Source organism: Perca flavescens, chromosome 22, assembly GCF_004354835.1.
Source record: "Perca flavescens isolate YP-PL-M2 chromosome 22, PFLA_1.0, whole genome shotgun sequence".
Taxonomy (NCBI): domain Eukaryota; kingdom Metazoa; phylum Chordata; class Actinopteri; order Perciformes; family Percidae; genus Perca; species Perca flavescens.
The window spans coordinates 1,109,873-1,170,820 of NC_041352.1; the positions used below are offsets into that span (position 1 = coordinate 1,109,873).

Sequence of the window (60,948 nt, forward strand, 5' to 3'; positions counted from 1 at the left end):
TTGAGGTCATTAGGACTGATACCTGTGCTGCTGCACCTTTCCATAGGTCTGTAGTAGATGACTTGGCTTTGTTTATCCTTGCTGTAGAGAGCTCCAGCATAACTATGTCCAGAAAATACGCCAACCACTGTTTTATACAAAGCGAGTGGGGGAGGTCACGGTTGAGCCGGCTAACCAAACTTTCTTCTGTCTCCCAAGCAGGTGTAGTTTAGAATCATCATTAAGTAACAAAACAATCGGGTCAGTAGGAAGTCAACATTATTGATGTTGTTTTATTCCAGAACTCATGCACCTGTTCACACTCCCAGACCATGTGTAGGAAAGTTCCAGTTTGTTCAGGTTGACAAACGTGCAATAGACCTTTTTCACGGCAGACATGTTGACATGTCATTGTAGGAAAAGCACAGGTGTATTCAAAACCATTAATGATGACTACGTTACACTTAGGAGAGGCTCTGGTAATGTGCAAGCTGACTCACTGAAATAGCTTACTGGGACACTTGATGGAAGATGATTGAGCCATCCTTAGGTTATCAATTTCAGCTGTGCTTTTCCTACTATGAGTAGGTCTACTATAAGTCAAAATGTCTGCTGTGAAAAAGGTCCATAGGGAGTAGGAATGCCTTTGGAGATGTATTTCTTCTGAGGTGTCCAATATGTCCTATGACATATGTTGAAGTGGTTCTGCTGGTGATTTGGGTTCTTGGAACAATGGGAAATGTTGTCCCAAACTGTCTCCCTATTAATTTCGTTCCCATCCGAGCTCAGCTCTCGCTCTCATTTCTTTACTGTTGGGAGTTCTCCTATGGATACTTGCATCAGTTTAGTATGGGTCTATTGTTATGGTCATTTTTGTGAAGCATTATGAATATTCACGAGTGCTCATAACTATACTTATACAGCCCTATAACCAGATTATAATACAGTATGTGGGTTTTCAATGCATTATAGACATGGGCTTCATAGAAAGTGTTAGCAAAAGTTTCATTGTTGTCATGTTTACATTTCAGGTTTGGTGGTAAAATGGAATCAGGCAAACAAGTCAAGCAGGTGTATTCAACTAATGGATGGGTTCTAGTGTTCATGGCACATCATGCTGAAATTAACATCCTACAACTCCATCACCAATTGGCCATTTGAGAGAATTATTAACATTTGAATTAGTGGACAGCTTTTTGCATGGGAAAACGATAAAGATGTATTAGTTCTAATTATTATATAATCCCTTTCAGTTGGAGGCCTCTGTTTTGTAATGTAGCATGTTGAGCTATAATGTGATTATACATAGCCAGGCTATTTTTGCCTGTTATGATGTAAATAGTAATGCTACAAACAAGCTCATATGACAATCCAATCATCTGGTACAAATGTATAATACTATTTATAATGTTTTATTATTATTTATTGTTGGCTGATTTCTAATGAGCCAGTAATCTAAATGGACAATGCATTGGCTCAATTAAAGCGTGAGAAACATATAATCATATGTGCATTTTAATGAGCTGTAAGGTATATTTTATTTGATGTTTTAAAACAAAAGGTTAGATGGGTTTTATTGTTGGTTTTGGTTTTTAAAAAAGCAATGTTAATGTGTCCAACGAGGTTTATGCTGAGATATTGGTTTTCAGTCTGACCTCATGTGGATTCTGAAGACTGTCACTGTTTGTCAAAGCTCCATTAAATATTCAACACAGAGGTGACATACCTCAAGAATTCAGCAAGTAACTAGCTACATTTGAAGAAACACTATAACTATAACAGAAATACAATGCAGCCTTGCTCTATTCAGTACCACTACAGCCTTATCACTGCATTTGCCACATCGGTGCTCTGTACTTTAATCCTACTGTTGTCCTCTGGTCATATTTGACCCGTTTTCAAAGTTTTTATATCAGACATTTGGGTTTCTTTCAACCAAATGGTATGGTATATGGTATATCAAACATGTATGGTTCCATTCAACACTTTTCACAAGTGAAAGTAAGGATCAGATCTCTAAACTCTCTAAACGTTGACATAAATGTGATTTTCCATTACCGTCATTACTCTGATCTTAACTTTTAGTCCAAATCATTCATGATTTCTGCTTTTTTCTAACACAAAATTTGGATTCATATAAATGAGGTTTATTGACCATGAATTCCAAAAACTAAGTGTAAAACTAGTGGTAACAAGTTGGTTCTAGTTGTGAATATACTGGTGGTAATGGGGAAAAGAAGTGGCAAAAAAACGTGTTAATTTTGACCCGGAAGGACATCACAAGGGTTTAATGGCAGCAACAGGTTGCAACTCCACCACCACAATTGATGGCTGCATGGTAAAGATCCAATGTGTGGGAATTTCTCCCATCTAGCATTGAGATCATATATCGCAATCAACTCTCGCACCACGCAGTTCAAACTAGGTATTACAGCTACGGTAGCCTTCACGTTTCAAAAAGCCGATCTCTTGCTCTTTTCAATATCCTTCTTCTTTTTCTGGGGGAAGAAGAAGAACACTCCTGTTTCTGAAATTTGGATTTTGAATACGTGTGGTCCTCCATGTTTCCTTCTTCAAACTTGCCGGGGCCGGGAAGCTACGCTATCTATTAGCATAGGGTGACCATACGTCCCGGTTTGACCGGGACAGTCCCGATTTTGAAGTTAATGTCCCGAGTCCCGACAAAAGCCTGTTGGGACGCTAAAATGTCCCGGTTTTAGGAGGAGCGGCGTCTGACGATTTTGCTGGGGCTTGAGCCCCGAATGTTTTGAGTGTAGTCCCAAATGTAACTTTTTCCAGATTATTTTTCCGAGGCGAATAGAACGGGCAGCCACATGCAGGGTCCGACCATGTTGTGTTTGTTGCTATCACCTAGCAACCGTCTCTACGTGGAGGAAAAGCTGTGAAAGCCAGGTGAAGTTTTCGGAGGAATCTTAGCCAAATCAGTGTAATACATTGATGCCATCAACACAAAGTTAAGGAGCGCAATACTAATGATTTAGTTTGAAGTTCCTGTGACGTGATGTTTACAGTCTATTGTTCAGACTCAACCACACGGAGCTCTGAAGAAGACCTGTGGGTCTCTTAGTGTCCACTCTCTCTGTAAAATGCAGCGCAGCCTCAGGTTATAACGGATGCGCTCTGCTGTCGACATGCTGCGGTAGATGTGTTGCGTTTGTGCTCCGTGTATTTCTGCAGTAGATTCGGTTTTCCACCTCCGATGTAGAGCAGCGTACGGCCACTTCCCTAGCTAAACTCTTTGTCTCATTCAGACACCCAAACAGGGCTCTGTGTCTGTCAGAAGGTCTGAGAGCTACAGCAATCATGTAAAACCAGACTATGGTGCAGGTAGATTTCTGAAATAGTAACTTTATTCTTGTAATAGCCTATTATAACTTTATTTTTCTCAAAATCACGACTCCTCCAAATCACAGAGAACACAGATATACTGTATTTCGAATGTGCACAAAGTTTTGGACATTGCTCAAACACATCTGAAATATTACAGTCCAGGGGTTTATTAATAGGCCTACATTAACAACAAAAGAGCAAAACAGGAGGGAGGAGTAAATGATGCCTAGGCTACATGTGTGCTGACTCAGCTATAATTAGAAAAGTTTCACCAGAATGCAGGAAATGAAGTGTTTAATGCTCAAAATTTTCAATCATTTTAATTCTTTTGGTGTTATTGGAATAAATAACACTTCAAAAATCTTTTTTAGAAAAGTCTCAACATAAATCTCATTCTGAACTGTAAAAGGCTGTTGCTGCAATTTTGTTAATTTTACCAAAAAAAAAACATTTATTATTAGATGAGGAGCCTATGATCAAAATAATGAAGTTACTGTCTACATGTATGTCTGACCTCGGCTGGCACATGTTCACGTTAAAAAGCGTGTGCACGTGCACAAGCACTACGGTCACACGCAAAGTGTCCCGGTTTCAGCTCCCGGAAATCTGGTCACCCTACATTAGCAGCATTAGCAGCATCTGTCATGTGACAGCGAAAACACGAAAGGCGGAGCAGTATGTCCTGTATGTCCCTTACCGGCTAACCTATTTCAAGATGGAGCATGAATATGGAGCGTCTACCCCAGTTCATGCAAATGCAAATGTAAAATTTCAAGCTAAAAGCTATTCATGAAAAAGGACAAGTTTGTGAAAGGGCAACACAGATTTTGATAATGAACAACTAAACATGTTACACACTGGGACTTTAAAATAGATGAAATGTTAGCAATGTGACACAATTAAAATAACAAGCTTGGGTAAATAAAATCACTTGTTCTGCTATGGTCAGTAGCACATGGTTGCAAACATAAGCTAGTATTAGCAAACTGTAGATAGCCCATATATTGCTGTACAACTGTACAACTTACTGGGGAGTTTACTGACTGGGTGACTCCTCTGAACATTTGCTAACAGTTAAAGTATGTTTTAGCATTTACCATTATCCAATGTGATTGCAACAGCAGAAGTCACACAGGATACACTGATACTGCAGCTTATACAAGAGTTTTTAATTCTTCCTATTGAATTCTACACATGAAAAGCATCAGTATTTCCTCTGGAACAAACAGTAGCTGTGGCAAAAAAAAAGAAAAAAAGAATTGATTCTGGTGTCTTGGTTTTTATGATGCTATATAAATGCAAGTGCTTTACAGTTCTATGCAAGATCCAGTCAAGTGTTTAACATGTACCCTCCATATTCTATGAAGTCACTCATTAGAAAGAACAGGATTTCAAGGTAACTTCCATAAAATAGAGAAGTGAGAAAATGGGACTATTTACTTCACAGAGTCAACAGAAGAACGGGCAAGAACTGAAATAAATTCAGAATGAACATAAAGTGTTTTCCATTTCATTTTCAAGGTACTAATATGACGGAATGCCTGCAGTTTATGCACCGAGAGTAATAGAGGAGAAGTGGAGGAGTAAGTCAACAGAAACTCATTTCATTCCTGCAAGGGTGATACACCAGAGACAGTCAAACCCAGTCAGACAATTTCAGCTGTTGTCATTACACAACTTTTTCTGGACACAAGGTGACAGGGTCATTATTTACTCACTTTATGAATCATGGAACTATTTTTTCTTGGATCTTCAGTATTGACTTAGTAGATAGGAAGTAGATAAGAATACTTTACAGGAGACTCTAAACCGCCTATATGTGTGTGGGTGTGTTCAATCATGGGTGCGTGACATGGAATCCAATTATTTTGAAGCAGAATTTGAGAGCAGTTTCTGTTCTGAGGGCTGACGGAGCAGAACCAGAAGGTGAATGAGAATGTCATGGGAGTAGTAAAATGCGCAAATGTCCTTGGTGAGGAGTTTAGCTTCTTTAGGAGATACTGCGGCTGCTGGCATTTCCTGAGGATCTCCTCTGTGTTGGAGGCTATCGAAGATTGTGCTCAGGTACTTATATTCCTCAACAATTTCTACGGGCTTTCTTTGGACAATTGTGATAACTGGCGCAGCCAGTTCCATCTGCTAGTTGGAGAACGTCACCATTCCACAAACTCATGAAGAGCTAAGCTGTGGTACTGCACACCAAGAATGTGTGGCTGCAGGTCATTTAGGACCTTAATAGTGCCCTTCTTTGGTATGGGAATAACTGTGGACCTGTGGAACAGAAGCTGTTTTCTCTTATGAAAATAAAATAAAGATACAAGAGTGTTTTAGTGAGTCATCCATGATTTATATTCTACATAATATATTTTTTATTTTATGATTAAACATGAAAAACGATAGAGCCGCCTTTGGGACCGTGCAAAACATTTCAGACTGTCCTGCCAACCTGTATAGATTTTAACATCAACGTACACTATAACGATTTCTCACTCTAAAGTTGCTGAAAGCTGCTGCTGTTTTGACCAATGACCGGAGTTTCCTGTGAGTTCAACCAATCACAGCAGTCCCGCGTGCCAGACTTTGCGTCAGTATTAGTGGTGTGCAATTCTGCAATATTTGGTATTGATCCGATACCAAGTAAATACAGGGCCAGTATCGCCGATACCGATACAATACCGATACTTTTTAATAATTAAGTTGGATGCATCATCAAATAGCTAAATCTGAATGAATTCTCATGACCTTTAAGTGGTTTTGTGATTTTTCCTTTGGATTATTAATAAGTTAAAACTCAGAATTTTCATATGCTTGTATAACTTTGTTGTGTTAACACTGTATCTTCCAGCCTTTTTACAAATTATACAGCTTGCCGTTGTTTCATTTTTGGCCTGAAAATATAGCCACACAGCGCTCCTCTTCCTCTCTGCCATTCTCCTGCTCCGTCTCTGTCCTGCTTGTATGTGTGTGCTGCTGGCCGCTGCCGGGCCTAGCTGCTTGCTTGGGTGTTTGCCTGGCGCCGCTGAGTCATGTGACGGCACAACATCAAATCACAAGAGGGGGGAGGAGGAACAAAGTGTGCCTGCCCCGCGTGTTGACAGGAGCGGCACTTGAAAGCAGCGGCACTTACCCAGACACAGACAGCCGGGTGCATACAGGAGAGAATCTAAAACTAAAGTATCAATCTCATTACACTGGTATTGATCCATATCAATACAACGTTGGTATCAATATTATCGATTTCTGCAGAGGTGGAAAAAGTACTAAAATGTAAGTAAAAGTACCAATATTTTGATGAAATATTACTCAAGTACAAGTAATAAGTAGTTCATTTAAAATGTACTTTAAGTAAAAGTTACTTAGTTACATAAAAAAAAAAAAAAAAAAAGGGGGGGATCTCTCCCATGTAATGAAAATAGGACAAGGGGTCATAAAGCCAAAACTATTTTGTTTTTAATTAAAGTAAAATCTATACAAATGTATAAACATCTATACAAATGTATAAACATGTAATAACAACATAACACATGTCACACATGACATGTAAGACCCTTAGAAAGGTATGATGTCAATTTTAGTTCAGACCATCCCATAAAACAAACAATCAACTGAAAGTAAAAGTACCATAACTTGTTAGTTCTGAGGGCCATCCTTCTTTTCTTCACAAATATAAACAACAGTTATAATGCGAATCAAGGCCAAATCACGTGTATTGACTCCATAAATGGGTTAGACCCATAGACTGTTAATTATGATTATTAATATTAACAGTCTATGGTTAGGCCCTAATTTTCACAGCCCAGACTATAGCAGCTAGCTTCTACACACCTAAATAGCCCTTATGAGATAATTAGATGTAGTATGTGAATTAATTTAACCAGTCTCCTACATACGTTGTCCTACAGCAGGAGTGGGCAATTCATTTTCCCCAGGGGCCACATTAGAATCAGGGACTGTTGTGGAGGGCCGAACCAATAGGCTAAACTCAATTCTGCTCAATATGAATTGTATGTCAGGCGGCACGTTCTCAAATGTCTCATTTTTTTCTCTGGGTATATTAGCGCAGCAGAGTCCACCAAACAATTTTTAATAAACTCCCCTTCAGAAAATGGCTTACTGTTTTTGTGGGATATCACAAGCTGGTCCTGACTGCTGCGTCCCTGGATGCCTTGTTGCTTTTGCTGCGTAACTAGCAAAGCTTCAGATATCGGTGCCCGCTCTGCGTCAGTCATTTTTGAGGAATAACAGCTGATTTCGCCGACACATCCCTGGGTCCGACCATACAAAGTATATACGAATGGACCAACAGACCCCGTTGCTCTGGACGGAGACCAGTGAAGGATATTAGAAGCACTTTTCCGGTGATCTCTTGCTTTACTGCACAGCCTCCAACTGAGAGAGACAACGTAAATGTGACATGAGCAACGTGTCTGAAAGTTGTAAGTCTTCTGGTAGCTGTGCCAAGAGAAATCTCAATCATTTCCAAACTTACAGAGACGGAGAGTGTAGGTATATGTAAGGAGATAACATGGACACAGGCTAATAATTGCTAACTTAAATGCTAGTTAACATTAGTAATTAAACTTAAACAGCTCATGTAAATCCAAACTGCCTGCGAGCTTCTCCTGTACTATACGGTAATTCCTCTACTATGTGACACAATCGCCTGTTTTTACAAAAGCGTCTGCTACGGAGCCATAACGTGAGGTACAAGGTAATGGAGCCTTTTATACATTGTCGTGTTTCTTTAGAAATAAACAATGGACAAATAGAGTCTTTAAACACTTCAGATGTAAAGTTATTCACTGTCAAAGTGACGTCAAAATGAATGCTAGTCAGTGGAATGCTAACAGGAGATGATCACTTTGTAGCATCAAAATGGTGCCATAGGAGGTTTGAGTTCTGAAGCAAAGCTTACCCCCTTGGGTCCGACACAGTGGCAGTTCTTCTTCTACTTCTTTTTAATTGCGACTTGCAACCAGAGAAGAAGAAGCTGCATACGTTCACACAAAAAAAAAAAGAATGCCGGTGCATTACAGTGTATGGTCTGGTGCAGAGTGATAGAGCTTTGGTCTGGTGCAGAGTTTTTTGTTTTTTACTCAGTAACAGATGGGATTTGTAATGTAGCGAAATACAATACTTCACTCAAAGCATAATCAAGTACATTTTAAAATACAGATTTTAAAATCTACTTGAAAAATACAAAATACACAACAAAACTACTCAATACAGTAACGTGAGTAAATGTATTTCGTTACTTTCCACCTCTGGATATTTGGATCGTCAGTATGTGACTCTGAGAGCCACTGACCAAGCAGGAGTGAGAATGGGTTGACGTAACCCACATATGTCGCCAAATTAATTACCTTGTTTCTGATATGAAGACGAGACGTTGCTTCTCCAGGAGCCTCCTCGTCTCCTCCTCACTCCTCGTCTCCTAGTCTCCTCTGAGAAGCTTTTAAGGGAAGGGAGGACTGTCCAGACTTTGTAAGTCTGCAGAAAGTCCAAAGCTTGAGGTCACCACGCATGCATGCTGGTATAAGTATGGAGCCCACAAATGACACTAGCATATACTTAATTTACATTAATTTAATACTTTTTGCTTCCCTGCCCCCTCTTTTTTCAAATATTCATTGTGACAAGTGCAATTTCATCCACCTGCTTTTGTGCAAAAACATGAGATCTGTGTGTAGCAATGCAACCTTCCTCACATTAATACATGAAACAAACAGAAATGCCACATTTCTATCATGTTTTACACACTGTTTTCATTTGTTTTAGGTTAGACTGGCGCTCTTTTAATTACATCATACCAATTATTGATCTATATGCATTTATTTACATTTTCATTTGAGGATTTTCTGAAAATTCTCAAAAAATTGTGGATACATTTGAAATCACCATTTATTTATTTTAAACCAATCCCAGACCCTTAAGACCAAAGTGTACTTTCTTCCCCCTAGTCTTATGTGTGGCCAATCCAAAAGTGACTTTATGATGACTGAAAGCTGCCAAGCATAAGCCATTTGCATCTGGGCAAAACAATTCTGCATTTGTAATGGCGAAATTGCATACAAGCATAATTCCTCATAATTTTTGCTTTATTTCTACAATACTGCAAGAGAGTTTATCTCATTCCCACTTCTTGATGTTGATTCTAAGTGAGATATCCAGTCTGGAACATAATGTGAGCACTGTTCTCCTGAACCAATAAAGGTGCAAGTTCACAGTAATCTATCTTTCTCTGCCTATTCAGTATTCATTCCCATGCCAGTTGAGATGTAACTGGGGGGGTAAAAGTCGTATAGGGAGGAGGAGGTGAGTTGGCTCCGAGATGTCTCTTGTGTTTTTCCTGATTGTCTTCATGTGTATCAGATTGCCTGTAAGAATTGTAGCGTCATAATAAGTTAAGTGCGTGTGTGCTGTCACTCTGAAGATGCATATAAGCCTGGTGTTCTGTTCACTCATTTGAGGGACGGACTCCACACTGGGCTGCTGTGCCTTTTGTGAAATCATGTCGCTCCTATATTTGCAAATATATTTTTAATAAAATAAAAAAAACTAACTTGGTTTAGTCTCCTACTGTCTTATTTGTTTCACTTTACTAAACTTTGAAAACTCTTCCCCTGCTGCAAAGGAAACTTCCACTACACCTTGTCGACTCATTCAGATTAATTTGGTCTTGAAATGAAGACTTCAAGGGAGGTGGCCCACAGCAGTGGGAATGATCGTTTATCTTTCAACATGTTGATACAGAGATGACTGCAGCACACATAAACAAAGCTTGGCTATGTATTGTAGGCATGCCAAGCAGTCTGTGAGATTTCCAAAGCTGATCAAATCAAGCCACATGGCATGAGTATCTCACTGATCTGCACAGACTGCTATCTGAGGCTAATGAAAAATGGTAGCGAATGGTACTGAAAAGCATTGAAATTATGTCTTCACCAAGAACCCTGAAGCAGCCCCTCGTTCGCTTGTCGTCGGGTTTTTGGACTTCTCAGTAAAAGAAATCATAATACGACAGGCCTGGGAGCAGAAAAAAGTTATGTACGAAGGAAAACAGATCTACTTTGATCACGACTTCTCTCCCGAGCTGCAGAAGAAAAGAGCGCTGGTGCGTGATGCAGTAAAGCAGCTAAAGATGAAGAACATTAGGGCAAAGTGTGTTTTCCCTGCACAGAGTTTTTATGGATGATGGCGTCAAGACCTACCCGACACTGACGGACGCGGTGCTGGTTCTTGAGGAGCTGGGGGTGCACGCTCGAGTAGACGAGAGGGAGCAACTGGAGACGGAGCTGTGCCGAGACGGGTGGAATACAGCGGGAAGGAGGGCCAACGGAGGCCCAACGACACTCGCCAATGCCGAAATCAAAGCCTTTTTCAACTAATTTATACCTTAGCCAAGTTCATCTATCTAATTAAACCAGTATAAGTTAGGAGAAGATAAGTGAAGAATTCCAATATGGACGAGACGTGAGACCCACTAAGTGGAGGACCACCTATCCACAGCCAAGTCGCAAACAAAACGCTCTGAGAGCGACAGCGATACGGCACACGGCGTGTTTTTCCCTGCGGAGGATTAAAGCCATTATATACTAGACGCAGCCAAGGTGGCGCGCGACATTGTGACGTCAAGATGATGTAATATCCGGCCGGCGCGTCCGATTCATGGCGCGCAAGCCAAGGTCACGCATGGCTCTTTTTTTTTTCAGCGCCGCGTGACAAAGCGGAAACAGGAGCCTGAATGAGTTCGCCGACAACCGGATACCAGGACTCTCAGAGTGACTGCAAGTCTCTCTGGTAAACTTACCGGGTTAAGATGAGCTCTTTTATGCTGAATGAAAGGATCCATCCGACGAAGTAGGTCATCCAATCAAATCGAAGCATTGACGGCAATGCTGTTGCCAGTTCTGCCGTTGTTTACCTTTGTCTTCTTCTTCTAGTCCGTAGAAAGAGCAGCGTCGGTAGCCTTTGCTCATTAGCGCCACCGCTGTTCAGAAGAAGACTGCAGCTAGTGTCGCGACCACCAGCGCAGGTAGAAATACTCACGGAGATTTCATGATGTCACATATGCACGTGCCAGCTCGGCTGCGGTTGCTGTAAAACAAGCTTTAGTCACCAGCCTCCGTCCAAGACACACCGGTGACTGGGTCATTCAGGTTTGAGAACTAGTTAAAAGATTCACATTTGATCCAGGCGAGTATGTGGAAGCCTACATTGTTCAGTTTGTTAGTTATGTATTCATTTGTAAATGTTCTTTTTGTCCTGAGACTTTTGATGGGCCATTATACTGTTATTTTTTGTAATGATTCTTTTTATAGTGATTTATGTGAGATTCAAGAAAGGGTTATAGCAGCTGAATATACAACATAATAACAGATGGATAATCTAATATGTGTTACTTATAATGTTAAAGGCTTAGGTAGTCCAATTAAAAGGAAAAAAGTGCTGATTCAATTGAAAAAGCTGAACTGTGCCATAGCAATGCTCCAGGAAACGCATCTCTCAGACAAGGAGCACATGAAGCTGAGGAGAGAGTGGGTAGACCAGCAATATAGCTCCTCACATCAAAGTGGGAGGAAAAGAGGAGTTGCTATTCTTTTCAATAAGTCAGTGTATTTTTGCCATGAGAAAACTTTCAGTGACAAGGAGGGGAGAATTCTGATGGTGATTGGATGTGGAAGGGGCATTAAAATGACTCTAGTAAATGTATATGCTCCAAATGAGGATTGCCCTATTTTCTTTAAAAATATTGCATCATTGAAAGCAGACAAAGCCGAAGGGATTATTCTTATAGGGAGAGATTTTAACTGTGTTTTGAGAGCATCTGTAGATAGGCTCCCTGCTGACTTTGGTTCAAGGACCAGGAAGTCTTTAACTCTTCGTGCACTGATTGATGAGTTGGGTTTGATAGATGTTTGGCGTTGCCTGCATCCCAAGGAAAAAGATTTTACCTTTTTCTCACATGTACACTGTAATCACTCAAGATTAGATATGTTTTTGATGACTTGTGTAGATTCCTATAGAGTGACCCAGTGTACTATTGAAGCAATTACCATTTCAGATCACGCTCCAGTCTCTTTGACGTTAAAGTTGAGCCCAAATAATAATTTTAAGTATTGGAGAGCAAATGTATCTATTCTAAATAAAGAAGTGATTCAACAACAAATTAGGAAAGTCTTATTAGAGTATATTCAATTTAATGACAATGAGACTGTAAGTCCATCAGTTTTATGGGAGGGAGCCAAATGTGTCCTGAGAGGAAACATTATTGGGATTTCTTCAAGATTAAAACGAGAGAGGCTTGCAGAACAATTAGGATTGTAAAACAAAATTAGACAGTTAGAGAAGGAATACCAAAAAGTACAAAATAATGACACACTTAACATGTTGAAAGAAAATAGGCAGAAATTAAATGACTTATTAACTTATAAAGCAGAGGGGCAGCTTTGATTCACAAATCAAAAGTATTACGAATTTGGTAACAGGGCAAGCAGATTGTTAGCATTTCAGCTACGAAAAACACAATCAAGCAGAGTTGTCCATAGAATCAAATGTCCAAATTCTGGGGAAATGCTATCACAACCCAAGGATGTGGCAAAGGCATTTGCCAAGAATTGTACAAGGCAGAGAGTTGTCAAAATAAGGGGGAAAAAACAGAGAACTTTTTCAACTCAATATGTCTTACCAAATTGACTGAGGAGGAAGCCAATCTATTGACACACCCAATTACAAGAGAGGAAATAAAAAACAGCATTTTAAAACTTAAAAACAACAAATCTCCAGGAGTGGATGGCCTCCCAGGTGAATATTATAAAATATTTGAAAAAGAGCTTACGCCTATTTTGGATAATTATGCACTCTCAGAGGGGGATCCTCCTCAGTCATGGTCTGAAGCTATAAATTATAGAGTATGGTCTAGACCTACTCTATCTGTAAAGTGTCTCGAGATAACTCTTGTTATGATTTGATACTATAAATAAAATTGAATTGAATTGACTTGAATTGAATTGAAATTATTAGTGTCATTCATAAAGTTGGTAAAGACCCTAGTCTGTGTTCGTCTTATCGCCCCATCAGCCTCCTCTGTGTTGATCTAAAGATACTGACTGCCATCATTGCAAACAGAATACAAAAATATATAAGAAAACGTTTTATCGCCCATAGACAGGGGACTGATAATGTCCGAAGAGCTTTAAACCTCCAAATAGTGGCAAAGAAAAGGAACACCCCATCAATGCTTCTCAGCTTGAATGCTGAGAAAGCGTTTGACCGGGTGGACTGGGGCTTCCTACAACAGACATTGAGGCGCATGGGCTTTAATAAGACGTTTATAAAGTGGGTCCAAACTTTTTATAAAAACCCAAAGTCACGTGTAAGGGTCATGGGCATTGCTCAAAAAAAAATGTTCCACTGGGACGAGGCACTAGGCAGGGTGAAGTTCTTTCACCCTCACTATTTGCTTTGAGTATAGAGCCGTTAGCCAAACTGATTAGATCCAATCCTCTCATACAGGGAATAATAGGTGAATCAAATGTTCAGCACAAATTGTCACTTTTCGCTGACAATATTTTATTATTTCTGGAAAATCCTATCACTTCTGTTCCAGCCTTGCTCCACAGTCTTAAGGAGTATCGTATGATATCAGGTTATAAAATCAATACAAACAAATCCGAAGCCTTAATGATTGCTGGGACCTGGCCATTGCAGTTGGATAATCTTGTCTCATTCAGACACTCCAAGCAGGGGTTTAGATATCTTGGAGTAATTCTTACCCCCAAGACTACGCAGTTGTTTTCATCTAACTATGATAAATTATTAAAGGAAATCAGAACTGATTTAAACAGATGGGATTTACTACCGCTTTCTCTTTTGGGTAGAACTGAATGTATAAGATTGAATATTCTTCCAAGATTATTATTTCTGTTCCAAAACCTCCCTGCTGTTATACCACAATCTACTTTCAAATTTCTAGATAAATTAATGTCAAAATGTATTTGGCAGAACAAAAGACCAAGAGTGCACCTTAAAATTTTAATGTCGTCTAAGGAAAATGGGGGCTTAAATTTACCTAACTTCAAATTGTACTATTGGGGTGCCCAAATAAAAGCTGTGGTGGCATGGATCATTCGTGATCCGGAGTCACAGTGGGTCTCTATGGAAGAATATTTGGTGCCAGGAGTCTCTCTCTCTCAACTCCCATTTCTCAACCTGCATTCTCAGAAAAAAATAAAAATTGCAAATTTATGGGTCAAACATACATTAAAGATTTGGAATAAGGTCCAAAAGCAGTTGAAGGGAAAGACTGCTTTATCTCGAGCTATGACTATTAATGGTAATATTGAGTTCCTTCCATTATCAGACAGCGGCTTTCGGGGGCTGAAAGGGGTCTCCTCACAGTGAATCAATTGTTTGATGGAAATGGAATTAAAACCTTTCCCAATTAAGAGCAAAATTCAAGTTACCCTCAAGTGATTTATATAAGTATTTTCAAATAAGGAGCTATGTAACAAAACATAATGATTGGGAACTGATCAGAAGAGAGCCTACAAATATAGAGAAGCATGATTGAAAATGGTGGTGCAATGAAAAAACAAATGTCCTTGATGTACAAAAAACTGTTGATTGACATGTCAGATAACAGACAACACATAAAACAACAATGGGAAATGGAGCTGAATGTTACCTTGGATGACGATGTTTGGGTTAACATTTGCTCTGGCTGTTATAAGGGTGTGGGCAGTCAGGTCTGGAGGGAGTTTGATTGGAAGACGAAAATCTGATTTTTCAGGACTCCGTTAAAATCTTTCCTCGCCAAGAGTATCATGAGTGAAAAATGTTGGAGAAACTGTGGATTTGTCGGTGATCAAACTCACATCGTTGGGGACTGTCCCATCATTAATTAACTTTTGGAGGGACATTAAGGGCATTTTGGAAAACCTACTGAAAGTGAGCATCTCTTTAGACTCCCAAACATTTTTACTGGATATCTTTCCAGACAATCTTTCTCAAGACCAAGCATTTCTTCTCCATCTCCTCTTAATGATGGCAAGGAAAATGATAAGAATCTGTTGGTTAAAACTTGAGCCACCTACCGTTACGCAATGGACACAAAAGATAAGACAAGTTTATTTAATGGAACGGTTGACAGCACAACTGCAATTAAAAACCCCAGTTTTTGAAAGAAGATGGGGTCCTGTTATTGACTTTCTGAAGTAGGACACAAGCCTATGCCTTAAATTGTTTATGTTTCTTATTGTAAATAATGTATGAAGCCCAGTGTCAGAACAATGTTCATTTTTTATGTTCTTTTTTTTATTTTTGTATGTATTCACAATAAAGTAAAAAAAAAAAAAGAAATTACGTCTTCACAGCCAATGTCCAGATAAATGAATGAAAATAAAAATGAATAGTAAGTTGTACATTGTAACTTCCCCATTGGGGATCAATAAAGAGTATAAATTAATTATAAATAAATTAAGTGAATTAGAAATTCAATCAATTGTAATCAGCAAAGTGGAACTAAACCATATGAAACACTTCATACAGTGATAGGTTAAAAAAAACTACAAATCAAAATAGGTTTCCAGTTAACTTGTTTCTACAGGAAATCTCTCTCACTGAGCTAACTGGATTTTACATTGTAAATATATAGCAACATGATATATGTATGTATACTATATATATATATATATATATATATATATATATATATATATATATATATATATAGTAAATCAGAGAGCTCAGCTCTGATCCTTGGTCAGGGTTTTCTTAAATTTCATAAGACATAAGACTCTAAACTGTTAATAAGTCTATCTGCGATTAATTCATTCTAATTGCCATATATTGCCATATATATATAATATACATACATATATCATGTTGCTATATATTTACAATGTAAAATCCAGTTAGCTCAGTGAGAGAGATTTCCTGTAGAAACAAGTTAACTGGAAACCTATTTTGATTGTATGAAGTGTTTTCATATTAAACCATATGTTCCACTTTGCTGATTACAATTGATGCAATTAATTTATAATTCACTTAATTATTTATAATTAATGTATACTCTTTATTGATCCCCAATGGGGAAATTACAATGTACAAGTTACTATTCATTTTCATTTTCATTCATTTATCTCAGTGGACATTGGCTGTGAAGACGTAATTTCTTTTTTTTATTTTTTACTTTATTGTGAATACATACAAAAAGAAAAAAAGAAAAAATGAACATGAACATTGTCCTGAGACTGAGGACTTCATACATTATTTACAACAGCGATGCTTTGTCGGGACTTACCATTCCAAGAATTTCCCCAGCTTTAATAACAATATATGCGTGCTTCTATGTGCCCGAATGTGTAGGCTTAAAGCTCAGTGGAAACGTCTCCTTTCAGGCAGCACTGCTTGAGTTCAAGGCACCTAACCCTAACCCTAACCATAACCCTAACCAGTGTTGGGAGTAACGACGTTTAAGTATAACGGCGTTACTAAAGGCGTTATTTTTTCAGTAACGGAGTAATCAAATGAATTACTTTTCCCCATTGTTTCAACGCCGTTATTGTTACTGAGAATGTAAAGTGGCGCGTTACTACAATTTGGTTGAATGAAGCACGAGGTGACGGTGTCAGGCTTTGGCTGCACATCAGCTGCCTGGAGAGAGCAGGGGTGAGGATGATGACACCGTTGGAAATGCGATGATGATTGGCAGGTGGGCGGATGCCCTGCTCACGCTGTCTCACTGCACACTCTGACTAGCACTAAACACAAGAGAGCGACAATGGCATGTTTATGTAACATGCACTCTATGCCCAGGAAAAAAGACTTTATCCACGTCTGCCTCAAGCAACTCCAATCTTATGAAGCACCTCACATCAACACATGCTAACACGACACTTGTTGCTGCTGCTAACCCCCCCCACCCTCCCAAGCCCAAATGCAGTTAGCGTGAGCTCCAGCAAAGGAGACGGAGCCGCTCTGTTAAAACAAGCAACGCTCGATTTTTCGGGTCCACAACCAAGGCCGAGCTGAACACATTGATTGCAAGGTATGTTGTTGAAAACATGCTACCCCTGTCCACTGTGGAATCTGAGTCATTCAGAGCTATCCTAAACACCAAATGTTCTAAAATACTGTATATAGTGTTTTTATTCTTCAATCAGTTAATATAAACATATTTGAAGATGTTATAGAAAATAAATAGAACATAAAAAATAATGTCACAGTTACTTTGCTGAGTAACTAATTACTTTTACATATGGTAACTGAGTTACTAACTGAATTACTTTTTGGGAGAAGTAATTTGTAACTGTAACTAATTACTTTTTTAAAGTAAGATGACCAACACTGACCCTAACCATAACCATTGCCTAATCCTTGTTAAAAAGACCAGCAGACAATGATCCAACTCCGACTGCTCCAAATGTTACAGCAAAAATAAACACGGACGGAAGAAATATGATGAAGCTCATTGCAGACTGTTTGGTAAAACGTGTGTCCAGATTGTGATTATCAAACTAACTTCAACCTGGTGTCTGACCTACAGCTGTCTGCCGCTTTCTCTTCTTGTGCTTCAATTGTTCCTCTCACATGCCCACATGATTGTGACTGACTCATCCAACTTTTACCAACTTGTAAAAACTCTTTTTTTCACCACATTACAAAGTGCTGCTCTGAGTAATCACCACACAGTGATTGTCTTTTGTGGGATCCGCCAATCAGTCATTGTCACCTGCTAGGCATGCATATCTCATCTCTTGATTAATGTAGTCACTAGATGACATCATTAGCAATTACCTCATTAAATATATAGCCTTTGCTGTGTGACATAGCATCTCTGATCTCCCTCCCTGAAGCATGGGGAGGGGGGAATGGCGGGGACACTAGTTACCATGTAAAGCTAGCGCTAGCTCCCTTGGTTGGCAAGTGGAATCTGTGATTCACGGTAACTGTTATATATTTAATAGGCTAATAAAGACAGGCTTAAAGCTAAATGTACTCACAAGAAAAACATTGCCTGAAAGAGTGCATTACTATGACAACCAGCAATCGTGAGCTGTCGTCACCAGTTTGAGCTGCGTATGCAACCAGCTTGTTAATAAAGGGATTTAGATGTTTATTCTTCCATGGTGATACATTTTACAGAATGCGTCACATCTCTGGACTCGGAGCTCCGCAGACACACCAGCTTCTACTCTGCTGGAGCTGCTGATTTTGGCGCATTTCTTTAGTTCCACCCTCACACAGCTTATGAGGACCTTTTCATGTGACTTTTGTTTTTATTCTGTAAGGGAATGCAACTTGAAATGTAGTCAAGTACAATACTTGAGATGCAAATGCAAAATACTAATAAGTAAAAAGATGTCTTTATTATTTTTGACACAAACAAGTACTTTCTGACAGTAATGAGAGTAAATGGAATGTGTCACTTCAACCCCTGGCCAATATCTGGCTTGCAATCATTGAGGCCAAAACCTTACTTGCTTCACATTGTTAAAGTGCTCATATTATGCTCATTTTCAGGTTCATAATTGTATTGAGAAGTTGTACCAGAATAGATTTACATGGTTTAATTTTTCAGAAAACACACACACACACATATATATATATATATATATATATATATATATATATATATATATTTGTTGTACTGTACATTGCTGCAGCTCACTTTTCACCCTGTGTGTTGAGCTCTCTGTTTTAGCTACAGAGTGAGGCATCTCACTTCTGTTCCATTTTGTTGGGAGTCGCACATGCTCAGTAGCTAGGTAAGGACTACTAGCCAGTCAGAAGCAGAGTATGAGGGCGTGCCCTGACAGTACCTAGGTAAGGACTACTAGCCAGTCAGAAGCAGAGTATGAGGGCGTGCCCTGACAGTACCTAGGTAAGCACTACTAGCCAGTCAGAAGCAGAGTATGAGGGCGTGCCCTGACAGTACCTAGGTAAGGACTACTAGCCAGTCAGAAGCAGAGTATGAGGGCGTGCCCTGACAGTACCTAGGTAAGGACTACTAGCCAGTCAGAAGCAGAGTATGAGGGCGTGCCCTGACAGTACCTAGGTAAGGACTACTAGCCAGTCAGAAGCAGAGTATGAGGGCGTGCCATGCTAGCAGCTAGGTGAGCATTATAACGTGTGTTCCAAAGTGACCACGTTTGTGTCTGAAGTAAAGGCTGGACTACAACAGAGCTGTTTGGAGCAGTTGGTGAACAGTGTTTTCTGTTGGAGATGGTAAGTCCCTTTGGGGGGGGACTTTGGGCTTCTTCATGTTGTAAACCTATAGTGCGCAAAAAAGATAAATGACAGTAAAGAAAAGGGAAAAAGCCAAAAAGCATAATATGAGCACTTTAAAAGTAGCTGGCACCAGCAGGTGACATTGTTATCACTGGAATAAATACACATAGACATACAATGCACAACTGCAAAAGAAATATTGCAGTAATGTGATTACAGTAAAAGTAATACCTAATCAATCTTGCAAATACGTAGGGACTAATAAATTCCACCTTTTTTTTCCTTCTATCTTACTCACACATGCACGAACGTGCGCGCGCGCACACACACACACACACACACACACACACACACACACACACACACATAGTCAGCAGTCAGGAGAAGCAGGACTGTAAACCCTGAAGACATGTTATAAGTCAAGACAGGGTAGAGGGTGCATGTAGCTCTAATCCTCCAATTAATTCTCATTCCCCACAAGTGGTGGACCCCTGAGAGGTTCTTGACACTTCTATTAAAAAGTAAAAATGAAACACAGCATGAAGGTGAAGCAAGAGAGATCTCTTTCTTCTGCCTATCTCCTCGGAGAGCAAAGTTTTACAACATTTTTGGCAAATAACTTTTTTCTCATGTAGGAAAAGAGGGTGAGCTAGTCATAACAAAATACATTTTGTACAGTACCAGGAAAATAACAAAGAAGGTGCAATTCTGTTTAATATGTGTCCTTGTCAATAATGCTACAATACCTGCACACACACTCACACACACACACACACACACACACACACTGATGTTCAGGAAACACGCACAGAGCAAATGTCAAAATAATTGGTTGAAATATGCACCAAGTCACAACATTTCAAGCAGTTATAAGAAAAAAAGCAGAAGTCAGATATTTAGATAAACCCCACTTTGCGTATGTTTTGGTCAGTACCTAGATAAATGGTAGTTTAACAAAAGTTATCTTAGAGTGCTCATATTATGCTTTTGGGCTTTTTCCCTTTCCTGTATTGTGTTATATATCTTTTTTGTGAATGTTATGGGTTTACAAAGTGAAAAAGCCCAAAGTCCCCCCCAAAGGGACTTACCATCTCCAACAGAAAACACTGTTCACAAACAAATACTCTGCTTCTGACTGGCTAGTAGTCCTTACCTAGGTACTGTCAGGGCACGCCCTCATACTCTGCTTCTGACTGGCTAGTAGTCTTTACCTTGGTACTGTCAGGGCACGCCCTCATACTCTCCTTCTGACTGGCTAGTAGTCCTTACCTAGGTACTGTCAGGGCACACCCTCATACTCTGCTTCTGACTGGCTAGTAGTCCTTACCTAGCTACTGAGCATGTGTGACTCCCAACAAAGATGGAACAGAAGTGTGATGTCTCACTCTGTAGCTAAAACAGAGAGCTCAACACACAGGGTGAAAAGAGGAGCTGCAGCAATGTGCAGTACAACAAAAATATAGTGTAAACCTATTCTGATAGAAACTCTAAATACAATTATGAACCTGAAAATGAGCATAATATGAGCACTTTAAAAGAGATTTCACTTGAATTAAAGGGGATGCCCATTTTCAAAACTCATACATTTTATTCCAATGGACAGTCCAAAAACAGTCTGATCAACTCTCCCACATCCAAAAGCTAGAGTGCTTAAACTCAAATTTGTGATGTTATCACATATACAGTCTGGAACTGCCCAGGGGAATACATATAGGCCCATTTTCTGTTTCAGAACTGAGAACACTACAATAAAATGAAGCTCATTTGGGTATAAAAAAGAAAACAAACAAACATTCTGTGGATCCACAAAGAAAATAGTATAGAGGGTAGACTAATGAAAAAGGAACTGAGTGCAATGATTCCAAGCACAAGAGTCAACGTCAAAGAGCTCAAAAGTTACACAAAAGTTAACAAAAGTTAACATAATGGGTTATTTTTGACCCAACTCCTGGGTTAAATACTAGTTAATATAACCCAACTTCTGGGTTAAATACCTGGCCAAAGTTTTGGTCAAAGGAACAACCCCATTTTCTAGGTTGAAATAACCCAGAAATGTGTTGGTCCTGGGCCCTTTTTAACCCAGGAGTTGGGTCAAAAATAACCTTACTAACTCCTCCAAAATGATATGGGAAAAAAGGGATGACCCTGCCCAACAGCTTATTATACTGGTTTGCATATGTCAAATACATACAGATTTTTTTTTACAGCCATGAAATATGTGACTAAACCTCTGCATTCTCATCTGACGCATCCCACTTATGGTGTGGTGGCCATTTCAGTAGATTTACTCACTAAACAACACACTTCAAACACACTTCCTGCATTACTTCAAATACTAAGTTACTCATCTAGTGTGCGGTGGTTTATGGGATGAGTAGTTCCTTCGCTCTGAAATGACGATATGTACATACGTTGTATCAACAGTCCCGCCCTCCTCTGAGAGAGGGGGCATTCTTCTTCTACGGGGGTAGAGAGGGAAGGAGGTGTTTCTTCTTCCTCTTCTTCTGAACTTCTGGCAGACTGATGTGTATGTTATAGGGGCAAGGGTTTAATATATGAACTTATTTCTTCTATTTCTTAGTTAATATATCCATGTTTAGAGGGTGTGTCACTTTATTTCTCCTACAAATACTGGTGATACTGTTTTATCATAATGTACACAACACACAAGTGTAATTGTTCATATTATAAACTATGTTGACATGATAATATAATACCTCCAGAACATGGGTTACTCTTTGAAAAATAACCCAGCAACCCAAACAACCCAGGAATTGGGTCAAAATATTAGCCCTATAACCCAGGAAATGGTTACTCTCTGAAAAAATAACCCATCATTTTAACCCAACACAAATAACCCAGAAACTGGGTTGAAGAAATAACCCAGGAGTTTTTAGAGTGTATAAAAAGGGGTCGAGGCTAAAGAATAGGGACGCAATTAATTCAATTCAATTTTATTTATAGTATCAATTCATAACAAGCGTTATCTCAAGACACTTTACAGATAGAGTAGGTCTTGACCACACTCTATAATTTACAAAGCCCCAACAATTACTGATTAGATACTAAATACTAAACTAATTAGTAATTTCCCCAAGAGCAAGCATTTAGTGTGACAGTGGCGAGGAAAAACTCCCTTTTAGGTAGAAACCTGGGACAGACCCAGGCTCTTGGTAGGTGGTGTCTGAAGGTGCCGGTTGGGGGTGTGATGAACAAGTCAGACAAGACACCTGCTTAGACTGCTTTATCAGCTAACATTGCAATCAGCAATGTTTGAAATGCTGAAATCCATTTGTTGTGGTCAATAGTCTTGACAGCAGTGTGCTAGCATTTGAACAAAGTGCTGTAGATCCACAGTGTTGTGCATGGTGTGGTTAAAGTCTTGGGATAGTGTGTAGAGTTTAGAAAACTGTTAAAACAATGAAAAAGGAACTAGGGTTTGGCCCACATGAACTGCTGCTGTGCAGACTGGAGTTAGAATTTGGGCCACATGTGTCTCCAGTTGTTCCCACTGTCGTTTAGCAACAGAAAAAAAAATTAATAAAAGATATGTGGTTTAGAGCAGGAAATGTACTCTTTAGCAGGAAATGTACTATTTGGCTGGAAATGTACTATTTGGCAGGAAATGTACTATTTTGCAGGAAATATACTATTTGGCTAATGGTGAGGCGTACGGTGTGTTGCTGTGTTAATAGTTTTGAAGAAGTAACTTAAGTATAGGTAAACACTTGTTAGCAATTGAAAAAAAAAATCTATATAATGCAAAAGTAATAATATTCAAATGGTATAATATATAACAGTACAACCTGCCCAGAACCATTTCTAGGCATTGAGAACTTTTACTTGTGATACTTTGCATACATTTTCTTCACAATACCTTTGCACTTTTACTTACAAGATATTGTCTTTTTTATAGTGTGTCTGTATGTGTGTGTGTGTGTGTGTGTGTGTGTGTGTGTGTGTGTGTGTGTCTGTCTGTCTGTTTGTGTGTGTGCTACTATAGCAATGACCCTTCTGGATGAGTGTTTGTGTTTCATATCATTATAATCATATCAGTCACCTCCCTAGCAGCTAGTGAGACGCTGCTGGAACAGTGAACTTATTGTTAACATGCAGGACACACTCGGTAGCTGACCCGTTATTTTCAATAGCACAGGTGAATTCTACAACACGGTGGTGTCTGTGTCCTCACTTACAAATATTACTCACCTCCCCCAGCTTCTACTGAATTTCTGTTGCACAAGACTTCGCTTCCTCTTTCCTCCTGTTTGCAAAACATGTTTAATCTGATAATCTTCAGTCGATAATGTCAAGAGTCTTCTAACTTTCCCCCCGGCCTTCATGAAATACCACAGAAAATTGGAGAGAAATACCTCTTATCTGAAAACATTACTTTCCGCTGACGCCTCTGTTCGTTCTTGACAGCTTGATTTTTTTTTTCTCCCTCTCTCCTCCAGTGGAAAGAATGGCAGAAAATTAAGCCTGGGTTACAATTTATCACAGAGCAGCGTACAGGTTGAACTCCGGCAGTGCCAGAGAAGGAAAATTGAGGCGCTGAAGCAGGAGGGTAGTTTAAAAGGTGATGTGCCTTAAACATCAACTTAGAAATTGATCTCATTATTTTCATGTGCAGCTATTGCTAACAATTAAGAGCAGATCCAATATATAGAAAATGTACACGTTTTGGGCAATTTAGATTGGTAATGGTATCTAATTTGTGCCAATATGTCCAGGTTTTAATATGTCTGTATCCACACACACACACACACACACACACACACACACACACACACACAATATGTTGAAAGTGACTATAGTTTCATTGGCCGCACTAACAGAAATGACAATTAAGATGGTTTACAGCCATGCTAGTGGCTCTATGAAGCTGTACTTAGGCACACCTATGCTTTGAGCTAAATGCTAAAAAATGTAATTAATTTAGGATGCAGATTGTATTATCAGTTTTCTTAACTAATGGTGGCCAGAAATAAAGAGATTATTACTGCAGATTATTTGGTACAGGTCTACACTGATACGTACATACATAAAAACATTTGCTGATTGGCACCACAAAGTACAGCTAAGGCTGATGGGAATGTCAGTAGTTGTGCAGGTTTTAGGTCATAAACCTTAACAAATTAAAATTCTAAACTGTAAAGAGGGTGGAGGCAGAAATTCTAAAACTACTAAGAAAATGCATTTCATTTAATATTTTAAAAAGTATAACTAGCAGAGCAAATGTTGAAGAAGTCCCATCATGTGCTTAAAGAGCTGAACATTCTGATGTTTGAATGTTTTTTGTAGCTGAACGTATGCGGAATCAGCATTGACACAAATATTTCAAATTTAAGGCCAAAACTATCTGCTAGATACCACTCCATCTATTTTTTTGGATTGGATGAACTGACCTTTTAAACTCCTTTTAGGGTTTTTTTTTTTTTGGGGGGGAATTAAGCAATATGTTAATGACTCAAGCCCTGTTCATACCCATATCTTGGTTACTGTATGTGGTTATATGAGCTGTCCAGATCAGTAATGCAACCAGAAGGCCGTGTTTTCTTCATAACATGAAAGAAGAGGACAAGAAAAACTTCCCTTACCCAGTGCTATCTAAAACTCAAGGTAAAGGAATGTGAAAAACAAAAACATGTAGCATACTCATTCAAAGGTTTGATTTAATCAAGCAGCTTATATTTACACCGTGAAATGCAAGAGCCAACTCAATCAAAAACCAACCAATCATGAAGCGTTTAACTCCCTTTTTTGGTGCAGCTCTCATCTTAATGTGCTTCTTATAAAACTTGGACAATAAATCAATCACCACAATACTTCATAATCAACTGTCTTTTTACATTATTTAAAAGCAAGTTTATAAAGAACATTTTTCACATAAGACACTACATGGACAAAAGCAAACAAATAGTCACAAGCCAGCCATGTGGAAAATGACTGGACAGTGAGTGTACACACTTGATTCATGGTTCTAAAGAAGCTCACTATATATGTATTGTCTATGAGATACTCTACTGTCGGATGTTCAACAGAGTCAGTTGGCCACAGTTAAATGCTGCTATATTGTAACTCTAGTTAGTTCTTACAGCAACCACACTACAATGTTATAATGTCAGATTTTCATATAAAACGTGGCCAAAACTTCGTAATCTAACGTTAGCCCACTGCTAAATAAGTAAGTATAAGTAGCTGCATGCTAATGCCACATAGCTGTAGCTAATCTTGGCAGCCAATGTTGGTAATTTCTCCCCAATTTTGGGTAATATTACTGCTGGTGTAGTATTTGGTTTAGAAGCCTTTATTGGTGATTTTTCACAGAACAAAGTCCTGCTATATGCTCCGTTGCAGTAGCTCCAGCTGATACTAGTGAAACAACAGTGAGCATCTCATACAGAGGGTGAAGAGGTGCAGCAGCCATGGGCAGTATGAGAAAGATAAAGTGTTTTTGAACATTAAAGCATGCAAACATGTTTTAGTGCAAACTCAAAATGCAAGTATTAACCCTTCAAATGCTACATAATAGTTGCCCTTTAAAGAGGTGACAGGAGCTTCAATTTGGAAAGGACTTTGACGACTAACTTTCAAAACATGTCAACAGCTTGAGAACGGTGAAATAAGCAACACAGCTAAGAAAATATTAAGGGTGAGGCTATTTGCACCCCTGGTACAATTAGCAGTGTATGCTATTTGTACCCTGGTGCAATTAGAAGTGTATGCTATTTGCACCCCTGGTGCAATTAGAAGTGTATGCTATTTGCACCCCTGGTACAATTAGCAGTGTATGCTATTTGCACCCTGGTGCAATTAGAAGTGCTATTCATACCCTGGTGCAATTAGAAATGAATGCTATTAGTACCCCGCCAGTGCACACAGCAATGTGTTCTGTTAATACCCCCTCTGGTACAAATATCAAAGTATGCTGAGCAACTGTTTACCACTTGGTTTCTTCAAGCCTCGGTTGCTAGGTAACCAGCTGTGTGGCCGAGGGGTGCAAATAGACACTCCGAAATATTAATCGGTATGTCCCTGAAAAATTGTTATACAGCTCATATTTGTTTCTCAATAGGATGGAACACAAAAATCTGTTATTTCAGATTTAATAGGCAAGACTAAATCCCTACTTATGTATTTCATTACCCTCCACCTTGACAATCCAAAAAGAACACAAACTGTAACAGCTCTTCCGTTGTCTGTTGAACACTTGGCAGGCCTGGGAAACAAAGGGCTTCCCATTCTTAAAAGTCATTGGGTGTACTTCTTGTGGACATATTGGTTCTGCTGTGTTGACTGACCGAATCACGCTTTTTTAACCCCGGAAAACGTTTCACCAGCATCTGTCTGAAATAGTTCTGGAACTTTTTTCCAACAAATGTGTAGAAGATTGGACTGATGCAAAAGTAAACGTAGGCAAAGACACGAGTGACGTGAAGAGCATAAGCCAATTTCTTTGTTTCCTCACAGTTTTCTGAGTCTTTATCCTGCATTAGCAATACAATGTTGAATGGGGTCCAGCACATAAAAAACATCAGGACAATGAAAAATATTAACCTGACTGTCTTGATCTTGGCAACTATCCTGGATGACATGACAGTGACAGCAATCCTCACGTAGCAGTAAATAATAACAGCCAGAGGAATGATCAAGAAAAGGATAAGCTGAAGGTAAAAACCAGATTTTCTAAGCAGCTTTACATTTAAAAACGTTACCTTAACAGGAAATTCCTGACAGTATGTAATGTTTTCCATATGTGTGAAAGTGGTGTGGAGAATCATCGGCCTGATGCACGCCAGGCCGCTGACCAGCCACACTACAGCGCAGGACAATACCGCATATCTTTGACTCCTGATTCGCGGTGCGCCCAAGGAGTACACAACTGCAAGGTGTCTGTCGAAGGTCAAAAGAGTTAGAAAGAGGACAGAACTGTAGAAGCCCAGATAGTAAACGGTGCCAACAATCTTGCACATGACCTTGCCGAAGATCCAGTAGGAGAGCTGCGAGTAGACTCCCCAGAAGGGAAGGCTGCTCATGAAGATCAGGGAGGACACCACCAGGTTCAGCAGCAAGATGTTGGTCACAGTGGTCAGCTTCTCAAACCTAGGAGGTGGTCATTTCAACAGTTAGATGGAGGGAAATACTACATGCCTATGGGTCATATAAGGAAAAAATGACAAATTGGCTAAAGATCATGCTGCAAATTTAAGATATTTAAGATCTGATATGAAAGCCAACAAACATTTCAGCCGGGCGAACATTTATGGCTTTAGTGAATCATAACTCCAATTCTCAGAGGTCAATACTTCAGGGAATAATAATGATATGATTGAATATGATTTCAGTCTTGCCTATTGCTGCAAAAACAGTACTGACAAAGTATTGATTTTTGTTCATTTGCCTTTTAAATGTGAAAAAAGAAAGTTGTTTTCAGTTGTAGAAATTACAACCGAAAACTGGCCTCAATTTCTTTTTAATGGTACCATAGAAATTGGTCTTTACTTTCCTTGAGCTGTCACCCTTTCAGCATGCAGCTGACAAAGCATCTCTTTAACCCTCTAAAATATACTGCAATAAAAACACTCTTTCAGTTCGAGGCCCAGGGAGAGTCTGCTGAGCTCATCTCTGACAATGTAGTCTTGTGTTTCCATGACCAACAGAAATATTTGTTTGCTCACAAAGGTAGAGAGCAGTGATGGAGACCAGGGTGGATAAAGGAGAGTTGGCAGACAGTGACAGAGTGGAGGTAACTCAGAGGGCTCAGAGAGAAGAACTTTACCTACTGGATAGCTACTGTATTCTCTCTCTGTGGATAACAGAATAAGAAACTCCTAGTATGACTTAATCTTATACTTTCCCAGTGTGTGTCTTTACTCCATAAATGGTCTAGAACTGAAGCCTGTCATTCTGGCTCCCAAATGATGTCAGAATCGCAAAAAGCAAGACTAAAATCTTTAAAACTTTGGATTCTACCTGTAAGAGTAAACGTGCATTTTTTTCATTTTTTTAAAGTTAAAAATACAGAATTATAAGAACACCCGCCCTATGCTGCAGACTTTAAGAAATTAATGATGTGGGAAAAGTATCATCAATTTACATTTGAAGAATGATTTAAATTTAAAGTATAATCCTTAAGATTTTCATTTAATGAAATCCCATTTCTGATGCTTTTATGCATTTATTTTTTCACCAATAGCCATTCAGTGTATTTACATTCTTTAACTCTCTATAGTTTTCATTGCTAGTGACGGGGTCTGCCAATTTCGCACTGAATTTACATTGCCTTCACACGCATGATTCACAGGAAAGGTGCAGCATGTAATGTTCCGCTCTGTAATTTGATCTCTTTGATATAAGCCTTAATGTTTACTGTTGACTTTCCCACAACTGTGTCCGAGCTGAATTAAATTAAATTAGCTGGTAACTACGGTTTTTCCAGACTGGACCCTATTTTCCTATGTTTTTGTGTCTAAGTGACTGATGGGAACAACAATCTTTCACATTGGTCCAGTATTAAGCGAAACAAGCTACAATGTAAGTTAATAGGGCAATTGTCCAGCTTGTATTTACCTTTACAAAAGTTTTTGTTTTGCCACTGACTGACTCAGATTAATATTCTATATTGATATTAATATTCTAAGTGTCTGACAACATTATGGAAAGGATTTCTAAGGAGGTCGACCTTTCTTTTAAAGAGTAAGTTCCTTTTTTTAAACATCTGCGAAATAATGTTCTCTAAACCCACCATTTTCGGTGGACAGTGGAATATACGTAGCATTATCTCAAAGACCGAACAACTTAAAAAAAATTTAAAGACTCAAACATCGATTACTTATGCCTCACAGAGACTTGGTTAACCCCAACAACCCCTTTATCTGTTTTTAATATCCCAGGGTATAATGTGTACAGACGGGACAGAAGGAAAGGGAAAGGGGGTGGCGTCCTGATATATGTGAAAGACAGCATTCAAAGTCAGCAAATAGTCTTCCGGAAAATAATTTGGAATGCATGGGGGTAAAACTTACACTATCTCCCCAAATGACTTTTGCTGTTTTTGCAGTCTACTGCCCCCCTGCTGCCACAAATGAATTTTTTGATTGTCTAAATGTCATACTTAAACAACATGGAAAAATGGAAGTCATTCTAATGGGTGAATTTAACTTAACTGGCAGGACAAAACACGTCGGAAAAAGCTTAAAGATATTGCCAAAACTATTCAGATCACGCAGATGATCCATAAGCCCACAAGAATAACTAAGTCTTCCCAAATGCTTTTAGACTTAATTTTCACAAATAAACCAGATAGAATTAGAAAGATTTATAATGCTCATTACTGGGTTATCAGATCATAATCTTACTCTGGCCTCCAGAAGATTGTCAAAACACACTTTAAAAATCAGAACTCGATGAAAGGAAAATCCATCCCTTTTATCGCTCTAAAGGACATGGCCTTCATTAAAAATTAAATAAAGCAAGTAAACTGGCAAGATACTATTGGTAGTATGCCCTGTGTAAGTAAGTTTATTTGATTATCTAACCCTGTTGTCTCTCCTCGGCTTCTGCCGAGGACCCAGCCAGCTCTGCTGACCAGCTCCAATCCACACCAGCCTGAGCCATGGCGTGTAAGCAAGCACCAGAGCAGGCGGTCAGGACAACGCTCAGCCCCAGCCCAACCCCTACGACTAGAAAACTGCTACAGCATTCTGATGAACGACGAGGAGTTCCCTTCTCTGCCACGTCCCCATGCAGCTCATCCTGGTCCATCCACACAGTCGACGCGCCCATTGAGGGCGGACTCTCCCCCCTCGGACTCATCAACCTCCACGCTGGTCATCGGAAGCTCCATGGTAAGGGACCTCCACATTCCCCCTTTACCTAGCGGTCCCTCCAAGGTCTACTGCTTCCCCGGTGCCAAGGTCCGTGACATCCAGCACAAACTTCCCGGCATCCTCGCCCGCCACGCCAAGGTCGACAACATCATCGTGCATGTGGGCACAAACGACATCAGAGAGAGACGATCGATAGCACTCCAGGAAGATTTCACCACTCTCCTCTCCACCCTGATGGGCACAGGTAAGCGGATTGTCATCTCTGGGCCTCTACCTACCTACAGGAAGGGTGCGGAGAGATGGTCCAGACTGTTCTGGCTCCACACCTGGCTGGAACCACTCTGCACTTCCCTGAGCATTCCCTATGTCGACAACTTCAACTTGTTCTGGGAGATGCCCAACCTGCTGAAGCGTGATGTCTCCACCCAAACCGACACGGAGCCAGGATGCTATCTGACAACATAACGACCACACTGACAGGCAAGTATTGATATTATGTTGAAAATATCACAGATTCATGTCCCCCAGGTATTGCATACAAGTGGATGATTCTGAAAATGTTTTCTGCAGGATAACAAGTAGTACTATTATTATTCCAGTAACGTGTAGTACTAGTGCTATTCCAGTAACATGTAGTACTAGTGCTATTCCAATTATAATCAACAATAGCACACAAAGTGGTGAATAGAGGGGCCATACTTAACAACCTAATTGGAATTAAAACTACCACTGCAATGATAGAAAAGGATAGGAAAATTAGATGTGGATTAGTAAATGTCAGATCTCTGTCTTCTAAAGCAGTACTAGTAAATGAATTGATATCTGATAATCAAATTGATTTATTCTGTCTTACTGAAACCTGGCTGGGCCATGAAGAATATGTTAGTCTAAATGAAGCGACTCCTCCCAGTCATATTAATACTCAAATTCCTAGAGGCTCAGGCCGAGGAGGTGGAGTTGCAGCCATATTTGATTCAAGTCTGTTAATTAATCCTAAACCTAACCTAAATTATAACTCTTTTGAAAGTCTTGTTCTTAATCTTCAACATCCAACACGGAAATCAGTACAGCCAATTATATTTGTTGTTGTCTACCGAGCTCCAGGTCCGTATTCTGAATTTTTAATCTGAATTCTCAGAGTTTTTATCATGTGTAGTACTTAAATCAGACAAAGTACTTATTGTTGGTGATTTTAATATCCATGTGGACGTTGACAGCAATAGCCTTACTACTGCTTTCAACTCACTTCTAGATTCTATTGGCTTCAGTCAGAGTGTGCATGAGGCCACGCACTGTTTTAACCACACCCTCGACCTCGTGCTGGCATATGTTATCAAAATTGAAGATGTATTAGTATTCCCAGAGGACCTTTATGTAAACTTTAAAATCCTTTATTATCAGACCACTTCTTAATTACTTTCAAATTCTTCATACCCGATTATACAACATTAGATAAAAGCTTCTATACTAGATGCCTATCTGACAGTGCTATAGCTAAATTTAAGGAAGACATTCCAACAGCACTAAACTCATTACCTTGTTTTAATACAACAGAGGACCTTTATGTAAACTTTAGTCCCTCTCAAATCAACAATTGTGTAGATGGTGTTACGGCCTGCCTACGGACTACTTTAGACTCTGTTGCTCCACTCAAAAAAAGGAAGATGAAGCAAAGGAAACTAGCACCTTGGTATAACTCCCAAACTCGTAAATAAAGCCGCAGAGACGGCACTAGTGAAAATTACTAACGACGTTCTAACTGCTGCAGACAAAGGACTTGTCTCCATACTTGTTTTATTAGATCTTAGTGCTGCATTTGACACTATTGACCATAAAATCCTGTTACAGAGATTGGAACACTTAGTCGGAATTAAAGGAATTGCACTAAGCTGGTTTAAGTCTTATTTTTCTGATCGATCTCAATTTGTTAATGTTAATGATAAATCCTCTAAGTACGCGAGGGTTATGCATGGCGTTCCACAGGGCTCGGTGCTTGGACCAGTTTTGTTCTCCTTTTATATGCTTCCTCTTGGTAATATCATTAGGAAACACTCAATTAACTATCACTGCTATGCGGACGACACCCAATTATACTTGTCAATCAAACCAGACGAAACAAGTCAGTTAGCTACACTTCAAGCATGTATTAAAGATATAAAATCCTGGATGACCTATAATTTTCTGATGTTAAACTGTAACAAAATTGAAGTTATTGTGCTGGGCCCTAAACACCTCCGAACTTCATTATCTACAGATATAGCTACTCTGGATGGTGTTGTCCTGGCCTCCAGCACTACTGTCAGAAATCTAGGAGTTATTTTTGATCAGGATATATCCTTTAACGCCCATCTAAAACAATCATCGAGAACAGCCTTTTTTCATCTTCGTAACATTGCCAAAATTAGGAATATCCTGTCTCAAAACGATGCGGAAAAACTGGTCCATGCATTCGTTAATTCCAGGCTGGACTATTGTAACTCTCTACTGTCAGGTTGCTCAAATAAGTCCCTTAAGACTCTCCAGCTGATCCAGAATGCTGCAGCACGTGTTCTAACGAGAACTAAGAAAAGAGATCATATTTCTCCTGTTTTAGCTTCTCTGCATTGGCTTCCTGTAAAATACAGGATTGACTTTAAAGTCCTTCTCCTGACCTACAAAGCCCTAAATGGTCAAGCACCATCCTATCTAGAACAGCTCTTAGTACCTTATTGTCCCACTAGAGCACTCCGCTCCCAGAATGCAGAGTTACTTGTGGTTCCTAGAGTCTCCAAAAGTAGAATGGGAGCCAGAGCCTTCAGCTACCAGGCTCCTTTCCTGTGGAACCAGCTCCCAGTCTGGGTTCGGGGGACAGACACCATCGCCTCATTTAAGAGTAAACTGAAAACTCTCCTCTTTGATAAAGCTTATAGTTAGGTTAGACATGGGTCTATGGTGGAGTGAGGAGTTGCAGCGTCCGCCTAACCCGGCCCACCTGCTTTTCTTCGTAGTCATCAGATTTATTGATCATATAATCAATAATATAGTAAATGTAAATGTAAATGCGCCAGTGTTAGCCAGTCGGCTAATTTTCAACTGTAGTCCTACGTTTCCTTACTTCTACTCTGGGAGTTCCACAGGGGTTAATTCTAGGGCCACTGCTCTTTTGCTTATATATTCCAATGACCTGCCTTGTGTCTGCAAGGGCATAAATATTTTTATGTATGCTGATGACACCATTTTATATACCTATGGGAGAAGCAACAGACGTGGCCAAGAAATTATCAAGTGTCATGAGCAAGGTTAGTGACTGGTTACATGACTCATGCCTCACATTAAATGTTGAAACTTATAATGAAATTTTAGTAAATGGCCGGTATATAAAACATGTAGAGAAAGTTAAGTATCTTGGGGTAACTCTAGATCAGGGCTCTTCAACAGGGGGTCAAGGAACCCTAGGGTGTCCTCGAGAGTCAATTCAGGGGGGCATCCAAATTATTGTTAATTTTGGAAAGTTGTTTCAGAAATTAAAAAGTCTTAACATGAATCCAACATATTATAAGATAATATAAATCCCCACTGCTCACTGGCCTAGGTGGTCACTAAAGTAATCCACAGATACATTTAATCCTAAGAATTCCCTTTGCCACATGGTTGTTTTAACATTAAAACATGATTTATAAAACCATGCCAACAATTTGGCTATTTTAATAGCTTAGTATTCTATGCAACAAAAGTATGTATAAAGGCTTTAGGCCGCCATACATGTTATTGTAGACCCAGTTTATTATTCATTTTATAAATTATATGTAGTAGGGGGTCCCTGCTCCATCTCTCTTTCAGTTACGGGATCCTTGGCTTAAAAAACTTTGAAGATCCCTGCTCTAGATTCAACACTTGTCATGTTACAAACTTGTGCAACAAACTGAAATTTAATTTAGTAAGTTTTAGATACATAAGAAACTCTCTCACCACTGAAGCATCTAGTACATACTTAAATGCAATGAGCATCGCCCACCTTCTATACTGCATTACATCCTGGTCTCAGGCATGTAAAACAGCAATAAAACCCTTAGAATCTTTGTATAAAAACTGGCTCAAGATCCATGACAAAAAAACACATTATTATGATCACTGTCATATACTTGCCAAATAAAACACTCAAAATGTGTCTTTACTACATAAAATCATATACAGTGCCACTGCTCCCCCTCTGAAAAAGTTTGTAACACTCTGCTCCGAAATAACAGTTCAAACTACTCAAAGCATTACAAGGGGGAGTGTAGCATCCCACAACGTATAACCCAATTTGGGAGTTCCTCTTTCTCATGTGTGGCAATGAGGCAGTGGAATGCCCTTCCCACGGAATATATCTTATGTACAAATTCCCACACTTTCTTATGACTAACAAATACAAGCAAGTTTGCACAAATCTATAAGATACTGTATGTGAGTGTGTGTGTATCCATGTATGAATGAGTGTCTAGAGTTGGATTGTAGCCTACTCTAATGTGCCTAAGCTGCTGCTTCTGTTTGAGTGGGTTGCTGGTGCCCCTGTTTTTGTTAAACTGCTTGTTTTTAATTACTATGGACACCACGTCATCTATAGTCCTGTTACATTTCTTTTTAAAATTGTTATTTTATAATTGGCATATCTGTCCAGGGACTACAGGTGGAAATTAGCAATTGTTGCTGTAACCTGGTCCAAGACATATTCTCTTGTATTACAGGTTTAATGTTTATTTGTGCATTGTCCCTGTTTCAAATAAATCAATTTCCAATTCCAAATTTCCAACAAAACATAACTATGAAAAGCTGTTTTGGATAGTCTTTCCACTTTTCCAACCATCACAACTCTAGTTTTGATTGAAATAAACACGAAAATAGCGCTAGTAACTTTAGAGCTGTCTCTGGTTAAACAGAAAGGTTTCAAAAAGGTTTTAAAGGTCTATCTCTGAAGGGACTCTTTCCATAATGTTGTCAGATACTTAGAATATTAAGCTGAACCTGTCAGTGGCAAAAACAGAACTTTTCTGAAGGTAAATAAAAGCTGGACAATTGTCCTATAAACTTACATTGTAGCTTGTTTCACAGCTGCCGACTGCAGAGATCTCACTTAATACTGGACCAATGTCAAAGATTGTTGTTCCCATCAGTCACTTAGACACAGAAATATCGGTTGAAAAAACAGTAGTTACCCTTTAAGTTATTATATTATATTTATATTTATATTATATTAAAGGTCCAATATGTAATATTTGTACTGTAATAAATCCAAAAATGACACCAATGCCTCATCAGATATTAAGGAAACATGTTAAACTGAAATACTATCTTTTCTGACAACAATGCTAATGTCAGTATTTTTTCTTTTTGAAATTTACATTCCGTGACGGAATTTATGTTTATGTTTTGATCTGTGTGTTGTTATCAACGGCCCAGTTTGACAGGCAGGCCGGGTTGCCAGATATATACCTGTAAAAACGTAAACCCAGCACGCTACAGCTGTAACGGTAGTACAGCCATGAAAGCAGCAAACAAACAAACAGGATCAACGGAGATAGATTCTACATGACATAAAAAAAAGAAAACAGCATGTTTCTAACAGTTGCGTGACCAGAGACGTAACAACCCCCTGGTAAATATTGAAGATGTATTTGAAAGATGGAGACAGTTTAGAGCCCAAAAGGACGCAGAGTTGGCTTATTTTTTCCTGAACAGGTAAGCATTAGCTTCAGGCTAATTTATCACAGCTACTAGGGACGGGCATTTTTTGTCATTTCAACATTTGTGTACTCACACTGAATTATATAGCTAGAGTACCCGAGTTGGTTACTCGCAAAAACAATTGAGACATAGCCAGTAAAGTGATCCCGACTGGTCCTGGCTAACGCCGCCATGCTAACCCTGCTAACTGTTAACGTTACCGGGAGGACCAGGCAAGCAACCCATGGCTGTTTACAGTGTGTAGCCTCTTCAGCGGCTGGAGCCGACAACGGTGAGTTATTTTAAGCCACGAGAGGGGGGCTTTAAATCGGAAAGAGAGGACTGTGAGTTTGCAGTGTGTTTAGCGATTGTTGCCGTACTTCTAAGCAAATGAAGTGTGTTCCGTCGGCAAGGTAGTGGTATTTTTAGCGTTTCGTATTGTAATTCTAAGCCGAGGAAGTGTGCCTGACTGGCGTGTGGAGAAGACAGTGAGGTTGTTGTGTTTTTAGCGGTTCATACTGTAATTTTAAGCCGAGAAAGTGTGTCTGTCAGTTGGTTACAGAGCTCCGCGTGGGCACGGGCTTTTATGACTGTCAATATAGCCAGCATCTACCGTTAGCTACTCTGCTGTGCTGTGGAGTAATGTCTGGCTATGTGAGACTAGCATCTAATTTTAGCTACTCGGCTATGCTGTGGAGTAATGTCTGGCTACGTGAGACAAGCATCTAACGTTAGCTACTCCGCTGTGCTGTGGAGTAATGTCTGGCTATGTGAGACTAGCATCTACCGTTAGCTACTCTGCTGTACTGTGGAGTAATGTCTGGCTATGTGAGAAAAGCGTCTAGCAACATTGTTGTGAATGCTGCGGTCTCAGCCTGGCAACCCCCGTGAACTTCGGGTCTGGGCAGGAGGGGGCGGGGGAGACGACTCTCCAGTATTTTGGATTGGTAGTGCAGTAACTATTTTAACCGCTAGCTGCCAGTATTACATACAATATTACATATTGCACCTTTAATATAAATATTTTCTACTGCTGCTACTTCACATTAAGTATTTAATGTATGTATATATATTTATAGAAAACCCCAAAAATCTTTGCAACTGTATCCCTAATATATATATATACCTTATTGGCCTGAATATAAGACAATCCTGGTTATAAGACTCATTTCTCTGGTTCTCTGCTTTGTTCTAACGCCGCTGGGCACTCCCACTCTTTAGTCACTCTCTATCTCTCTCCACCATGTAACGTTACCGTGCTTTTGGACGGTCGTTGAGTATCCATCTAAAACTCTGCTTTTTGTAACATAGAAATAAAATGGATTATGGATCATTTCATTTCTGTAGTTTATAGCTGACTTTACCAGCTGACTTCTCTATTGGTTGTTAAAACAGGTGACGTCCCTTACGTTCTAAAACCAGCCTCTGCCACTTGAACAGCCTCAAGTCTAGACCCCAAATATAAGACGACCCTACTTCTTCAGATTTATTTCCAGGGGGGAAAATATGGCTTATATTCAGAACAATACGGTATATAATAACTGCTTTAAACTGCAAAACCAAACCATCATGTGTCTCTTTAAATTGCTTCTGAAGTATGTTCTCAGTGTTTTTATTTATGCTTAGAGTTTTTGCTTGTTGGTCCACTCACCGATGGATGATGACCAGGACCAGCCCATTGCCAAAGAGACTGAAGGCAAACATAAAGTAAAAGAGGATGGATAGCTGAGCTCCCAGATAGTTGACACCGTCAAAAGTACATGGTGGGAGTGATGTTGACGATTCATTGTCGTAGTCATAAACATATGTTGTGGATTCCGTCTCCATCTCAAATGTTAGCGGGAAAATCTGTCAGAAACAAAAAATGCAGCCTCAAACATAATATTTACAACATGATGCTGTCCGTAAATGTGATATAATCAATCCATTATAAATGCTTTAAGGTGTATAAGAGCTATGACATCAAGCATGTGAGCTCCTTTGAGGCATGCAAATAGCCAGAGCTAGAAAGCAATGCCTTTAACTGACAACCTGCGAGGAGCATATAAATAAAAAGCAAAAAAAAAAATAAAAACAGATGTGTGTGGGAATGAGGATCATGCTAAGCTGAGATGACTTACCGCCCAGCCAGCAGAAAAGCTTCGGCTTGTTGTCTAGGCCAGAACTGTCTGACTGAGTCGAAGTCACTCCATTATAAGTCAGCCAGCTAGGGGAAGGAAGTACTACAGAAGTCTGTGTGTGTGTGTGTGTGTGTGTGTGTGTGTGTGTGTGTGTGTGTGTGTGTGTGTAAGGGGGGGGAGGAATGGCCTGCATGCACAGCATACTGTATCAACACACCCTCTGAATCACAGTCTCCTCCCTGGACTGTTCAGTTGAGACTCTAAAGCTGTAGTCACACAGACAGGTCAAGTGCATCTGTCCATATCACATGTTAATATGTCAAATTACTGTAATGACCATCTTGATGTTGGAATAGTGCCAGAGTTAGAGGAGTCAGTGCCAAGAAGTAGCAAAATACTGCAGAAGACCACAGACAAACTTCTCAGCTTGTTTGATAAAGACAAGCCTTAGTGGGTCCCAGACAAGGTCAACTTTGGAAACCCAGCAGAGTGCTGAAGAGACTCCTGTTAACATTCTCAAAGCTCTCTGCAATGCACCTATTATTAGTTCCATCATATAGTTTCCACTTTGCCTAATCAGGTGTTTAGACCAAAAACAGCATTTAAAACCCACCTGCAAAGGGCTAGGTTGGTGGGGGGGTGATACTTCAGTGAGATGGTGGAATAAGATCCAGGAAGTCCAGTTTAAGTAATAGATGTGTTACATTTGAGGCCAAAACACTGTACAGCAGTTTATAATACTCTGAGACATGGTTTTACAACTCTGGGAGTCATTAGTCAGCTTGTTGCTGAATCAGGCTCGTAGTCAGTAATGGGCACTTCCAGCTAAGGTAGTTCAAAATAGGTTTTGTTATGAAAAATATTCAAATGTATGTAAAAAAAGAAATAGTAACAGAACTAGTTGTGTGTGTTTAATGTGGGTTCTCTTCTGATTCAAACCAAACTGTTTACACCATAGAATCAGGATCAAACAATTAGGAAGCCTTTGGAACATAGGTGGTTGCTATGGTAACAACAGGCAGACTCTCTGTAGCTAACATTAGCTAGCTGGCTTTTTAGACAATGTACCATGGATGTGTACCACACTGAATGCTTGCTCTTGGGGAATTATTGTAAATTATAGAGTGTGGTCTAGGTAACAAAATAAATATATGTAGGCCTAGGCCAGACAACAATGGCTTCTCTTTAACGTGGTATGGACTGTTCTTGGATGGAATCCAGTGTAAATAAGGACATTAGCTAGCCCTGGCATTTTTTCTTGCGTAGACCTTCCTAATGTACCATGGATGAAAGGCGTGTACCACACTTTTAGAATGCTTGTCTAAGATTTGGCGCCTTGGGGGCTGGAAGTTTATTATTCTTTCATTTTCTTTTACTGCTGGTAGTGTATTTGCTGCTCATGATCTGACCATAGTCCTGAAGCAACAATGCTGTTATTGCTGGAAATTGTATTCTATGTCATGTCGTATGTAAATGCATTCTCTGCTGTTCATTCTATAACAGTGGTGCATTGTAATATTTTATGAATAGGATAAAATTGGTTGTTGTAGACAAACTTTTTAGACTGCGCTTTGTTGGTTGAGCAGGTTGTAGACAGTACTGCTATTGCCGTTGTATGCAGTATATGTTGGAAGGTAAAATTGTTGCTGTTTTTTTCAGTTTGTCCTTTTTGCTACTTCTACTTCTTTTTGAAAATGGCCCACTCACTTTTGTACTGGCCCGCCCAAAATACTATTTCTGCCTCCGCCACTGTGCTGAATGATATTGCATTTTGTTGTGGAAAGGTTGTTCAGGTTCAACTTCTTTGCCTACATTTCAGTGTACATTGACAACTACAGCAGGGATCCTGCAGTGGTTTCATTGAAATGAATGAGCAGAGGAAATCTCAAATTTGCCGAAAGTTCGTCAGGGTTTTCCCAGGCTAAGGCTGAATCTCATTTCTATACGGCCTTACCCCTAGCCCTTGTCCCTCTATACCGAGTGGTAAGGGGAAGGGGTGAAAACATATCCCTATGAAATGGGACGCCACTTAAATCAGTGCTTCTGTTTTAAGGTTTTCCAAAGAAAGAGAAAGACATTTGTTTCCCTTGGATGATGTCACTGGTGATAAACCACTCAAACTTGAAAACTGTAAGCATAATGTTTCTAACAGTTAAATGTTAACCTTGTACAGCATTGTTGTCCTTGCTTTTAGTTGTATGTCTTTCTGTGCATGTACATTGAGAGCAACAAAAAGTGGGAGTCAAATTCATTGTGTCCACACCTACTTGGTAATTAAAGCTAATTCTGAATATTCATCATTCGTTCAAAGCAACCATAGTGACATTACACAGCATGCATGTTGCAGTGTTTACTGGGTATTTGGTTAGTTCCACGCAGCACTGTTGCAGTTTTGTCCCCTGTGGGATGGTTTTCTGTAGTCATATCATGTTTACACCATAGACTGTATAAAATATGGATGCAGTTTCATGACGTCACCCATAGATTTTTGAAGAACCAAAATTAAGTCTAAAGTGGGCGTCTTCCGGTGGCTCCAGCTGTTACCATCTTGGCAGTGCCTGATGTTGCCTTACTACCTGCTATTCCAAAAATGGGCAAAGAGGTGGAGCGTGGATGGAGCTGAGGCCCGGCCGAATGAAACCTACAGCCCCTGTGACGGCATCCACCTTTCACTCAAAGTGGCACACCCTTGAAGAGATATTTATCTTACTGGAAAAAATTTAAAATGTCAATAAAACAAATAATAGTCCTGACATCAAAATACTGAGGGAAGTTTAAAAAGTAGTTAGTGAAGAACACAGACATCCGACAGTATGCAGGTTAAGTTACCGCTGGTAGAGAAAGCACTAAGGCTATAACTGTTTGTGTATTTGTACCAAACTGTCACGGTACGGGGGTCTCGATACGGGGTTCACGGTCTGGTGCACGCAGCTGTGCGCAGAATACACGGTATGTAGATCAATGCATGTAATGCGGAACCAAATTTCAAAAGTGCGTTTTCCACACAATCAGGGTCCGGTGCGTGCAACTGTCTGCAGAATACATGCTTTGTATTAATACAGAACCATATTTTACAAGCGCAAGTTCTACCTGGAAACATTTAACCGTAAGCTGTTGTGAAGTTAGCACAACAAGCTGATTGGCGTACACTATGGCAAGCGCAAATGAAACAACGGAGCTGGAAGACCTGCCTGCGGGCTCCCATTCAGACACAACAGCAACGGAGAGAGAGAGAGAGAGAGAGAGAGAGAGAGAGAGAGAGAGAGAAAGAGATATGTGTATAATGTAAAAACAATGTGTCGGCGTTGCTCCACTGTTGTAGGGTATGTGAATGGAAAAACATTACACATGCTACGCACATCTATGGCATCACCCAGATGAGCCAATCACTGGCGAGGAAAAAGCTATCAGTTTAATACAGAAATTTTTGAAATTATACTTATTTTAATAATGACAATAGTTTACCAAAGTTGCAAAATAGCAAAATGCTACCGAAGTCCCCAGCGAGAGGATTGTGTCTGTCCCTGACATTTGCTGCCCGATCTGCCCAAGCAAAGGAAACATCAGCTGACAGATTTGTCTGGTTTGCAGGCTACACTTGCACTACTGTCTGTTTAAAATAACGAAAAGAAGTTTCCAAATGCATTTTTGTTTTCCATCTGTACTGAACTCCCCTGACCTGAGACTCTTAAACAAGGGTATGAACCAAACCGGGACCTCTGTGTATCATTACACCCCTATTTAGCACCGTTTTCAACTTCTCATTTATTTCAACGCCTACGGAGTCACCTGCATAAGCAGCACCTTCACACTTAGGGCCCTATTTAAATGATCTATAGTGCATGGTCTAAAGTACAACTACACTTTTAGTCACTAGATAAATGGTGCATAATCTAGCTGCAAAGTATGCCGCAAAGGGGATGTATTTAGTGTCTTAATTATGGGGTAACATGAATTAAACCAATCAGAATGTCATCTCCCATTCCTGTGCACCTGGCGCATTTCTATTTAAATGGCAAATTTGGCAAATTGAAGAAGCGAGCGGTTTTCTGCTGAGAAAACGGATGTGCTAGTGCGCCAAGTGAAAGCGTGTATGTTTGTGTTCATTGGCATCAGCACATGCAGTTCAGCATCACGCCTTCCTAAGTCCTGTAATGTGTCCTCATTTATGTCCAAGAGACATCCATGACGCATGGCAATGCTATGATATGCAACACACAACATGCCACAAATAATGCTCTGCCCTTCTGAGGGGGGCTGTATTGTAATATTCCACCTGACCTAGCTTATGATCATCGCATTTTCAGCACTCCAAACATTCTGTCTATTACAGCACCTGGGTTTGTGTTTTTGTATATGTATATGTGCATTGGTGTAATTATCCAATCAATGGTGTTTTAAACCCCCAACATCGACTTCAAGGCAGCGCTGCAACCTTCGACTTCAAGGCACAGGCACCTAACCCAAGTTAAATATTAAAAATTAACCCTAATTTTGACAGCCCTAAAAAAAACACAATTGAGAGATGAACCTGACCTTTCCTCAACTGTTTTAGAGACAGCTAACACTGGCTATCTAACATCCGCTCCTTTCTATAATGCAGGATGAACACAACACAAAGGGCTTTATCTTACACCCGGTGAAAAGTGGCACAACTGTCATTGCTAGTTTCAGAAAGACACAGTTGTTATTTTCAAGCCTATCTGTATGTCCATGGGCGTGTTTGTCTTAAAATGAGATGTAGTCAGGCACATTGCTATCTTGAGGCAGTTAAAAGCGATTGCGCCATTGACCAACAAAAACCTGGTCTAAAGTCAATGGTGCTACATTTTCCTGCTATTTAAAGGGGGCATTATTCGGATAGTAGAATTCGCTTACATAGTTCACAACGTGCGTACACTTTGCTTGTTACATAGTGTACACAGGGCAGCGCTCCTCTTCCTCCTAAGTTAAATAGGTTATCGGTGCATTTGCTAATATGCAACGGGGACAATGGCTTTCCATTACAGAAATGGATAATTAGGTGTTTGGTGTTTTAAGCCCCAACGTTTCCAATGCCTGGAAGGCACTAGGAAAATTAGGGTGATGAGCACCATTGACGTTTGCAGCTCATCCTGGTCCATCCAGGTTTTGTTGGTCATCAACCTCCACGGGTCATCGGAAGCTCCATGGTAAGGGACCTCCACATTCCCCCCCCCCTGCCTCCTCCAAGATCCGTGACATCCATTCCCGTGCCTGACTACATCTCATTTTAAAACGACATCAAGAGAGACACACCCACTCCAGGAAGATTTCACCACTACCCTGAGATAGGGATTGTCATCTGGGCCTCTAAAAGGAAGGGTGCGGAACAACTGTTCTGGCTCCACACCTGGCTGGAACCACTCTGCAAACATTCCCTAGCAAACTTCAACTTGTTCTGGGAGATGCCCAACCTTTGATGTCTCCACCCAAACCGACACGGAGCCAGGATGCTATCTGACAACATAACCCTGACAGGCAAGTATTGATATTATGTTGAAAATATCACAGATTCATGTCCCCAGGTATTGCATTGGATGATTCTGAAAATGTTTTCTGCAGGATAACAAGTAGTACTATTATTATTCCAGCCAGTACTAGTTATTCCAGTAACATGTAAAATTCAATTATAATCAACAATAGCAACAAAGTGGTGAATAGAGGGGCCATCAACAACCTAATTGGAATTAAAACTACCACTGCAATGATAGAAAAGGATAGGAAAATTAGATGTTTTCTCTGTCTTCTAAAGCAGTAGTAGTAAATGAATTGATATCTGATAATCAAATTGATTTATTCTGTCTTACTGAAACCTGGCTGGGCCATGAAGAATATGTTAGTCTAAATGAAGCGACTCCTCCCAGTCATATTAATACTCAAATTCCTAGAGGCTCAGGCCGAGGAGGTGGAGTTGCAGCCATATTTGATTCAAGTTCCTATTTGTTTACTTCATGTGGCGGCTGAGAAACGTAATACGCCTCCATAACAGCAGGCGGCGCTACTCTGTATTGTTGCTCAAGTAATGAAAACCGGCAACTGATTGGACGAACGCGTCACATGGGTTTGTTTTCTCCGGAAATCCAAAGCCAGACTGTCATGGCGGCTGTTCAGAATACGATCTCATATTGTACTAAAATAGTTCACTGAAACATGTTTCTGAAAATATTTTAAGCGAGACATAAGCCGTGCAGTTGCTGAATCTGTCTTCATTTCAGCTCAACAAAGGTCAGTTTAGAAGATTTTCGTCAGATTTTGAGAGACTCTAGTCACCTCATCCTGCTCGCCATTTCCGTGTGATTCCCGACTGCCCTGCCGGCGACTGAACTCTCGGCTCGTTGGAGATGAACTGAACTCTCGGCTCGTTGGAGATGAACTGCGCCTCGCCTGTAAAGTAGACGAGAGCAGGCGACAGCAGCCGGGGACGGTGACAAAAATCAGACAGTTTCTAGCCGTTTCAGCAGCCTTCAGCAGGACTAAATAAGCCAAATTGTTGCTGCTGTTGTTCGTTGAACTTAGCAGAACCTTTCCTTGTTTGTTTTTTCTTCATATTTGCAAAGTTAAGTGATTTAGCATTTAAATATCCATTATTATAAGCTTGAGTCTCAATTTTAAAAAAGTGATTTATCGCGATTAATTACAGCAAATTGAGCAATTAATTAGTTAATTTTTTTTAATCGAATGACAACCCTATTTTTTTTTTTTTTTTTAACATTAGTTTTTGGGGCTTTTTCCACCTTTAATGGAAAGGACAGGGAAGAAAGGGGGAAGACATGCAGGAAATCGTCACAGGTCGGAGTTGAACCCTGGACCTCTGCGTCTAAATATATGGGTGCCTGCATGCTCTACCTGCTGATATAACCCGGCCACTCTCAGTTTTCTTAGCCTCTTAGTGTTCAGCACAAGTATATATATTGTGCTGAACACATATATATATATATATATATATATATATATATATATATATATATATATATATATATATATATATAAACATATATATATATATATATATATATATATATATATATATATATGTATATATATATATATATAAACATATATATATATATATACATATATATATATATATATATATATATATATATATATATATATATATATATATATATATTTGTTGGGTTGGAATCAAACCTGGGCTAGTGGAATAAGGACTCAACCTTTAGTATGTGGGGTTCACGCTCTACCAAGTGAACTACCCTGCACCCTTTGTAAATAGATTTTGACCCTCCATCTGTCACGAGATAAGACGAGAGCACATATAGAACCTATGACATCATCAACCTGCAGTTAAAGGGGACGACCTTGGGGTAACAATAATTAAAGATCCGCTTCAATGTGTTTTTCCTATGCTTATGTCCCCTAAAGTGTCTGATCTTGACTATATTGACATGTATCTGTGCAAAGTGTGTCACTAGTGAGGTGTTTTCACGTTCCACTACATAAAAGGGGGAGGGGTTGTGTCTGTGCACTTCAGGCCCCCGGGAAGTGCACCAGGCTTTGAAGCAAATTCAATTTAGTGGCCAAACACTGGAATTGCAACTCCCACGTCACGTGATGCCCTCTGGCCCAAAAAAATATTTTCCCCATAGACTTACATGTCGAAAGACACGTCTGTAAATCAGCGAAATGACTAATTTCTCTAGCAGAAATTGATTCATTCAATCCGATAACATTTGGAAAGTCTAGAAGAGCCGCACGATTAAATCATTTAATCCAAATTCAAGTTAGTGAAGCGCTAAAGCAGTAGTAGTCGGTTTGGTCTCTAGTGCGTCTGCTCAATGGGCCTTACAATGAAGAAGAAGTGTCAATCATCTGGGTAATTTTTTGGCTCCATGGTGGCTTCATGCGCCACTGACCAACTCTCATTCATAGGAATGACCGGGGCTCCGGGTGGAATGTTGTATCATGTCTTTTTATACACCCATGGTGCACTAGCCTGGTCCTGGTCCATTTCATTAATCCAGAGAGTCTGGCCACTCTCCATTGACAAGCGTTAACTTCCTTGAAGGCGGGTACTCTGTTGAAGTTTAAAACTATTGGATCTGCCCAGAGCCCCTCTGGATCTGCCATAAGCAATCGCTGACGTTTGGTCGTGATGTATGTCATGCGCATATGTAACAAGGGGGAGACCGACAACAACTATCGGCTTAGCATCGCTAGCGTTAGCCTTAGCCAACTCCTACACCAATAACGGAGTGAGCTGGGAAATCAAACTGTTCCCCGTGGGGAGGAGGGCCACAACATCACGGCCACCAACACAACTCAGCAAAGATTGTTCTTGCTCGGGCTTTAACTTCTGGATATTCGGCAGCGTTGCCACAACGGACCAAATGGTTTGCTTGCATCTTTCTCCACCACCACTGCGGAACTACAACTCAAAACTAGTGCACAACCTCAACATCATCGTTCTCAGCCACTCCCTCTGTTCGCTGATTGGACCGCCAAATATTTGGCCGGAGAAAACCCAAGAATATACAGCAAATCCAGACGTAGTACTGAAGGGAAATGGAAATTGAAGTACGTAGGAGGGCGGAACCAGGCTAAAGGTGCACTTCAAGATTTGATAGATTTAGTATGTCACAGTTGCGAAAAACAATCACCGTCAAATATGCAAAAGCCGGGAAAAAAAAATTTTTGGCTCAGAGCAGACTTGTCAGGACAGAGAGCAAAAGCACACTGGCACCGTAACTTTGTCTGCCACTGACATACAACAAATAATAGATGCTAACTACAGATGTCACGGGTTCCATTTAATGTGCCTTTTGCCACTTAAAAGCCGTGGCGGTAGGCTGGGCTGCACTTGATAACTGTAGACGGTAGGTGCCGGCAAAATGCTTGACTACCTTAATGAACCGCGGGACAAAGGGCATACTTCCCACTAGCCGGTTAGGGAAAAACTAGCCTTTTTTCGACCTGCCCTATGGGGCCTTTGCGGGGCCGCTAAAAATGAGCGACACCCCCGGTGTCGAAATTGGACTTCCCGGCTGCCGCGCGGTGCGAAAACCGCCCCGCTGGGACTTCGGAGGGCCGCTGTGCAATTTTTTAAACTTTCTTAAAATGTTTCCCATTTGTCAGTTTTTGATTTCCGGCAACTAGGGGGCACAGGACGCGGGACGTGCGGGAACAATACTGACATTTGCCATACTGACACCAGAGACACTTTCTGACTTTTCGCCCTTATATATTTGCGTCAGAAAGTAACCCAAATGTCACTGTCGGTTGGGAAACATTCTGACATTCGGGATTGACGGCTGGGAAACATTCTGACATTTGGGACTGAGTAATGGGAAACAATCTGACATTTGGGAGGAATTAATGGGAAACAATCTGACATTTGCCAGGGGACATATGGCACACGTATTTGGCCTGTCAAAAGTATGACAAATGGTAGTTTTTTCGCGTTTGAATGGAAAAAAGCGCCCACTAGCCCAAAATGCAGCCAGGAATGCCAGGGTTTGCTCCAGGACCCCCGTGGTCCATTCCAAGCCCCAGCGAGAGGCTCTACGACTGGGTTAACTTGCTCCATGACCCCCATGGTCCATCCTAAGCCCCAGTAAGTGGGTCTAAGTCTGGGTTATCATGCTCCATGACCCCCATGGTCCACCATGAGCTCCAGTACATGGCTCTAAGTCTGGGTTAACTTGCTCCATGACAACCTTGGAAAATTGGATATGTTGTACAATAGAGAGTCCTCTACTAAAGCAACCTGGTCCCAGCTTCATAGTCTGTTCCTAAAGGAAATTACAGCCATGAATCTGGGTTCCACTCAGTTCATGAGAAATGGCAGTTCTGAAGTACATTGTGTTTCTATGTTTATTCATTGTGCTAGAGGGTTGAAACCTTGTAAAATTCAAAGGTGGGCTTGCAAAGAGCACATGCTATCAATATGGTGTTGCTAGCTGCTTCTTAGGGTGTATTTCAGACCTTAATTGGCATTAATTGGCAATTGCAAGAATAAAACTGACACGCCTCATACTTATGACAGGGGGTCCTGTATTCACAAATGTCCTTACCGCTGTGTCAAAATGTTACCCTGTTGTCCACTGACATTTGGGCAAAAAACTGCCACGGCAGTAAGGACTTTGGGCATACCTGAGTACCCTGTCAAAAGTGTGACAAATGTCAGTTTTTCCACATATATGTTTTTAAGTGAGGATTTATGGTCCCCTTAAAGACAGTTGAAATTAGCTAGTACTATGAAATTTGAATATGTTGTACAGTATAGAGTCCTCTACTAAAGCAACCTGGTTCCAGCTTCATAATTACAGCCATGAAACTGGAGTCCCCGTAAACATTTTTTAATGAGCTATGACTATGATATTTGGATATGTTGTACAGTAGATAGTCCTCTACTAAAGCAACCTGGTCCCAGCTTCATAGTCTGTTCCTAAAGGAAAATACAGCCATGAAACTGGAGTCCCCGTAAAAAAGTTGAAATGAGCTAGGACTATGAAATTTGGATATGTTGTACAGTAGAGAGTCCTCTACTAAAGCAACCTGGTTCCAGCTTCATAGTCTGTTCCTAAAAGAAATGACAGCCATGAATCTGGGTTCCACTGAGTTCATGAGAAATGGCAGTTCTGAAGTACATTGTGTTTCTATGTTTATTCATTGTGCTAGAGGGTTGAAACCTTGTAGAATTCATAGGTGGGCTTGCAAAGAGCACATGCTATCAATATGGTGTTGATAGCTGCTTCTTAGGGTGTATTTCAGACCTTAATTGGCCTTAATTGGCAATTGCAAGAATAAAACTGACACGCCTCATACTTATGACAGGGGGTCCTGTATTCCCGAATGTCCTTACCGCCGTGTCAGAATGTTCCCCTGGTGTCCACTGACATTTGGGCAACAAACTGCCAAGGCAGTAAGGACTTTGGGCATACTTGAGTACCCTTTCAAAAGTATGACAAATGTCAGTTTTTCAACATATATATTTTTAAGTGAGGTATGTTTTTAAGTGAGGTTTTATGGTTACCGTGAAGACAGTTGAAATGAGCTAGGACTATGAAATTTGGATATGTTGTACAGTAGAGAGTCCTCTACTAAAGCAACCTGGTTCCAGTTTCATAGTCTGTTCCTAAAAGAAATGACAAAGTGTGACAAATGTCAGTTTTTCCACATATATGTTTTTAAGTGAGGATTTATGGTCCCCTTAAAGACAGTTGAAATGAGCTAGGACAATGGAATTTGAATATGTTGTACAGTATAGAGTCCTCTACTAAAGCAACCTGGTTGCAGCTTCATAATTACAGCCATGAAACTGGAGTCCCCGTAACATTTTTTAAATGAGCTATGACTATGATATTTGGATATGTTGTACAGTAGATAGTCCTCTACTAAAGCAACCTGGTTCCAGCTCAATAGTCTGTTCCTAAAAGAAATGACAGCCATGAATCAGGGTTCCATTCAGTTCATGAGAAATGGCAGTTCTGAAGTACTTACCACCGTGTCAGAATGTTACCCTGTTGTCCACTGACATTTGGGCAAGAAACTGCCACGGCAGTAAGGACTTTGAGCATACCTGAGTACCCTGTCAAAAGTGTGACAAATGTCAGTTTTTCCACATATATGTTTTTAAGTGAGGATTTATGGTCCCCTTAAAGACAGTTGAAATGAGCTAGGACTATGAAATTTGAATATGTTGTACAGTATAGAGTCCTCTACTAAAGCAACCTAGTTCCAGCTCCATAGTCTGTTCCTAAAAGAAATGACAGTCATGAATCTGGGTTCCATTCAGTTCATGAGAAATGGCAATTCTGAAGTACATTGTGTTTCTGTGTTTATTCGTAGTGCTAGAGGGTTGGAACCTTGTCCTATTCAAAGGTGGGCTTGCAAGGAGCACATGCTATCAATATGGTGTTACTAGGTGTTTCTTAGGGTGTATTTCCCGTCCCTTTGCAAAAACTGACACGCCTCATACTTATGACAGGGGGTCCTGTATTCCCGAATGTCCTTACCGCCGTGTCAGAATGTTCCCCTGGTGTCCACTGCCATTTGGGAAACAAACTGCCAGGGCAGTAAGGACTTTGGGGAATCAAGATTTCCCTAGCAAGTGCATGGCAAATGTCAGTTTTTATAGATGGAGCTTTTAAGTGTGGAAATTCAGCAGAAACCCCCTTATTGTGTTGTTTTTCTGAAATGCATAGCCTTCTGGCTTTAAATGATGTTGGACCTCTTTCCACAAGGTCCAACACATGTGTGTGCCAACTTTGGGCTCTCTGGGACAATATCCTGAGAAAAAAATGAACATTCATATACTCATAGATCAAGTAAAACGACCTCTTGACCTTTAAAGAGGTGTTAGGGCACCTTAACAAGCACCCAGAGGCACCAAAGTAATGTCAGCTCTTCAGTCCAACACCCCCTTCAAGGCTGCAGAGGTTCCAGCTGCCTGTCTCAATTGAAAGACTTAAAGAAACAGTGACTTGACTTGCATTTGACATTTGGGTGACTTTCTGACATTCAAGTCATTTCACAGATTTTTTTGCCTATTAATTGAGCGTAAATGCACGAAACTTTGGAAATTCGTAAAAGGTGTTGCGATGAAGGACTGACATGAATTTTGTGCCTCTGGGTGCTTACTAAGGTGCCCTAAAACCCATTTAGAGGTCAAAAGGTCGCCATGTTCCCTTATGACAAAAAATTTGAAAAATTAAAATCATCATATCTTCCCAGTATATGGTCCGATGGACCCCAGATTTTGCACACACATTCATGAATGGGTCTAAAACAGGCTCCCATATTCATTTTATCTCTGCGGCATCTAGAAAAAAAATGTCTTATTCAAAATCTAAGGATGCTGATGGTGTGCAACCCATAGACTCTGACACCCTTTGCAATTGTTGATGAAAAAGGAGGATTTTTTTTTCTGGAGCAGCCACAACCCTGATTTTTTAATATGCTGTTGCCACGCCCAAATGCATTACATGTTAGCAATTTCAACTCTCTAGCCGTTAGCACGCCTGCGCGGGAAACGGGACAGCCCCCATTACAATCCAATGGGATATTTTTATTAGGGTAAATGAATTGTATATATTAGCCAAATGTCAGATATTCAAATGATCATAGCCAGTCAGAATATTGATCAATTTGCTTGGAATTGACTGCACACGAGTCATCGCTCCCTAAACATGTACTTCAAAGGACATATCCGTAGACCCTCTGGAAAGCCATCTCCTTCCAGGAACATCCTATGGAGATAAAACTGATTGCATCTTGTAAAGCACGCAATACCGTACAACAGATTCAAATTTCATAGCTGTAAGTCATTTACAATTGTTTTTATAGAGATTAAGCAATAACCCAAAAGCCTCACCTCAAGGCCTCAAAAGAAAAAGGTGCTTTTTTCTGACTTTTCACACATTTCAAGTAGCCAGGACCACCAAATTGCTATCAGTTATTCTCTAGAAGCCCACGATTGAGGTGGAATAGGTTTCAAGCCTCTAGCAGTATGAAAATCCATAAAAACCCAGGGTCATAATTCATAACTGACATCTGTCATACATTGACATTTGATTGACAATAGCCCTATATTCCCTACACTCCTATTGACAGCATGATTGATAGGATTTTAGGATTTAGGAATAATACACCCTCCAACTACTAAGTGGGTTGCAGTAGCATGGTGGCGCTGTCCGTATTTCTGCTCGATGACTCCACAGGATGCGAAGACACTGCAGCTACAACGTTTCAAAGTTAATGACTTACAGTAACCTTGCTCACAACCTATGAGATATAAGTGTCTTATTATGTTTGTAGTCAATAAAACTCGGAAGACTTTCTTTTGTTCAACCTTATATTCATCTTGAATTTTGGTCATTAGTTGAGTTAAAAAATAAATAAAAACTGATACTCCCTCAGAGTCCGACCTTATTTCAGCTAATTACGGTTAGCCAAATCTGGTGAAACAAGGATCACGCCATTTTGGCTATATGGGGGTGCTCAATGTATGATTTTACATAGAATTACCTGTTTCCTCCCAGTAAGTTAATATACAGCCTATTATGATATAAATATCAACATATAATGCTGTTAATAAAAATGTGAAAAGAAAGAAGCTTTAAATAAATCTTTTTTAAAGTGGGTGAATGAATCCAACTGATTTAAGTTTCTCTTTCCATGATGGAGGAACATCTTGGAAAATGTAAGTATTTATTGTGTGTACAGAGTACATAATTTTATTGTCAGGAAAAACATGTTAATGATTTGTTCCCACAGAGGGTACAATCATGTTTAAAAGCAAAGAAGAAAAACCTTAATGCCTCCGCAGGGAGTGTTATTAACATTCCGTTCAACAGGCAGGTTCCTAAAGGTATAGTAAGTGATATTAATCCAATGCACTTTTTGTCAAATTCAGTGAATATCTCCTCACGGTCACTTAGCTCTCTATTTTTTGCTGTATTTGTTTGGCAGTTGAGTTCAAATGTGAACAATCTTTGCGCAGCATCGCTACTACACCTTTAAAAACACACTGATATCAGTAGCCAGTGATTGCATGTGTTTGAGTGTGTGTAGCAGGTTCAGTAAGTTCAGATGCATGAACTGAGCTGATGGGGGATTTGCCCATTAACTGTCGTTCTGAAGGCACGTTAACAGTCTCAAACGAGGTAGAAAGGATACAATGCTCACTCGCTAAACCCCACTCAGATCACTGTCAGGGGATTTTGACAACAACAACTCTTCTCCATTCTCCTTCTCCCAACTCAGGATGAACATTAGCCTACACATGAAAGAAGAAGTGCATGTTCTGCTGCTAGTGACTACTGCAAATTACAGAGAGCAGCCGAGACAGAGAAACTTACAGGAAAAGGTGTATTCTGTATTTCTAATATTGTCAACAAATTCCAGGAAAAGACCAAAACCAATATCTTTCTTCTTTTCCCTGTACTTTTTGACCTCTCAACCCTGTCTGTCGTTCACCAATCCAAGCTCACTGGTTCCTACACAATACAAATACATTGTTTTGTTAAAAACAAAAAAAAGTAATTTCTCATGTATAAACGTTGCGTACGCATGAAAAGCTTGCATATGCTGGTTTTCACGCACAATTCTGATATATAAAAATTAACTTGGCGTGAGAATTCTGAGAACTCTGGAGCAGCCGTGAGAATGTGCGGGCCGTCCGTCTTGTCTGATGTCTATGAAGGAACATGTCACCCAGTGCAATTCAATCAGGAGAGACTTGTTTGCAGATATGCAAAAGGTTTAATGTACAAGAGTATGTAGCTGTACAGAGTATTGAACTCCATCTGTAGGAGCCAAAAATGAAAAAAGGCAGTGTTTGTTTATATCTATTTATATTGAAAGATAATAGGTATTATTTTTCCCACATTTTGGTTAAAGTTTTTGATCCATTGATTTTGATGGACAGCTAGGCCAGTGATTGGCAGATTGGCCACACCATGGTAATGGTGGGTGTGGTGTAATTGATAAAGGGAAGTTGGAGACAGGTGTGGGCTCTGTTCTGGAAGTCCTAGCATTAGTTGAGACCAAACACAGTTTTTTAACCATATATACACACACACCTAGGCATCCTGTTTTTTCACCTTATTTGATATCATTTAAGAAATCGTCAGTATTGTTTTGTTTTCCCTGATTCAAACGCATGCAACATTAGCCTACAACGTTTTGGATGGACGATAAAGATTTTACTTTTATAGGTAGGATATTTGTGTTAAGTAATACCTTTAAACAACTACCGCATGCTGCCTGGATCAACAACAAAGGAACAAAGGTGCGTTAAAACCGCTCTCCTATTGCTGGGACAGTGGGTATGTTTTTTGTAACAATATAGCCACTACAATAAGTTAAAAAACTTGGATTTGCTCGCACGTCGCCTGGACTCGGTGCAAAAAGGAAAATGGATTTTAATCAAGCGACTGAGTGGAAGTAACAGACACATCTGGACTCCGGGACAAGAGGTAAAAGAAACAATAAAGGATGTGCAATGTAATATGGGCAAAAGCGATCATTGTATGTCCAATTAAGGAATTGTTTGTAAATGGATGTCCCGCGGAGGATTTGCTGTTGCAAAGATTGATGTCGCTTGCTTCTTGTTGATGTCTTGTTGTTGGCTGAAGCGCTTAGTGCCGCTATTGTGGGGCAGTGATAGTGTTACATTGAATCAGTGCGCCTGATCAGCGCTACTGAAGACGCTGTCGGGTATTATTGTGAACGGTGTGGCTTACCTACAGTGTTATGTCGACGTCATCAATGTCTGAATTAAAGGAACTGCCGGAGGGCAGGTCCGGGCCTGATGCGGAGAAGTCCGCGGAGTCGGCTGAGGAAGAAGAGATGACTCTATTGAAATTAATACGCTCTCGTAGAGGAAAGCTGGGTGTGTTAACACGCAAGCAAAATGAGATTCAAGCTTATATGAATAATGAATTTGTAAAGCCTGACAAACACACCATACAATCGAAATGTGAAACGCTTGATAAATTACTGGAGGACTTTATCCAGTTTCAAGATTCCGTCCAAAGGTTCATGTCAGAAGAAGAACAAGAATGTGACCAAATGGACTGGTTCGAACCGAAGATAAAGAGGTTCAGAGAGTTTTTGAATAATTCAATTCAATTTTATTTATAGTATCAAATCATAACAAAAGTTATCTCGAGACACTTTACAGATAGAGTAGGTCTAGACCACACTCTATAATGTAGAGAGAAAGATGGAGTTGGCTGCGTATCAGAAGCAGCTTAATAGGCAGCCTGAGGAGCTCCCTGACGTACAGCCAGAAGACAGTGCGTCACATGGGGGTGTCGGTACTGGAAGTACTACATCTTCATCTACCAGAAGATTAAAGGCACAGTTTGAGGCAGAGAGAGCAGTTCTCTTGGTTCGAGCAAATATGCTTGGATAGAAGCACCAAATGGAAATAGAAGAAGCAAGCTTTAAAGCAAAAAAGGAAAGATGGCAAGTGTAAGCTGGACTGGCTGAATCCACTGCAAAATTAAAGGTACTTGAGGAATATGAAGTTTCCTCTCACACATCTCAAGTTGATGTAAGGAAGACACCACCTGATGCCATGAATGCTTATATGGAGCAAATGGATAATCTACAGAAAAGACCATTGAAAACACTGGAAAGGTTTAACCCCTCCACACCTGGAGTTTCACAAAACCAAACAACACAGTTAGAAGATCAAGATCAATACAGCATCCCTCATTTATGCCCGATCAACACCAGCTTAGATGAGGCTACAGGTGGTGCTAGAGTCAGGACCGGTCAAAGTCAACAGCAGCAACCTGCTATACCTGCAGGTGGCACCACTCAGACTGGAAGTACTCTGGTTGATGTGTTGAGGAGACAAAACGAGGTTTCAGAGCTCATTGTGAGGCAACAGTGTTTGTCTTTACTTCCAGTCAAGGCCATAACAGCATTCTCTGGTGAACCTTATCAGCCTTTTATTCAAGCTTTTGAACACTGCATTGAAAGTAAAACCAACAGCAACCAAGACAGACTCTACTTTTTAGAACAGTACACAACAGGACAAGCAAAGGATCTAGTACAAAGTTGCCTCCACTTGGAACCTTCAATGGGATACAGGGAGGCCAGGAGGCTTTTATTGGATCATTTTGGACATGGTATGAAAATCACAGCAGCCTACATCAATAAGGCCCTCAGCTGGCCAACCATAAAGGTTGAAGATGCCAAGGCCTTGCATTCTTATGGACTATTTCTGAGAGGTTGTTATAATGCATTGCAAAGTGGTCAGTACATAGAAGAGATAAACACACCTTCCAACCTGAAAATAATTATTTCCAAACTCCCTTTTAAACTCCGGGATAAGTTCAGGTCTGTCGCTTGTGACTTACAGGACAGGCATAAACGGAGAGCAAGCTTCAAGGATCTGGTGCAATTCATTGATAAACAGGCTAGGATTAGCCTAGATCCAATTTTTGGAGACATTCAAGATCCCTGTCCAGCCAACAAAGCCTCTAGATTAAAGGTATTCAAACCTACCACTAAAGGAAGTAGCTTTGTCACTGCCATAACTTCTGTGTCTGAAAACCTAGAGAAGGACAACAAAGTGTACCCATTGCCTGCCATTGACCAGCCGCCAGAGAACGTTGTGAAAAGCAAAAGTGCGCACTTTAATGAAAGACCTCACAACAGAATAGCTTATCAAAGACCATGTGCATTCTGTTTGGCAGACCACACAATGGAGAAGTGTGGAAAATTTAAAGCAAGACCACACAAAGAAAAGGTTGAGATCCTCAGGTCAAAAGGTGCAGGTTTTGGATGTTTAATATTGGGACATATGAGTAGAGAATGCAAAAGGCGGCTCATATGTGACATCTGTCAAAAGAAACACCCTACTTTACTGCACATCAAGAATGAAGAGGAATGCACTCACAAAGGAGTGAAAAGTGTCAGGGAAACACCCAAAGAAAAAATGAGGGCTCTGGTTTCCATGACAATCGGTGACCATACTGGGGCCGGAAAAGATTGCGCTCTTTCCATTCTCCCTGTACAGGTTAAGCATGTCAAAAGTAATAAGGTTGCAACAACCTATGCCTTTTTGGATCCTGGTAGTACTGCAACATTCTGTACTGAGAAGTTGATGAATGAACTTAACGTCCAGGGACAGAGAACGATGATTCTTCTGAAAACAATGGGTCAGGAGAAACCTGTAAGCAGCTACAAGGTAACTGGACTGGAAGTATGCAGTCTCCAAGATGGCAAATTCCTGACGCTGCCAGAGGTATACACTGACTCAGAGATTCCTGTTACAAAGGAAAACATTCCTACACAAGGAGACATTATAGAATGGCCCTACCTTAATGAAGTTCAGCTTACTACTGTTGAAAAGGATATAGGACTACTCATTGGACTGAATTGCCCTAAAGCTCTGGAACCATGGAAGGTGGTGAATAGTGAAGGAAATGGTCCTTATGCAGTAAAGACACAACTTGGATGGGTAGTGAATGGACCACTCAACAGCAGTCCCTGCGTGGATGAATATGGACGGCCATATTTGAAGGCAAACAGACTCTCAATCGCCAACATTAAAGAGCTGCTTGTTCAACAGTACAATCAGGACTTCCCTGAACATCACAATGAGAATAGCAAGTTATCCATTGAAGATAAACAGTTTCTTAGGAAAGCCTCTGACTCTGCTACGTTGAAGAATGGACACTATTATCTTGAACTCCCTTTCCAAAAGGACGACGTCAGAATGCCACGAAATTGCTGTATTGCAGAACAGCGTGCCCTAACTCTTGTTAGGAAGTTCAAGAAAAACCAGGAGTTTTATGAGGATTATAAAGGTTTCATGGATGGAGTTATACAGAAAGGTTACGCTGAAAAGGTTCCAGACAACCAGTTGCAAAGAGATGATGGGTGGGTATGGTATATACCACACCATGGCGTTTATCACCTACGGAAGAAGAGTATTCGTGTTGTTTTTGACTGCACTGCCACATACAGGGGGACATCTTTGAACAAAGAACTGTTACAAGGCCCAGACTTAACCAACACGTTGCTTGGAGTTCTCCTCCGGTTTCGGCAGGAGCCTGTTGCCATGATGGCAGATATAGAGGGAATGTTTCACCAGGTACCACCTAAAGATGTCGACTTCCTTCGTTTCCTTTGGTGGCCTGATGGTGATGTTGGCAAACCACTGGCAGAGTATAGGATGACTGTTCACCTTTTTGGTTCCGTCTCATCTCCTAGCTCTGCAAGTTTTGCCCTGAAGAAAATAGCTGAGGATAACCAGGGCAAATATGACGTACGGGTTCTGGATACCATCAGAAAAAACTTCTACGTGGATGATTGTTTAACGTCGGTACCCAGAGAGGATGAAGCTGTATCTCTGGTCAAAGACCTCAAAGGTGCTTGCTTAGAAGGAGGATTTAAATTAACCAAGTGGGTAAGCAACAGTCGTACTGTCTTGTCATCACTGAATGTAGATGAAAGGGCAAAAGAGGTAAAGGAGTTGGACCTGGACAGGGAGAATCTACCTGTGGGGAAGGCACTGGGAGTCCACTGGGATTTGGAGAATGACAAACTCTCATTTAGAACAGCTGCAAAGACTCAACCAACCACCAGGAGAGGTATTCTTTCTGTAGTCTGCTCCGTTTATGACCCCCTAGGATTCCTAGCTCCTTTCATCTTGACTGCAAGGCGCATACTTCAAGAGCTATGTAAATCCAACTGCTGCTGGGATGAAAAGATACCGGATGTGCTTGCCCTGCAATGGAAAAGGTGGTTAACAGACCTAAGCCACTTGACTGGTTTTGGTGTCCAGAGATGCATAAAGCCAAATGGATTTGGTAGTATCAAGTCTGCACAGCTGCACCATTTCAGTGATGCCAGTGAGTCTGGGTACGGTGTTGTCACCTACCTGCGGCAGATAAACATCAGGGATGAAACTCAAATCGCTTTCATTATAGGCAAAGCAAGAGTTGCTCCGCTTAAGCAAATGACAATCCCAAGGCTGGAGCTAGCGGCAGCCGTCTTTACAGTCAGAATTGATGCAAGGCTAAAAGCGGAGCTGCAGATTGTGCTTGAAGAGTCAGTCTTCTGGACCGACAGTACATCCGTCTTGCGTTACATTGCCAACACCACAAAAAGATTCCACACATTTGTTGCAAATCGAGTCTCTGTTGTCAGAGAACTGTCAGCAATTCAACAGTGGAGGTATGTGAACTCCAAACAGAATCCGGCCGATGATTCCTCACGCGGCATGAGTGCAGAAGCATTCTTGAAATCTAAGAGATGGATTCAGGGCCCAGAATTTCTTAGGAAAGACAAAGATCTTTGGCCAGCATTACCCAATGATCTGAGACCCATCTCTTCAGATGACCTAGAGGTCAAAAAGGAAGTGGTGGTCAATCGCGTTGCAGTTAAAATGCTAAAAAAGGTATGGTGTGATATTTACGTGTTTAACCAGCCGTACATCTTGAGATGGCTTCGTCATTGAATATAGATTCCTGTATTAATGCCATTCGCAGATTTATCTGTAGAAGGGGTCAAGTTGTGGAGATGAGGTTGTATGGGTTCAGATGAGGGGAAGCCGGATTTGAACCAACAAGCACAAAATAAAATGGATTGGTTCACCTTCCGGATCCTACCACGGAGGAGTGTGGGAGCGCTTGATCCGTCAGATAAAGAGCGTGAGCTCAGGGAAGCGCTAAAGGATTTGAACCACAGCAAGATTGAAAACTCCCTGAGTCAGGATGGAATAAAATGGATCTTCAATCCACCTTCCGGATCCCACCACGGAGGAGTGTGGGAGCGCTTGATCCGTCAGATAAAGAATGTACTTACCTCCGTCATGAAACAGCAAACATTAGACGATGAAGGCTTACAGACAGCGCTTTGTGAAGTGGAAGCCATTCTAAACGACCGAACTATAACAACAGTGTCTGGCGACCATAACGACTTGGAAGCCCTCACACCCAACCACTTGCTTCAGCTTAAGGGAAAGCCAATCATGCCCCCCGGACTCTTTTGCAAGGAGGACTTGTACTCTAGGAAACGATGGAGGCAAATCCAATACCTAGTCAATCTTTTCTGGAAGAGATGGACCAAAGAATACCTCCCCTTGTTGCAGGAGCGCCAGAAATGGAATATTTCAAAGCGGAATCTTACTACTGATGATGTCGTCCTCATAGTCAACAATACTGCTCCACGCAGCTCCTGGTTGATGGCCAGAGTGATTAAACCATTGCCAGATGCAGGAGGGCATGTAAGGAGTGTCCTACTGAAAACCAAGACAGGCACATTAGTACGCCCCATCAGTAAATTATGTTTGCTGCAAGAAGCCAGCATTTAAAACAGAAAAACCCTAAGTTTAGGCTCCTTTTAAGATATGTTTAAGTAATTGTTTTGTTAATCACAGCCACAATTAGGGGCCGGAATGTAGGAGCCAAAAATGAAAAAGGGCAGTTTTTGTTTATATTTATTTATATTGAAAGATAATAGGTATTATTTTTCCCACATTTTGGTTAAAGTTTTTGATCCACTGATTTTGATGGACAGCTAGGCCAGTGATTGGCAGATTGGCCACACCATGGTAATGGTGGGTGTGGTGTAATTGATAAAGGGAAGTTGGAGACAGGTGTGGGCTCTGTTCTGGAAGTCCTAGCATTAGTTGAGACCAAACACAGTTTTTTAACCATACATACACACACACCTAGGCATCCTGTTTTTTCACCTTATTTGATATCATTTAAGAAATCGTCAGTATTGTTTTGTTTTCCCTGATTCGAACGCATGCAACATTAGCCTACAACGTTTTGGAAGGACGATAAAGATTTTACTTTTATAGGTAGGATATTTGTGTTAAATAATACCTTTAAACAACTACCGCATGCTGCCTGGATCAACAACAAAGTAACAAAGGAACAAAGGTGCGTTAAAACCGCTCTCCTATTGCTGGGACAGTGGCTATGTTTTTTGTAACAATATAGCCACTACACCATCGTTATATTAAAGGTCCCATGACATGGTGGTTTTTGGATGCTTTTATATAGGCCTCAGTGTTCCCCTAATACTGTATCTGAAGTATCTTTTATATAGGCCTTAGTGGTCCTCTAATACTGTATCTGAAGTCTCTTTTATATAGACCTTAGTGGTCCTCTAATACTGTATCTGAAGTCTCTTTTATATAGACCTTAGTGGTCCCCTAATACTGTATCTGAAGTCTCTTTTATATAGACCTTAGTGGTCCCCCTTATACTGTATCTGAAGTCTCTTTTATA

At 40.3% G+C, this 60,948-nt stretch overlaps 1 protein-coding gene across 1 annotated transcript; it reads right to left on the reverse strand.

Moving 5' to 3' along the window:
• Positions 1-26,517: 26,517 nt before the first annotated feature.
• LOC114549426 (C-C chemokine receptor type 3) lies at positions 26,518-38,299 on the reverse strand. Its single transcript, XM_028569728.1, has 3 exons — positions 38,198-38,299; positions 37,729-37,925; positions 26,518-27,669 (listed from the first exon to the last, which is right to left on the reverse strand). Exons 2-3 carry the CDS (start codon positions 37,902-37,904, stop codon positions 26,811-26,813), a joined length of 1,035 nt encoding a protein of 344 aa, XP_028425529.1. The 5' UTR covers positions 37,905-37,925; positions 38,198-38,299; the 3' UTR covers positions 26,518-26,810.
• Between the last annotated feature and the right edge of the window lie 22,649 nt (positions 38,300-60,948).

Excerpts from the sequence above, each read along its gene's own strand:
- LOC114549426 (XM_028569728.1), bottom strand. The coding sequence starts at position 37,904 with ATGGAGACGGAATCCACAACATATGTTTATGACTACGACAATGAATCG. Across the intron at positions 27,670-37,728 it reads GTCCTGGTCATCATCCATCG|GTTTGAGAAGCTGACCACTG; the intron begins GTGAGTGGACCA and ends ACCACCTCCTAG.